General features: G+C 37.3%; 1 long non-coding RNA gene across 2 annotated transcripts; it reads left to right on the top strand.

Moving 5' to 3' along the window:
* Positions 1 to 6,984: 6,984 nt before the first annotated feature.
* LOC139081819 (uncharacterized) lies at positions 6,985 to 38,378 on the top strand. 2 transcript variants are annotated; one of them, XR_011537204.1, is made up of 4 exons: positions 6,985 to 7,116; positions 25,503 to 25,623; positions 28,099 to 28,219; positions 36,377 to 38,081. It is a non-coding gene; the product is annotated as an uncharacterized lncRNA (long non-coding RNA). The 2 variants fall into 2 exon arrangements; XR_011537203.1 differs by lacking the exon at positions 6,985 to 7,116 and having other exon boundaries at positions 25,198 to 25,623; positions 36,377 to 38,378.
* Positions 38,379 to 66,721: the final 28,343 nt, after the last annotated feature.

Raw genomic sequence — 66,721 nt, 5'->3', positions numbered from 1 at the left:
AGGAGTTATTGTTTAATGGATGCAGAGTTTCAGTTTTGCAAGAGAAAAAGAGTTCTGTGGATGGATGGTGATAATGGTAGCACAACAGTGTGAATGCACTTAATGCCACCTAACTGTACACTTAAAAATGGTTAAGGTGGCAAATTTTATGTTATGTGTATTTTACTGCTATTAAGAAAAATCCAGATTTCATCTCTAGTGTGAAACTAATTATAGGTTGCCTACTACGTGCCCGATGTTGCACTAGGTCCTTTATATACATTTTTTTCTGACAAACATTGTTTTCATTTTACAAGTGAGGAAGTTCATAGGATTTGAAATAATTTCGTGAAGTTATGCCATCAAGCAGCAGAAATGAAATCTGAATCCAGGTCCCTGTAGTTTCTCCATTACCCCACACTTCTGCTACCCTTATGGCGCTAACACACTTGTGCAAACACACACATACATTTCTGTATTTTCGTCTTGGTATGTAATATGTATTATTCCTTAACTTAATTAATTGTGTTAATTACTATAAATACAAATGTTGAGGCTAACCACTCAATTAATATCGAAAAGTTGATCCACATAATCACTTTATAGTATGTGGCATGGACCAATTCTCGTTGCCAAAAGAATCTGAGATGAAGAACCGCCCAAGCACAAACAGCTTTACTGGTTGCCTCAGGAAGCAGAGAATTAGACTGATTGCTTAGGCTTCAGGCTTTGCAATTACAACCTGGCATTTTAGTAATGGCAATTTAAAACCTAAGTTCCAAAAATGTTTAAGACCAAGTCCATCATCTGACATGTTTTTCTCCCACGTTTTTGGGAAAAGAATGAATTACTAGAAGATTTTTCTAAATGTTTTTGGTCTCTGAGTGAACTTAATATTTGTTCATCGTGTAACAAGAACAGTCTGTCTGGTGCAGGCAGAAACTGCATTGTCCCGGTTAACAAAATGGCTTCAGCCTTGCTCGAGCATGTATTTCCTAAGTAGTGGGCACAGAGGCAGGGTAATTGGCTACCTCCTGGTTGTAAGTATAGGTATGTTAACTGTGGGCCTGAGGGGAACCTCCATTTTGGGTTGTAGTTTATTACTAGGTGAGGAAATTACTGGACACCTCCAGCTGCCATTAATCAGCCGCAGAGTCAGACTGGAGCCAAGTGAGAAGCCTGTGGGTGGATTCTGCCCAGTGCTGTGGAAATACAAGAAGACAGAGACAAATGTTTTCCAGCCTAGCAGCAGTAAACTCTGCCCTTTCACAGTCCTTAACATGCATGTTCAAATTGATTTCGTCCATTTACCCCCTCAACCTAACCATCTATTTTCCTTGAAGACTGACATTTTTATGTGTTGCTACCATGTTATTATGTGTTGCTGCTCTGCCGGTAGCTATAGTATTTCAGAAACATTTACTTCCAGACACAAAGGATGAGTGAGGAGGGGGTGTAGAGAAAGGGGGGTGAGGTCACATCATTTTAATTCCTTTTTTATGGGGTGCAAAACGTGCCCATCATGGCACCAACTTTCTCTCTCCCTCTCTTTTCTTTATTCCTTTGCTGTGTCAATGATTTCCATGAAAAAGCCTTGAATAAAATTTCCCACTTGAGAAACACATCTGTCAGGTGATGTCAACGCCTGGCTTACTCCTCTTCCTGTTGGGTTGCAAACATGGCATTCTCTCATGGTCCTGGAATGCTGACATGGTTGAGTGGTGAAAGCCAAACACAGGTAGGGTCAAGCTGAAAAAATCAACGGGGGCTTTCTGTCCTCAGCTTTGCTTTGGAGGATATGGGAAGAATATAGAAGCAATTTATTGTCTCTGCTGCTATGTGAATTCAGAAAAGGGGGATGGTGAAGATAAAAAGCAAGACAGCAAACAGTCCCCTGTCAGCTGCAGGGACGTCCGTCAAGACATTCCAAGCGCTTGTCCAGTTGGAGATGCTTGCCTCAGGATAAGCAGGAATTCAGATCTGACCCTCACCCTCCACATTTTTGGAACTGGATGAAAGTGCCTTATCTGAACATGTAAGAATATTTCTGGCACTGAAGGCCAAAGACTAAAATTCAGAGTTAAAATAAATACTCAGAGAAGGAAAGGAAACAGTGAGGTTAAAGGTTTGATCAGATATGAACCGCTAAGCTCACTGACTTCACCATACTCTCGTTTTACTCTATCCGGTTTTCATGGGCTAATCTATGCAGCAGCAAACAGGGAGACGTTCCTTTTACTCTTCCTGTTTTTGTACTGAAGAGTAGAAGAGGAGAATTCCATTGATTTATGTAGACGAACGCAAATAAAATAAGCAAAACAAAATTAAATAAGCCAGTTTGAAGTGTGTAACCAGATACGAGTATTTGCCACAATTTCCTGTGCATCAGTATTTAGTTATGTATAGTATCTGATTCTATTGAGTAGTCATAATTAGTACCCAGGTACAAAAATAGTACCCTAAGTATGCATTTGCCGTTTCAGGATGAAATGGAATCTGGGGAAGGACATTGAGTGAGACAGACATGTTTACACACGTACACACACACATACTTTTTTTAAGAAAAGAATGTTATTACTCTAGCATAGATTGAACTTAAAGATCAGGGTTTTAGTCATCTAGTGACTTTCCAGGTAGCTCCTCTCTGGGCTGCTGGAGGTCATGGGGAGGACCCCTGAGTGGGTGTGGAGATGGCCTTTGTGGTAATCCTTACATCACAATCATTTAGATGACAATCCCTTGTTTTCCCCGCAGTTCTCAGGGTTTGCATGCTTGGCTGTTCCTAATCAGAGGTCACCCCAGTGACACACTGAGTTCCTCTGAAGCAGGGCACCCGTAGGCCCTTAGGGAAACGAAGCATGTGGTTACTTTAGCCAGACTCTCCGTCTCCATTTGATGGCTGTGGAATGACAGAGAGAGCCTTACTCACATCCACCGGCTTTTCTTCACCTTTGTGCTCAAGTATTGTCGTGGGCTGGGTGCTTGGAGCATTGGTTCAGCACTGCCTTTTGAGGTTGGGGGTGGTCAAATGATTTATCTGTCCTGTTTTCTCCAACAACTCAATTTTCTTTGATGGGAGCCATGCAAATACCACTTGATGACACAAACGTTCTCAGTATGAAAATCTGATAGATCACACAACTACTGCAGGGAATCTTTTCTCCTGACAGTGACCGTTAAAAGCTATTTAAAATAACTCTTTAAAGCACATGAGAACATATGTACACAAATTACTTAGTCACTGTAAAAGTTACCTACCTTTATTTATTGTTTTGGAAATACGATGCAGAAGCTTTTCACGTTATTGAGAAGTGGGAGATTGTATGACCATTTGTTCAGAATCCAAAATTAGGACATACGTTGTAAAACATTAAGACTATCTTTATGGGAACCACAGGACAGACTGTTTAAAATCAAGAATGTTCCAGAAAATTGGAGAAAGTGATTGCCACAGTTATTAGCTTAAGTAATTAATGTTTTGGTAGCTTTTAGTCATTTTATCTGTGTAAATCTTTTCCCTAACAAAGAGAAATAAAAATGATTCAGAAAAAACATTTCTGTTTGAATTATCCAAGGAAATCTCTCAGGGGTCAGAGGAGAATCAAGATAGACAAAGAGCTGATAAAACTGGTCATCTTAATCTACCACTTTCTTCCTCCTGCCAAAAGTTAGCAGTCCAGTGTGGCTTCCTGGTGCAGAAACGACGCTTGAGAACGATCAGCAACGTACGAAAAACCTGTAATTAAAGACTTGGAAGGTTTCTTTATCGGCTTTATCTTTTAAAAAAAGTACACCTGTTCAACTGCAAGCAAAACTCTCAGAGGCTATTTTTATTTGAATAAAATTCAGTGCCTAAAATTGCTAGAACATGCAAGTTTTTATATATTTTAAATTGTGTTTTTGCGTGTGTGTGGCCTTGTTATCAAGTATTCCTTCGGAAGATGCAAATCATCAAAAATGTTTGTGGGATGGTAGCTAGTGGACATAGGGGCCGATGGAGAGTAACTGAACAAGCAAATTAAATTTTACTCTCATGTATAAATCATCATAGCACAAAACGCTTATGTCTTATATTCCTTCTAACACATAATATTTGTTGAAAGAGCCAATCTTTTGCCTTTTCTTATTTTTCATTTTCCTGCAGTTCACTATTAGATATAGAAAGAGAATTGCCACTTTTGATTGAAGGAAAATGGCCCTGGCTTTCCTTTAGGTTCAACAAATTCAGAGAGCTAATTGTTAAGGCCGATGTCCCCTACTTTGAAGCCCTAAGGGGAAAGTCTTTTTGTCATAAAGCAGTAAACTTCATCTTGGTTAGATGGTAGTACAGGGTATAAACAAGAGAAAGATGATCAGGGTAAAGAAGCCACTGAGAAAGAATACCTATCACCGGGTAATTAATATTTTTTAGTTAAATATGTGTGACGGAGTTGTGTTTAGACTACAGGAGGAGGGAGGTGACTTTGGAAGACTATCAGTGCAGACACCTGTTATCAGTTATATCAAACAAGGTCTTTCACAGCATCAACACACGGTAAGAATACAGATTACTCTCCAGAATTCTAGAAAATACAACCCAGTCAGGGTAGGTAGGTAGTGATTTCTCTGAGTTATTTTGTCATCCTAAATCATGCTATTCCACATACTTCAAAATTGAGGGCAGGCAAGTACAAGAGCTGGCCACCATGATTCCATCTCATTATTTTATTCACACTACGGCTTATTCGACTCTATATCTCAGTTTATATTTTTAATGAGAGCTTCCATGCTTGCCTGTCTCTTCTACTTACTTTACTTTTCATTGTCTTTCTTTTTCCTAATCATTACAATAAGTATGGGTATGGCTCCTTTCCAAGCAGTTCCTGAATGCCTTGGACGCCTCCCCGATGCTGCAGGAGGGTTTCTGGAAGGGCTGAGTTAGAAGGGAGGAGTCCTTGGAAATATTTTTTGATTTCCAGTCTGGAATTTAAATCCTGAACTTTTATATCTGACTGTATGCAATACCAAATATTTATCAATAATTTCTCTACTCTAAACCATACTACTCAGGAATGAAAGCTTGAGAGTTTAATGACAGAGCAGTTTGATACACATATATATAATTTATATATAATGATATATGCAGTTGTATATCGTTATATATAAATGTATATACACATATACATTATATATAAATATATATGTATAATTTATATACATGCACACTTTCCCTCTGTGTGTAAATATATAACACAAGAAACCAACTTGAATAGATTTCCCTTGTTCTTAAAAGTTACCATGCTGGATTTAGTGTAATTCCACAAACATTTATAGAAAAACAACTATATACTAGATGTTAGCAACAGAGAGAAAATAAGATATGCAGATTTTTGTCCTTAAGGAAATTATTTATGAGACTGGAAAGTAAACAGAAAATATTATTGTATGACAAGGTAAACAGCAGAAGTGCTACCAGGCTGCTAGGCACAGGTGTACAAACTGCTCTAGGGGGGTTTCAAATGCAGAGAGAATTGTTAAAATTTGACCCGCAAGTTTGCATTTTGATTTGAGCTTCCCTTTGTGGATGATCATCAAATTTCTACAATAACCTTAAAACCCCACAATGCTTTTCTCAATTATTTCCCTGACTAGATATAATTTTTTCCCTTCCAATTTTGACATTTTGTTATTCTGGGATTAAAGAAATTTGGTCTAGCTGCTTGTTTTGGAAGGAGCAGAAAGTCTGAAGAATAGATAATGCTCCCTTTTCTCCCATTCCTAATTTTTTTGTTGACTTTGGTGAATTTTATAAAACTTAGCCCCATATATGTTAGAGACAGTTTCAGAAATTTTGTGAATCATTTAATAAATTATTACCTTGGTATTCAACTTTGACATAATGATCATTACATAAATTAATGCTTTCAAAACTGCTGAGTTTTGGTTAACTCTAGATTATAACAATGTGAATTATGACATATTTTATCTCATATTTTAGTTATCAAAACCATCCTGGATTAGCCTGCAGGAAATCTGGTCAATTTTTGTGATAAATTGGCTTGGCCATATCATGCATAATTCAGCTGCACAGCTGTATAGTCTGGTGTGGTCTCTGAGGGATGCAGCTTTGCATCAAGAAAATCTACTCCACTAAGTCTGATTCCTCTCTCAGAAACTATAAACATCTGCATACTAATTTTTAACACAAAATCAAATTGTAAACTTTATTGTAAATACTGCATTTATTTTTTTTCCTAAAGTTCACATGCCACGTTTTCAAGAACCGCATGAACCTTTTGTGGATGTTTTCTCACATCATTCTTGTAATAGATCCCTTATTTAGAAAAATTCTTTTTTTGTTTCTTGTCGTAGTTCCAATAAAAATGTTCCTTAGTGAATATTTAAAGTAGGTGCTGGATTTTTTATCATGAGGAGGCTGGATGGCATAGTGGCTAGGAGCATGACTATTGAAGTTGTAGGCTGCAAGTGTTCTTTTTCTGTTTTTGTAATTGCTGAATGCCTCAGGATGAACAAAACTAATATATACAGATACATGTTTTCTTTCACCCCATCTGTGATTGAGAAAAGGACAACAGGGAAATGTAGAAATCACTCTAGCATGGATCCAATCCCCGTGAAGTTGCCATCCTGGTTTAACTTAGAAATAATACATATATATTAATAAAGACAAAGGATTAATGTGAGTCTTGAAGGTACTGAGGCCACCTGAGTTCAGTGGTAATCGATAAAAAGACTATGAAACTGTATGGAAGCTGTTTGATGACAGGATTGATTCTGAGGGCTACGGTAGGTGTGCTAAGGGGAGTTTCCATGAACTTTATTAAAATATACCTCTTAACCATGAACGGCCCAGGGCACCCTCCAAACTGGAAGAGACCTGTGTGGATATAGCTCCAAAGTGGAGAATATCTGTTCCACAGTCATTAAAATAAAATTTCTTCATCAAGCTTCAGCAATGTGTAGTTCTTAAGGTTTTAAAAGGGAGGCAAAGGAGTGTTTCCAGATGTTAGAAAAATATCGTTTTAGGCAGAACGTTTAACAAATGAGTTTTTACTTTGGTTGTGCTTGCTTCTGAGGAAGTTCAGAAATTTCAACTTAAATAGTGGATGCGAAGTCCATCTTGAAATTCAATTTCAGGTGAGTATTATGTTCCTTTTAATTTCCTCTTTTACAAGACTCCTTAACCAGCTGGTATATTTCAGACAGTGTTGGACACAGCGAGCAAGCTAGTTGCTAAATATTCTCGACTTCTTGCTTCTACTTTATTGTCATTTTTCATGGCGATTATCATTATTTATAAGCATCAGAAATAATGAATGGAGATGAAGATGAAATTAATACTATATTTTGGTTCCTTATTAGGATATTAGAATGACTATTTGACAAAAATATGTGTAAATTAAATGTCAAATATGTTTTCAAGATTTTATATAGATGCTTGCTATTACATAATCATTTTTGTGAATAGGAACATGTTAAAGTTCCTGGGAAAATATCAAGCAAAGATTATATTAAATGCTGTTGAACTGTTTTATGTATTTAGCCTCATTATAGGCAGATAGCTGAAACCCAAATTTTGCTGTGGTAACTATCTCTCAAGGTTATGATACCATTAGAACATAACCTGTGAACCATATAACTAAATTTCACCGATCCTTCAAAATTTTAAGATGGTCTAATTTTGTGAATTTATGATTGTTATATTTGTCTAGGATAATTTTGAAATGTAGATAATTTACTAAAATGTCATTAGTAATTTTCAGTAGCTCTTAATTCCGACATTTTGGTGTGTACTTTCCCTATTTCTCCCAGTACTCTAAGATTTTCTCTATTTCTCCCAGTTCTCTAAGATTTTCTGTATTTCTCCCAGTACTCTAAGATTTAGGAGACTGCAGAAGATTACTACCCATTCATGCAGAAAAACCCAAGCTGGAAAATGAACAGCACAGCTGGAAATGCTAATGAACTTAGCTTTAAAAATGCTTGTAGAGGCTCGTAATCTATCCCTGGATCCCAGAGGTGGCTCTTTTTGATATAATCAATCCAATCCTGAAACTTCAGAACCATTCAAATATCACACTGGTGAAATACGTTTGTCCATAATGAAACTTCCACGATTTTTCCTCACAATTGTCTTTCACCACTCACCCTTTGCTTCTGACAAAGTGCATTTCTTCTATTCACTTTAAAAAGACAAGTTGCTAATTGACCGGCAAGCTAGCTGGCCTGGGTTAGAACTCTGTTATTGAATTCCTATAGTGGGAGTGAAAACAAAAATACTGACGGATACCCATGTTATGCCTACAATTAACAGAGTAAACATCTTAATAGGCATAGAAGACACAAACAGATGTTCTAATTGCATGTCTGTGAGAAACTGATGTTGACTAGCTCCACTCTGGCTTGGCCTTTGAGACCTCAGGAAGTTTCCCTCCCAGTGGGGATTTCAGTGATTTATTGATTTCAGGACAATGAATATTTCAGAAACTAGCAGGATTTTTCAGAGGTTAAATACATCCTTACAAAGGTTAGCATTAATTCATGCTTGGAGGGGATGCTTACTCTGCTTTAACCTGGGGACGGTCACATCTGCCACATTCCTGCCTAAGTGGGAGGGAACATGGGCCAGCGAACGGAAGGACTATGCTAATAGAGAATGTAGAAATAAAACATCAGCACAGATTTTTTTTTTCCCTTAAGCAGAACAAAAATGACGGAGATATGAATAATGGCAGACTCCTAAAAATTCCCAGTTGAAACACTGATTAATCTTGATCAAAACAGTAAAGATGTATTTTAGGCTTGTATTTGAGACACTCAGAATTGAATAGTGTTGTAAGGCTCAGAAACCTGACAGTTTTTAAATGCTTAAGAAATGCTTAATTTACCACTCACCTCCTACATTGAATTTGCAAATATATTCTGATGTAATTATTTGGCCGGTGCTCACCACAAAGAGTCTAAAATGTAATTGATGGGTACTTTGCACTCGTGTGCTTTCTTTCCTCTTAGACCCACTCACAGACATTGAGAAACTGATATGTCCTCAGTGGTATTAATAATGATACTCAATACTGCCCCAGAATTTACTTCATGCCAGGTACTGTGTAAGTGCTTTAAACAAAGTATCTCATTAAAAGAATGCCATTACATTAAATGAATAAGAAAGAAACCATTGACAGAAGATTTCATAATAAATGCAAACAATATTTTGTCTTCTTAGCTTCTCTTTCAGGTTGTGTTCCATTATTGGTTATTTGCCATAGATCTGACTAAATGTTTTCTTCTTGAGATTAAAAAAACTAGCAGATCAGTATTTTGTGGTGGAACAGACTTCCTGCTTGAGTGTTTTATGGCCACGCGTCGCTGTTGGGCGCCTGAGTGTGACTGGTCTTAAATGAAGACATAGTATGCAGAAAAGAACTTAAAATATTACCTTAATATTTTTATATTGATTACATGTGAAAATGGTAATATTTTGGACATACTGACTTAAATAAAATACATCATTAATTTCACCTGCTTCTTTCTACCGTTTTTAATAGGGCTACTAGAGAGCTTAAATTTTAATAACCAGAATTACATTGGGCATTGTGCAGTTTCTCAAATCTTGGAATGAGATTGGATACCACCAACTTCATTTCCTGTTCCATACTGATTTTTGCATGGTACTTGCTTTTTATCAAAGTAACCATAGAAATCCCAGTTTCACAAAGATATGACATCATCAAAAAATGTTGTATGATCTAACATTGAAGTTGTGAGCTAACTTGATCCAGCAGTTCTCATGGTGTCTAGTACATGTTGAGTATTGCTTTGATTTCCTCAAACGTTTAAAATACCCAGTGACACCTCTACGCGTTAATTGAGTTTCCCGTCTGTGCTTTGGCACACAGTTTGGGAACTATGACCATATACTATTAGAAACCTGACAATTTTCAGTTTTGTACATATCTCTGTAGAATTATAAATTCTGCAATGTTATCAGAATATGTAATCGAATTCATCTTTATACTCATTCGTGTATCCGTTCATTAGTCATTAATTTAGTCATTCAGATTGTTTTTAAAATGTGCAAAACACTGAGTGCTGGGTGCTGATGATATAATAGTGAGAACACAGACAAAATCTGTCTCAAATGGAGTTTGCATCCTAATAAATTGAAACAAAGAAACAGATTAAAAACCTCTAAGTAGACAAATAAAAAGGTAATTGCAAATCACGTTAGGTGCTATGGAAGAAATGATGTCATTGAGCATTGTGGGGCAGGGGTGGGCGGAAGGGCAGGGGACTGGGGGCTGGTACTTTGGATGGGGTGGCTGGAGAAGCCTTCTCTGAGGTGAGATTTGAACAGACACCCAACACAACACAGAGAATAGCCAGTCTGAAGAGAATCGGAAAAGAGCAATTTGGAAAAGGCAACATCAAAGACCTTGAGAGTGGAAATAACTTGGGGCGTTTGAGCAGCAGAAAGGAGCCGTTGTGGTTGAGTAGGGGAAGGCTGACATGAGAAGCTGGAGAGGTTGGCAGGAGCCAGCGCATGCAAGATTTTACAGGCTTCAGCCATCAGTTTTGATTTTTGTTTTCCAAAAGCCAGGGTGAAGCCACCTCGCACAATGCTTTGTGTGTAACAGGTGCCAAGTAAATGTTGGTTGAATTAATGTAGTTAGGCAAATAATGGGTGCCTAAAATGGATACAGGGTCCGGCTTAGAAAATAAGACTAAAATACCTGGGACACAAAGAACTTTATCTCATCATTCGGGTCCAGAATATGCCTGAGTCAGGTTTTTTTGATCTGCCCTACCAAAAAGTCAGAATTACTTTTCTAGTTCTAAATGCTTCCTGGTTTGAGCCTGGCCTTTCTTGTCTGCGGCGAAATACTTCCCTCTTTGACCTTCAGTTTCTACTCCAGGCTTAAAGTTATCATTCCTGGCAAACCAAGCAGTATGCCGCTTCTGGTTTCTAGTTTCTACTGACTTGAAATCATTTCCCTTTTCTATATCTACTTCTTCCTACTCAGCTTTCTAAGTTTCTTTTTGATTTTTTACTATTCTTTCAGAAATAGACTTGTTTCTTTCCAGGGAAGATAAATGATCAATTATTTATTTTCTGATTTGCGGTTGATCATGGTTTACATATATGACGTTGTGGGGTTGGGGAGGCTCCATGTGGGGACCAGCTAAGACTAAAATCCTGTTGTTTGGGGAGTTACCTTGATTTAGTGGTAGGCTCCACGTCCACTCTCGGGCAGATCATTCTAGAGCTCATGAAACAGAAAGATAGACACACCAAATGAAGATGCTTGAATTACAAAGTTTACTCAATGAGTTGCAAATACACAACAATAGCAAAGGAAAGGGAACTGAGTAGATTAATTTAGCGAAGAGATGGAAGGTCCACACCACCCAAGACCTAGGTTATGTCATGTTTACACACTCTGGTCTTCCCTGCTAACGGTGGGTACTAGAAGCAGGTATAGCAGCTGGAAGGGCCCCCAAAACATGTCCGTGCTGTAATGCCCAGAACCTGTGAGTATGTCGTCTTACGTGGCAAAAGGGATTTTGCAGATGTGATCGTGTTAAGGACCTTGAGGGAGGGAGGTTATTCTGGATCATCCAGATGAACTCATTCTAATCCCATGTGCCCATGTGCACTTAAATATCTGAGAACATTTCGTGGCTGCAGTCAGAGACACATGCGAGGATGAATATAGAAAAATGTGATGTTTGTTGTTGACTTTGAATTTGAAGGAAGGGACCACTAGCTAAGGAATGCAACTGGCCTCGAGAAGCTAGAAAAGGCAAGGAAATGGATTCTCCTCTGGGGTCTTCAGCAAAGAACATGGCCCACTGGCATCTTGATTTTTGTCCAGTGAAATTTATGTCAGACTTCCAACCTACAGTACTGTGAGATAATAAATTTGTGTTGTTTTAAGCCACTCAGTATGTGGCAATTTGTTATGGCAGCAGTAGCAAACTAATACAGGAAGTGAAGCAAGGGGGCTAGGCAGGTAATTGGTGCCTTCGGCCAGCGCACACTTGCTCTCTCAGTGAGACGCAAGAGCAAGGGTGCTGGCCAGCAGCTGGCCACAGATGTAGCTTGCTGAGCATCTATGGCTTTTATGTGCATTCTGCAAACAGAACACATCTGGGGAACGAATTGGTGGCTGCACCCAAGATACCATAGGTATCAATCTGAGGTGGCTTGAGCTCCTACGAATATTTAAGATTTGCTGGGTCTTTCCATCCCTTTCTATCTGAAAATAAAACTCTCATGTGTTTCATTATTTTTATCTATATTAAGCACCATATATTCCATTTATTTAATCTATCTTTAATATGCGTGACTGACTTACTCTCTGACATTTTATAAGTTTTATCCATCCCATTTTTTCCTGACTTCTGTAGCAGATTTGAACACTCCCAAACAATGCAGCAAACCTATGGTAAGAATCCCACAAAAGACAGTCCTCCATAGGTGTGAACAATTGGATGTATTCAATTGTGTTCCTCTGTTGAATACGTTCAAGGATGACCTGTGACCTTGATGAGGTCTTTGCCTCACACCCCCCCAGTGGAGGATGTCTTAAGAATTTTCCAGCACTTCAAGTGAGACAGACTTGAAATAGATGTGCAGGCTTTTCCAGTTGAGAATTTGTAAATTCTCTGTTTACAGTCTGAAAGTGAAGTAAACTGTTTAGTTATGCCAATGCATCAGTGGGGGCTTTGTGAACAAGGACAAACTCTATCTGTAAACATTGGTTCTGCATGTAGCGTACAGAGGGAAGAAATCGATTTGCGCACTTGAGGGATCACATACGATGACAATTGTAGGAGAAGCAAAAGCAGTTTAAAAATTATATTTGGCTTTTGTTTCAAGTTTTAAATATTAAAAAACAAACAATAGATGATTATGTTTTCAAAGTAATAGATCAAGGAGGCTATTGTTTGCCTAACTAGTTCAGAAAAATGTGGCTTTTGATAAAGTTTTGAACTCAAAACTAGAGACCAGGCTACTTTGACTATGTTTTCACAAACACTGCTAATAAGTGATTGGGTTTGTCTTCATCCTTCCTCATTTTAAAGTTGTCTACGGTGGTTGGAGATGGTCTGAAAGATGAAGTTTTTTCCTGATGTGGAAAATCAGTTAATGCTCTCTTGAATCAAAATATTTGTGGTACTACAGGTGAAGCCAGGTTTCTCGTTTCGAGAATCCTCAGTTATGAGAAGAACAGCCCATTTCTGAAGAGCAGGAGTCACTTTGCATTAACTGAATTTAGCTAATTGACTCCATATTTTCATTTATAAGTTCTTTCTCTTCTCAATTTGTATTTGAAGGATAGGAAGGTATTATTAATATTTAGTTATTTTACCAAGATTTTACATGTGAATACAGAAGTCAATGGCATATTAAGCTCTTCAATTATATAGGAACTATTTAAGAAGCCAATTTCTTCTAAAACTCAGTTTCCATCCATTGTTTTCTGGAAGAATTGATCAGTGGCTAATACAATAAAATTAATTTCTTTGGCCTGGAAAAATTCAGTTATACTATTCAATTTCATAGGAAGAAAGCAGTTTTTTCAGCAAATGTTATAATAATTGAACTGGATAAGCATTAATTTGATTCAGATTTACTAGGATCAGCCAAGTGGCCACTATTTGCTGGTCTGTAACAATGAGGGCTTAACATTGAGTTTTCCTGCTGTCACCAGCTTGCAATTTTCTCGGAGATCCATCCTCAGAGAATTAAACAAAGGCCATTTTAACAATTAGTCCATGAAGGTGTTAAAATTGTCTTATGGCTCATTAGTTCCACTTTGATGTTGCCAGCATCTATTAAATAAATCAGGGTTTAGGCAGTAGGGAAGAAAGATCATTGTAATGGAGACCTTGTTGCTACTGAGAATTACAAAAGATGTTGAGAAGTCATAAAAAGCTTATTTAATAATGACAATAACATGAAACCTGAAAATTATTTTAAAATGTCATTTAAGGACTTTTTATTAGGAGATGGTATGGGAAATAGGAAGGAACAGACTGAATTTTAACCCATGGTAAATCAGTGATGCAGTGGGCATGCGTGCACAGCCCCCACTCCAAATAAACAACAGCTATAACCAAATAGAGTATGGATAGCTCTATACCTCTATTAAGTTAAAGACTAGATAAGTTTTTTTGGAGTATGGGAGCCTTAGTATTAGGTCTCAAAATTAGAATTCTAAAATCTAGAATTGACAGCTAGCTCTTTCATTTTAAAAAGGAACAAAGCTTAATCTTGTAGCTCAAACTGGATGGAGTAGAAGTTCAGTAAGGGGCTGCAGATGTGGCTCTTACCTTGGGCATAGTGACGACCATTGCCAGTAGTCCACATGGTTTCCTCCTCTCACTTTAGTTTGGGAGGATAGGAAGAGGTGAGAGCCAGTGGGTGCCCTGGAGCCTTAGGTAGAGTGGACAAAGGGAGGAACCATTTCAGGGAGCTTCTGTACTCTACGGTCCCCTATGTCTGTCCCATGCTTCTAGTCCATGTTGTATGGACCAATTCAGTAGCATCTCAAATCATCTTCTCACTCCTACCCTTTTCCTAATACACACAACACCAAATTCTTTTCCTGATTGAAGCTCCCAGATTATTTTTCTCCCATTCCAAGAATATCTTTAATTACTTTACATTGTATTGAATTGATTTAAATGATTTAATTGACTTGTGGCATCTAAGGCTTCTGTAACAAGATTGTTTCCCCTAATTTCAGTCATCATGTCCTTGAAGTTTGCTCTTCAGTCTTTTAGGTACATGAAGGGAATGAGTTGCTGGAAAAACTCTCAACCTACACGAATGCATTGGAATTACTACCGACATGACACAAATGTAGGGTTACGTGAAAATGAATTTACAGCCATGGTTTTAGTGAATTTGTATATGATATTATTAATATCACTTCTATAATGTGCTATCTCAATTTACCAGTTGTGCTTGTGTGACACATCTGATGCAAGATCCTCTATTTTGACTGTCCATCATTGTTGTTTGCATTATGGGAAAGTTCCCGGGAGATCCATTGTAATTGCAGAGCAGGCAACTTTTGACTCCTGTTTTTTCCTTGCATATTGAGTGGTCCCATGATGTCTTTAAAATCCAAGAGTCTTGCCTCTGTAGAGACAGCTAGAATGTACTCTCTACAGAGAGAAGAGGTGGTTGGCCAGAACTACACCCACAGAAGTTTTACTTCTTCTGAAAGAGCACCATGTGTCTAAACAGGATCTTATCGAGCCTGATACAAAGGCAACTTTCAAAATTTAAACTCCTTCTCTTCGAATATTGCCACTCTATGCTCTGTGGTCTTGAGCAATCTCTGAATCTCAGTTCCCATTTTTGAAAAAGTAAAATAAAAACCAAGATTAAAGATATACTTAAATAAAAAAATTTTGGATAGTCGACCAAAAAAACTTTGTCAATAGTTATTTTTTTGAGAACTAGCACAAGTCCAAACCAGGGAATGAGAAGTAGCATGGGGTGAAGGAATTTGTATTTTGGCATACATAAAGACAGATGTTGATCATTGAGCCCTCACTAAAAAAACTCTATGGAAAGATACTTTATGTAGATTCACAAATGCCTTGTAATTATTTAATTCTAGTTCAACGTTTTCACAGTTTGGGGGAAGTGGCATGGAAAATTTAGTAACAACCAAGAGCTAGGAATGAAGATTATGAAAGTGGATGTTTCTGCTTTGAAACTACAAATATTATTTTTCTCATTCTGAAAATAGGTCAAAGATAGCTTTCAAATGTTATCTCTCTCATGGAAACTGCTGAAAATTATGCTTTAATGAAAATACTTATACTTTTTATTAAGATAAGTGATAAAAGACAAGCCTCTGCTTTGAGGTATCTATTAGGTGTTTAGACACATTGCTTTCTATTTCTTTTTAAAATATTAGCTGATCTTCCAGCAGAAATGTAAATATTTATTTAGTACCTTCTAGGTATTTTGTATGATGCATACCAGGTACCATGAAGGATACAGAGGCATTTAAACTGTAACAAATATAATATAGTAAAAATGGCGTCTAAGCCCCAGTTGCCCAGAAAACAGAGCCTATGGTGAAGCTTATGTGCTAATTTTTCTTGGAGGAATTGAATTCTGAGGGAAGCAAGGAGGAGGGAAAAAAGGGTGTAAGTCAGAGAAGGAGGGAAAGTAAACACAAATGTTACATTACTGCCCCAGCCAGAGCTTAACAAGAAAGACTACATAAACATGGCGTCGTCTCAGGAGAAGCAATAAGGGACCTTGTGCACTCAAATAGGTTCGAAGGAAGGTAGAACTGAGAGAATTTATTTGCCAGCTCTTCTTTCCTATCCCTCCCTCTCCTTCTTTCTCTTTTGAATTCCTGTACTTCCAGGTTCTGCTCTCCAGCCCCTGTGGAGGTCCCAGATCAGCCAGAATCAAAATGAGTCCCACTGGGTAGGACATAGGCATTGGGGATTGTTTGGCTCCAACTGTCCAGACGCAAAGGAGGCTATGCTGCTGGTAGATGAAGTGATTCTGGGACAAGTTGTCCAGGCTTTTAACTGTGGGGAAGCAGGGCAAGTGACAGAGGCAAGGAGGGGCAGATGAGAATGGTCTGATCTGGGAGGTGCATAAACTGGGCCTCGGCAAAAGTATTTACTATTGGACAATTGTTTTAAAAAGTGCGTCAGGTGTTCAGAGAATGGAGAGATCTCTAGCTCTTTTGGAGTTGTTTTTGAGCCTTCATTTTAAGAAACAAGAGGAAACAAACATCGAAAGTATGCCTACACAGTGCCAAGACTAATTTTTTTAAAAAGAAAGTGGAAATAAACACCGGATACCCAAACTTTGTAGTGGAGAATAAGACATATTCAAAAAGAACCTTTGAAAGCAAGAGTGAAGCGTCGTTTGGAAAGAATACTAAAATGGATTTAATCATGTTTAAATAAAGATTTGTACAAATGGTTAGCCAGATAAAATAATTTATGTCTCACATTTCATAGTTCTGATGTCAAGAAAAGATCCTCTTTTATTACGTTGACGATCTCTCTTATGACACACAAGAGAAAAATACAAAGTCAACCAAAAATAAATTCCTAGTTGTCAAGCATGATGGTGAACAGAAATGGCTAGCCTTTGTTAAGGTTTCTGACTTTATTACATACTTCTCCACATCATAGGAAACATTTTGGTCACTTTTTATTGTTCTGTAAGGATAGAAAAACATTAATACATTTTTTTAAGAAAATTGTAACTTCAAAGAACTGTAGAAAGAGCCAGAGACTCAGGTAATGTTACAAGTAGATAATTAATAAGAATGATCCTAAACTATAAAAATAAAATAAATCATAAGGTCTACCTTACTGTTTTAGGCTCACTTTCTTCTTCCTAGAAAATTTTATACCCTATCCTTTAAGATCGTGCTTTTTCTAGGGTAAAACATTGTTAATATTGAAATATGTAGCAAAATCTATATAAAAAGCATTTTGTATAGATAAATAAGAAGTAATTCATGCTTTAAAGAAAACCTGTAAAACTAGCTGCTAATGCCAAAAGGAACGGAAAAGCTGCGATTTTTGTTAGGTCTGCTTCTAGCGAAGTAGCCTCGCAGGTGGAGGCAGGGCTGGCGCGAGCAAGTGTGGAGGCTGGGCGGCAGCCGGAAGTCATCGGCCCTGTATAATAGCATAGTGCTCTCTCTGTAGTGAGTTTGGGTAATAATTATTGATCTAATTATCTTTGGTTTCTGCTTCTCAGGGAATTCTGCTTTTCTTGGACTTTGTATAAGCCGTCCTTAGGATTACCTTTACCAAATTGGAAACTGAAGGTCAAGCATTCTTCCCTTTTCTGCCTCCATAACCTGCACGTGAGCAACACACACTGCAGGGAAGGGAGGGTGACGTGGGCCCCTTGAAGTGCCAACTTAGAGTCGTGGAACTGCATGCTTCACTTGACGGAACTGCCGTGAGATTGTGGTGCGTTCTTTTCAACCCATCCCGATGGAGCACATTTGTGGTAAAAATCACAGAAACTCTTCAAGATGGCACAGCGTAGTCCTCGTAATTCTGAACATAAGAAAGCTAAATGTATCTGAGGCTTTCAAACACAGAAAACCAAGTCCATATGTAACCTCTATACTGCTGGAGCAGACTGTCTGTTGAATAGTCTTTCATAGGACTCATCTCACTCCATAACATGACATTAGCCTTTCTCAACCAATCGTCTTGTTGGTTTGGAATGACTCGTCCCTTCTAGGCAGTGTTGGAGCTCGAGAACCTCAGTCAGTGGTACAAGTGGTTCTACAGCTGGTAGAACTCACAAAATATTGATGTGCTGATACCCCAGTTTGCATAACCAAGATATTTCGCAATCTCTAAAAACTTAACATTATTAATATTTATTTCTTTAGGACAAAAATACTCAATGTTATGAACTCTCACAATACATATAATGCCCACAAGCATGGACACCTGACGTCCAATTTGTTACCATAAACATTTGTTGAACATCTTATTTGACCCCATGTTAGGTCCGGGTGTATAAAGATAATTAAGTTAACACACAAAAAAAGAGGCAGAAAATCTACAAGAAACAAAAAGAATCAAATAAGATAAAGCACAATCATCTTTTAATGTAGGGGCAAAGAGTTCTAGTCTCATTAGACCTTGAGGGCATTATTATATAGTTTTTGAGCCTGGAATACCAAGAAAACTATAATCTTCTTTTAGGCATATTATGTTTCAGAAGGTATGAAACACAGGCATACATATGGAAAAATCCACCAAATTGTATAAGATCTATACTTTTTTTTGGTATGTAAATGATAACTCAATTAAATGGAGGCATAAAAGTGTGTATTACATGACATCCAGCATCATTAAAAAAATGTGGGGCTCATTTCGATAATCCCTCACCCATTCACCGACTTATTCAGAATATTTATCATCTGTGGGTTCTGCGTAGCTCAGGCTTTCCATGTTCTAATATATAATCTGCATTAGCATAACATTAAATTCCTTTTTGTTTATCTCATCATCACTTTGGGTGAATAATTCAGCTTCTTCAGCGTGATCCCTAAATACCTGCTCATTTACCTAATTGTTTTTCAACATATACAATTCCCATATTATATGAGTACATTCTTCAGTCTCATGAGAAACACTAAATGCTATAATTATAAAAAGAGCTTCACATTGTGTCATGCTTTGGGGATTTTCTAAAACACTGGACTAGGCGCGAGCAATTTTCCGCCAAGGCCCCAGATCTAGAACAAATATTCTGGTGCTCTGCAGCCCTGCAACACCCTCACCCCAGACTCCAGGGTTGCAGGTCTCTATTTTCAACTTTATGAAACTTCCTACTAAACAATAGACAAATGGATTTTGTGGTCAGAAAGCCCGTGTTTAGATATAAGGCAGGCTAAAAATGTGAATTTATGCAGTTTGAAGAAGGCATAGAGATAATGTCAACTTTAATTCCTGTTTTTTTCCAAACACAGAGAGTAGGCCAAAGGTCATGGGTGGAAATTAAAGAAAAATGAAAAACAGATGTTAGGAAGCTCACTATAGGCATGGAAACACAAGCAGCACTGAATATTATTAAAGAAAAAAAGACCACTGCTTAAAAAAAAAACCCAGAAAGTGAGGATCTTATGAAAGTTCTATTTTCATAATGGTATTTTAAAAATAGTTTGACTTTTTAGTATTTTACTAAAGTGATTTAATTCCATATATTCTCTTCCTTACATCTAGAATCAATTTGCAAGCAAAAGACGATCCTAAAATCTGCCCATTATAAACTCCCTCTATAAAAGTAAAGCCTGGAAAACAGTCTTTTCTCAACAATTGAAAATACAGGTGCTCCACCCCTCAATCCCAGCATCAAACTTCAACAAAAAAAGTTTTTCTTTTCTTTCAATTGACAGTGGTTGCTACTTTTCAAAATATATTTATTCTCAAAAATTATCTTTCCATTAGGACACTTGAATAAGTTTCCTTGACATTAATAAGAGCTGTGCAGATTTAGATTTAGGTGAGAAATAGGTACTTAGGCAGAAATTCATGTTATTTTTTTATTTTATTTTATTCTTTTTTGAGGAAGATTAGCCCTGAGTTAACATCTGCCACCAATCCTCCTCTTTTTGCTGATGAAGACTGGCCCTGAGCTAACATCCATGCCCATCTTCCTCTATTTTATATGTGGGACACCTGCCACAGCATGGCTTGATAAGCTGTGTGTAGGTCCACACCTGGGATCCGAACCCGCGAACCCTGGGCTGCTGAGGCAGAATGTGCAAACTTAACTGCTGCACCACGGGGCTGGCCTCGCAGAAATTCATTTTAGCTTATAGAACACATCATAATGACTCTCAAATGAATTGTTGACTTTTTTTGTATTTAAAGAAGATCTACGTGTTTTGACATGTTTTGACTTTTATATATTATCTTCAGCTAAAATGAAGAAAGATATTGCAAGATCCATAAAAATGCATAAATGTGTGTATGATGTCTTGAAATCTTATAACTAATAACAGATATCTAGAGTCTGTCCCGAAACTTTCTCCTTTGTTGACTTTTAGAAAGTCAGATAAGATTTATAAAAATGAAAAAGAGGTGTTGTACCATGATTAAAAAGCAATTCTCAAAATTGAACAGCACACAAAAAGTTAAGAGAAATTACTAAAAATATATATTCCTTAGCATATGTTTTGATTCAACAGCCCTATCTCTATGTATTTGTTTTGTTTAGTATTAACTGATGGACTCAAACGTAGACAAAGGGGAGTTGGCACGCATCTGCACAAGGCATGTAATTAAGAGGATGTAATTAAGCATCATTGCTGGATGCATTTACATCAGAGATGTAATTAGGAAGAAAGGAGAGTCAGTGCAACAGCCAAGGAATCAATGCCAAAGTGGACTTGGAAATGCAGAAACTGAAGTGAGTGCCTTTGCAGGAGGAGCTGCCACGGTGCTCCCAGTCGAGGGCTCTAAGGGCAGTAGCAGCAGTGGAATAAGGAAGAACCTGGGAGCCACCATGTCCAGACTCATCGGCCTCTAGCAAAGCATCTCCCCTTGTCCTCTCTTGCTCTCATCCTACCCTGCCAAGCGAAATCCATGGCATACCATTTTTATGTGCATTCTTATTTTCTTATGAGTAGACACATTAACATGATGGGTTTAACCATAGTTCATCTTATTTATGAGCCTCTGGTTAAATGTTACTAACCTGAAGTCAAGTATCAAACACAAGAATTTAGAGCTAAGATCTTGCAAGCAGTACTTACTAACTATCCCACAGGATCACAATCCAGCCAGTCCTGGTTTTTCTTTAGCTGTTTTAATATTATCAACAGTGAGCACTTACCATGCTTGTTAAAGGCCAGGCACTGTTCTAAGTGCTTTAGATATGTTAACTCAATCTTCATGATAGCCACATGAGGCAGCTATTATTATTATAATTCCCATTTTAAATTTGAGAAAACTGAGGCACAGAGAGGTTAAGTAATTTGCCCAAGGTCACATAGCTAGTGAGTGGCAGGGCTAGGTATGACTCTCAAATCTGTGCTCTTCACCACTACAAGACCATGTGTGCCTTTCCACAGTTGCCTGACAAATCATCTTATGAGCATCTTTTATTGCTGGAAGGAGGGAAAATTATTGGATTGGAAGTGCGCTGAGTTGTTCATGCTGTATAAATAGTGAGGAGGAATTGTCCCCAACTCTATGAGTCTATTTTATGTGTTGAATATATAGCTTGCACATGCCACTTACCCCGATATACTATCTAATATCACTATGTAAATTCATCATCATCCCATCTGTAGTGTGAATAACTCATAGCCTCAACATTAGCAAGATAAACTGATTCACAATAAAACAAGATAAGATTAAGTTTGAAGACTAATTAAAAAGAAGGAAGCTGATCTCATGCCCATTAAATTTCTAGTTTTGGTCTGTTTGGAAAACATCCAAAGGGTTAATATATGTGTTTGACTAAAGAATAATGAAAATTCAGGACTGGCGGGAAACTAGGTAAGGATGAAAAGAAAGGAGGAAATGCAAAATATGAATAAAGAAGACTTGAAGGCAATAATTCCTGTTCCCTCACCTTATACAGAGCCTTCATACATAAGAAAAGGTTAACCTTAGATCCATCTTGCCCTGCATATCAGTAATCTTTATTATGAAGACACAACAACTTTATTTCATAATCATTTTCTTCCGGCCAACCAGCTGTGGTTACTCAAGGCAGATTAACTAGAACCTGATGGATTTCAGCCCCTGTTCAGCAATGCCAGCCAAATACTATAATTACACAGGATGCAGGCTGAGATAATGTCGACCTTGTACTTAGAGATAGTCCTAGATAAGTTGAACTGTGGGATTTGCAGGTCAGGCTTTTCAGTCACGGGTTCTGTATCTGTTCAGGGAGAGAGACAGGAAGGAAAAAAACCCGTCTCATCATTTCAGCTGTCCTGAAACAGGGTATCTAATAAAGACTAAGCCTTCACGAGAGAGGAGTAGATTCACAATGTAAATCTTACAGAGCGGTGTGGAGGATGGGCCTGTGCTGAGGTGGATGTAATCTATTCATCTCTGAGCCCACATATTCTGTGGGAAGGACGGGTGAGGGCCTTTCCATTTGGCTGTTTGCATGGCGCGCTGCCGATGTTATGAAATTTACATTAAGTTGGAAAAACAGTCCTTGTCATACTTTATCCTTTTGGAGGAAATGAACTTCCTTAATAAGAACACCGCTTTATTTCCCCCATGAATTCGGATAGGGAACACATTCCTGAAGGGTGTTCTACCAAATAGAGAGGCTGCGAGGGAAAGGCTTATTATTCTAAAAGCTTTAATGACCCAGAAGCAAAATATTTTTGGTCCTTATATTATAGAGATAATTTGTTTAAATTCAGATGTCAAGTACCAAGAACTGTGAGATATGACTGCTGGAAATCCACCAAGGATGAGGGATCCAGGGGATATTCCTTAATGTTTAATGAATAAGTCCCGAAATGATTTGGTTTTTATTAACTAGTTCAAAATACCTCACTTCTAGGTACTTGTAACCATATTAAACTATGCAAAAGTTTCCTTGCTTTAATCAACTTTAGGTTAAATAGGAAAATAGTTTACTACATCAAATGTTGGGCCACGTCTTTTTGTGTAGTTTAATGCTTTCTGAAGCTCTGCATATTCAGATATTTGTGCCTTTGCCCATTGACATTCTTTTTTGAAGGATGTCTTTTCCCCACCCGCTTTCTCCTAGTGAACTCCTACTCATCTTTCCAAGCCTGCATCAGCACTCCGCTATGTCTGGCATTTTCATTACCATGTTCCTTTTCCTTTTTTCCAGTAATTAATTCCTCCTTCTCCTTTGGGTTCATAGAATAATGATCCTGCCTCTATTATCCCATGTATCACATTTTATTGTTAGTAGGAATACTTAATAGGCCATTTCTCCAGCTAGAGCTCTTTAAGAACATAGAGGCTTATTCGTCTTGGATCAGTAGCACAAAAGAGCCAGCAGCATGATAAGCTTTCAGTAAAGGTTTGTTGAGTGCATGGGTGCATGCGTCAACAGTAAACCAAGTTAATCTAAAGAAAGAGGTTAGTCCTTAATATAGCTGCTAGTTTTTTATTCTTTCAAAATATCAAAGAAGCACGATTGTGTTTTCCAATATGTAAAGCCAGCTGTAGACTAAGAGGCCATTGAAAGATGACATTGCTCTTCCAGGTATGTTAGAATTCGTCTTCACTATTTGTCATTTCCTCTTCCTAGAAAAGAAGAAAATTCCTCCTAGCTCTCCAGAAAAAGAATTTGTAAAAGAAGCATTTCTAGTTTCTCTCCACCCCCTCACTTACTCTCCTCCATTGACTGTTGCAAATGAGGATGAAACAAAGCAGAGTTGGCTCAGTGTTTTCTGGGTCCTCCTGATAGGTCTGCTGCTCTGCTTTCTACCCTCTGGCAGCATAACAAGGGACGCTCGAGGGGAGGGGTGGAAGGGGGGCTTTGAGAGGTGGGGTGGGGGGGGTGTGCGGGGTGGTGAGTATTTTTAATGCAGGGGTTATTTATTAGGCCTGTAGAAGAATGTGGCTTGTCAGTAACAAAGCTGATCATCTTTATCTTTATGGGTAACAAAGGCACTATCTGACTTCCATTTGTTTGATGCTTTTGTCCATCCTTCCTAAGTATCCAAACTCAGAGAGATTTATTGCTTGCCCCCCAAGTAACTCCAATACAATGTTTCTAGTTGTGCATTCCCAGAATATTGTGGCATTATAAAATTTCAGTGAACTCATTATAAGGACACTGAACTTAATTTAAATTCAATTTTTTAAAATACAAAGTTAAGGCACAGATATTAAATACTCTTGTTTGCCCCCAAAATTAATTCAGAATCATTCAAAACTTCTCTTTTTTTTTCACAGAATGACATCAGACTTGTAGAAGTCTAAACCCTCATCCAATACAAGTTTTGGACGCAGGTCACCTTCGGGGTTGATTAGGCCATATTGTTTCAGCTTTTTAATATATTTCCTTGAAATCAAGGACCATATGTCTTTTATCTGCGTACCCCCTTCCCTGCTTAATGTTAATAAAACAAACATCTTTTGAGTACCAAGCACTGTGCCTGGTGTTGTTCATAGAAAAAAAACATAAGACATGGTTCCTTTGTCATAAAGGATACATGTACATGTAGAGAAATGCTTACAATCCATTGTGTAAATTGCTGCAATGAAAACATGTACAGAATGCAAAGGCACTCAGAAAAGGGGCTATCTAATACTGCCTAGGAGAAGGGGCTGCAGCATAGCCGCAGGAGAAAGGGTATTTGTGTGAGTCTTAGAAGGGGAATTTTTCAAGTAGAAAAAGAAGGGAAGAATTTTCCAGTCAGTGATATTAGCATGTGCAAAGGCACACAGGGAAAAAAGATCATAGCACACTTAGTGAACGTAAGTGTTCAAGGAGGCTGAAGGATGGGTGAGTGCGTAGAGAGTGGTAGATGAACTCAGCAGTGAACCTTATCAGAGAATAAAGGACTTCTCACACCCTGCCAAGCATAAGGACGTTGACCTATAGGTGAAGGAAAGCCATTGTAAGAGTTGAACAGGAAAGTGGCTATATTAGATATTTTAGAAGAATCACATGAGCTGTCGTGTAATGGAAATGGGATGAAATTAAAAGCAGGAAGGCTACTTAGAAGGTTTTTGTTTCTCTTTGATTTTTGCAATGGTTCAGCTGACTACTGAATCAGAGTCAGTGGGAAGGGAGACGAAGAGAAAACGATGGATATGAAGGATATTTAGCCTGTAGAATTAAATAAAATTTTGTGGCTGGATGAAGGAGGGGGAAAGGTTTTGGGAATAAGATAAGTCTAACTTTGAACAGATTTGATTTCTTCAGAGTGTTCAAGTGAAAAAGACAGAAAACAACAAATATTACAGCCATGAATCTTGGGAGAGTGTTCTGAGACTGATAACATGATAGAATTGAAATTCTTTAACAGATGAGTAGTACTTGAACCACAGGAATGTGCGGTGCAAGAAAATGCCAAGATCAGGATCCTGGGGAACATTAACGCTTCAGGAACTGCCAGCGAAGCAGACTTAGAAGGACTGCTCAGAGAGGTAAGAGGTAAACCAAGAGAAAACAGTGCTACAGAAGCCAAGAGAGAAGAGATTTTTCTGGAAGTAGGGAGCATTCATCATTGTCAGAGGTCACAGAAAGGTCATGTTAAACAAGAATTGATAAACTTCTGGTGGATTTCTTAATTAAGCCGTTATTGATGACCTTTACTCAAGATTGGAGTGAGTTGAGATGGTGAAATAGCAGAGATGCTATATTCCAGACAGTGGCTCAGCTAGATGTTATATAAATAGTTATATTATAATTATATAATATATAATAAATATATAAATGAAGAATATATAAATACTTGAGCTTCTTGGGGTCCTCTATTTGTCTACTTGGCTTGTTATTTTGCCTCATCAACTTTTGAAAAAGATGTTAGGCTGAATGGATTTTAATATCAGACTTCATATTAAGATGGGAATATTTGAATCATATACCCACAGCAGGGTTTATTTTGTGGATCTGTTTTCTACTTCTCTTTTCCTTGACTACGTAGAACTAAGTGAGATTTGCCACTGTTCCAGGCATAATGGAGTCAGTGTGGCCCACCCTGCTCACTGCGCATGGGAGGCAGTGTGAAGACATCATGAGCTCCACCCTGCCCTATGTTTGCCGAACAGCTGTCACTGACCCCCCCCGAAAGGTCTGCAAAATATGAGCCACAGAAATATTTACCTCCTTGAATATAAAAACCATAACGTAAAGTATGCTATCAGAGTGTAAGTTTCCAACTGCATATAAAATTCTTTACAGAAAGATATAGGTAGAAATTAAAGAAAAAAAATAGGATACCATCTAAGTAGTTTAAAATACTAGTCTAGTAAATTAATGCAACTTTAAAAGCTAGAGATCAAAAAGCAGAAAAAGATTCAGTAAGGACTATCTATCTGTACTTTATAGAATTATTTGATTGCAGGATCTTATCAATAGCTTGAGAATGATAATAATAGAAATTTCTGCAAATTAATTACATTTGAAATAAATACTGATATTTTCTCAAATTGCCAAGTAACGCTCAATTTTACATGTTTGTTTTGGGCTTTGTCAGCTGGGGAAAAAAAGAACAAGTTAAATTTCCAGGAAATTAGGTTTTGTTAAAAGTACCGTAATGTAATTATCTTATCATTGTCCAGGATGATATTCAAGAAAATGGTGTGCCATGTAAGATGTATTGCTGGCTATTCTACAACTCAATTACATCCATCTTTAAGGACTGAGTGAGATTGGCCAGAAGTTATATTTAATTTCACTGCAACTTTCGACTTCTACTTATTTTCAGCCCGATTTGGTAGGAATTGGCTGGAGCTATTTCAACGCAAGCAATCCTTATTTTTCTTTTTTGACCCTATGATCTCTTCTTGAAAATAAATCTCTTCAATGACAGGCTCGTTTAGAGCTGCTCTCAAATATTTTCCCCATTGCCTTTGTCTTCAATTGGAAACCTGCCTGAATGGCCCCGGGGAATAACAAGCTTCTAACTGCATTACAAGATCCCTCCTTTTTGGAAATATATTCTGGTATCCATAGTTTTGATTTCCTATTAAGCAGTTGATTTTGCCATTAAGTTATATCTGTTATGAGTAGATACTATTTTATTTTTTAGAAAATCCCCATAGCAGGATTTCAAGAGGACAGATGCTCATGTATCAGTTATGGAAATAAAATCCGGGGGTAAACACTTAGGGTGAGCAGCATGGTGCTGCATGGTGTCAGAGGCCAAGGCTCCTTCAGTCTTGCTGCTCCACCACCCTCAGCATTCTACCTCAGGTTTCTACCTCATGTTTCAAGAGTACTATTCTTGCTGCCACCATCTTGTCAGCGTTCCAGCCAGCAAAAAGTAGGAAGGGGTGAAGAAAGGTAGGCCCCCTTCCACTAAGGAAATTCCCAGGAAATGACACACAATGTTTTCATTTACATCCTCTTGGCTAAAATTTAACCACAAACCCACACCAAGCTGCAATGGAGCCTGGGAAATGTAGTCTTTATTCCAGGTGACCACATACCCAGCAAAACCCTGAGAGTTCTATGATGAAGTGAAAAAGGGGAGACTGGATCGTGCAGAACAACCAGCAGTCTCTGCCACAGTTTACTTCTTCCTTACTCCTTCTGCCGCACGATTTCTTCCATTAAATCTCAGTTTATGATCTTCCTACTTCACTAAAGCTTTGTTGGATATTAGCCATCTGTTTTCTTCAGTTGTTAGAAAAATGACTTCTATGCTCTTGTCTTTATATATTTATATTTCTGCTCATGAATTTTTCTTATCTACTAAACAGTATTCCTTAAGGACAGGGTCTCATGGATCCCAAGCTTAGTGCACGGCTATGCACCCCAAAGGAATTTAATAAAACCGTGACTAAAAATCAGAGGCACACAAATTAGAGATGAAAATAAATATCAAGTAGTACTATTCTTGCCAGAAAAAGGTTCTTTTAAAAATATCATAGAACCTATCGTGTTTTCCTGGAAAGCTGCTCTTCTCCGGTGAACAAGTCTCCTTTGTGATGGACTGAGGAGCTCCCTTCTCTGTCAGAGGCACTGTGGTTTTCCACTCACCAGAGAGATCGGAAGAGGTCCTGTGCAGCCTGCAAGGTGAGATTCGAGGGACAATGTCCTTGGATCTAAACGGGGAGAGTGCTTGGAAATATCTATGCATCCTAGCAACCTCACCTTTATGATTGGATGCATACTTCTTCGTTCTCTTAATGTACGGGGAGAGATTTGAGAATGAGAATGAATGTAAATGACTTGTGAAGTCCGACTTGCACATTTAGTAAACTGATAAATGGAAGACTCATGCATCTAAAAATAATGAAATAGCTAATAGAAATAACTTTTCTGGTGTTGCCACTCTCTTTACTGATAAGCTGTTAATATTTATAAAGACCTCTAAACTCCTGGAAGCTTACGCTTTAAAACGTTCCTTTGTATGTATATATTTACTGACTGACATTTCCTAAATCAAGTTATGACTGTTTTATGTACCAGTTAAAAACCCACGTTTGTGGTAAACATTTTAATAATGGCCATTAATTAGTGTTGTAAGATAAAATAGAGGATGCCCAATTAAACTTGGAACCAGATAAAAAGTGAATTTTTTTAGCATGTGTATATCTTATGTAATATTTGGGACATATTTACACTAAAAAAATTGCTTTTTTTCTGAAATTCAAATTTAATTGGTTTCCTGTATTTTTTATTTGCTACATCTGGCAACTCTCCCTTTAATGACTCATGCCTCCCCTGGCCATGCCATTTTGTCATATGGCATTGTGACTCCTCTCTCAAAAGGCTGAGCCTATTTCTTCACTCTGGGAATTGGCCTTGTGACTTGCTTTGATCAATAAAATGTGGCAGAATAGACATTGTGCAAGTTGTAGCACCCAGGTCTAGGCCCTTGTGTGGCTTCTCCCGTGGGAATAAGCAATTGTCCCATGACCATTTATTGAATGCACAACCTTTTCTCACCCATTTTCAGTTACCTCTGTGTCAAATATCAACTTTTTGTAAATATTTGGGTCTGTTTCTGGATTTGGGGTTTAGTTCCATCATTGCAGCAATACTGTGTTGTCTTAAATGCTTTAGATTTATCACGAGGCTCACTATCCAATAGAGCCAATACCTCCTTGAGTCCCAAACAAGAAGGGCTCTGCCCCAAGTCCCATGCTTTGGATGACCCACATATCACAAATACTCAAACACGAAGGTGTTTTGTTATATTTTCATCTTGGTGTCCATAAAGTTTTTTTGAAGGTTGGCTAACTAATTGAGCAAAAGAGAATTATGAGAAGAATTCATGAGCCAAAACAAGCCCCCAAAGCCAGAAGATAAGGGGCCAAAAGCCATGTGAGTATGTATGGGAGGGAAAAGATCTGCTTTGCCCTGAAAACCACAGAACAAGCGTCTCTTTTTGTTTAACGTTGACTGCTCCAAATTTCAAAATAGTGTCCAAGCAGACTGGGTTCTCCAATTAACTGTGTTTATTTCTTTGCTTTTGTTTGGGAAGTAGCTTTGAAAGGCATTAGAACTGCAAAAGTTCTAACTGCCAAAATACACGAGCCCTTTATGGAAAAATAGCATTTGCATGACAATGAATAAAAAACTTACTGTAGTAGTAAGATAGACGTTAACTGTCTGAACTAAGGCAGTACCAATAGGTACAGAGAGCAATCAGATGATGTGGAATATTCAGAACTTGATAGCCAATTGGACAGACAATGAAGTCAAGGAAGAAACCCAAGATGAGTCTGATGTTACTACTCTGAGTGACAGAGTGGAACTTGATGCCATTAACTGAGATTGGAACCACAGGATAAGTAGGATGCAAATGAGTGTGTGTGCATGGGTGTTGTGTTGTGAAATAAGGGTTAGGCGGTGGAAATATACAAAAGTGCAACGGAGAACACAAAGATTTGGAGCAGTTTGAATTTTGAATACCTGAGGAGCAACAGGTAGAGAGTCTTAGATGAGCAGAAGGCTACTGAGGATCTAGAGTTCAGGGAAACTAGAATACAGATTTTTTTTTAAAGGACACAGGAATAGATGAATCTGTCCAGGCAGAAGTGAGTAAAGTGATGAGAAAGGAGGGTCAAAGGAAGAAGGCTTGGAAACAACATATTTTAAATACATTTCTCTACATTGAGTAGGGAAAGAAGCAAGAAAGAGGCTCATGGAGAGGGCACACTCTGCCCAAGACTGGCTTGCCCTCCATTCTTTCTATAGCAATTCAAAATGCTGTGGACTTCAACTTTCCCTCAGTGCGTGATTTTATCGAATCTCTGTTTAAGCGTTGTCAATGAATGAATGAATGTGCAGTTTAAAACCTTTTGCTTTTGTGAATAATACTCAGCCCCAAATAATCTCCCAGTCCACTTACTTCCCTCCAGTGTTGTCATATAGTCACCCTTTTAACATCATGAGAAAAGACATTTTTAATTTTGTAATTTAGACAATGCCTTATATGGTGCCATGTAAGCAACTGATGCTTAATAATGAGTGAAATGCTCACTTGGATATTATTTTTGCCTCAATAGTTATCTCAGTGTATCAATACCTTAAAAATAGACAGTGGCTCTGAGAAAATAGTGTGTTTTGCTTCCCTCCGGATGCCATGCTGTGGGAACTTTTGCCACTTGGCATAGTTTGGAGTCATGGCGCATTTTGAAAATGAAAGCACGAGGGTCCTTTTTGAAAATATCAGAATTATTTTTTTTCTATCTTTCCTGAAGCTATTAATCAGTCTTATTACTTTTAAAGACATTATAACTTTTGAAAAACACGTTTTATCTCATTTAGACATGGAATCATGTATTTAAAGCCCCAAAACTCTACATAAATACAGTACAGATGAGCTCATAACTATAAAAGGTTTTGGATTTACTTTTCCTTTTATTATTTTATTTTATAAGTATTTTTTTTTTTTTTGAGGAAGATTAGCCCTGAGCTAACATCTACCACCAATCCTCCTCTTTTTGCTGAGGAAGACTGGCCCTGAGCTAATATCCATGCCCATCTTCCTCTATTTTATATGTGGGGTGCCTGCCACAGCATAGCCTGATAATCGGTGCATAGGTCCACACCTGGGATCCAAACTGGCGAACCCTGGCCTTCCGAAACAGAATGTGTGAACTTAACCACTGTGCCCCTGGGCAGGTCCCAGTATTTTTGTTTTTTTAAAAAAGCGTTTGAAAAAAATGACAAGGGAAAAGAGTATTTAAGCACATTTAACTGAAGTAGAAGCACTTCTTCTCAGTGATCTAAACTTCCAAAAAAGGAGTTTGGATAAAGAGTAAATTAAACACAGAGTAAGGAGAAGAAAGAAAATAACTATAAAACAGAAATCAATTAAATAGGAAAAAGAGGGCAACAAAAGAAACCAAAAGCTGGTTCTTGAAAATTTATAAAAATCTAGGCAGATTGTTCAAAAAGGAAAGAGCTAGATAGAGATAGAGATAGAAATAGAGAGATAGAAGGAAATAGTGATAGAGGGAGAGAATGGGTATGTGTGTGAGAGAGAGGTGAATAAATGAACAATATTAGGAAAAGTGGGATGCCACTACAAATATTACAAACATTAAAAAGACAGAAAGACAATATTATGAACAAATTGATGTCAATAAATCTGACAAATTAGATGCAGTAACAAAATTCCTTAAATTCCTTGACAGACACAAATTACCATAACTGACTTAACGCCATAGACAGCGGATGGTGCGCTGGAGCCAGCTCATATAGGCTACAACTTTTCTCATCTTTTCCACATTCAGGGACATAAATTGATAGCTTGAAATCAGTCATGGTAGGAAGATTTATAGCACAGAAATTGGCAACCACTGGTCAGAAGCATCATCATTTAGCAACGGGAAGGAACTTAGATGCAATTAGCCTTTGAAAGACAACATGTAATTCTCACTCACCGCAGCTAAAAAAGTTGATGAACTGTTTGATGTTGTTTAAAAATGGGAATTGATTAATTCACTGGAGTCTAAGGTTATTAGATATTATAAGATCTGAAAAAATTTGAACGTAAAAAAGGAGAAAATAAATTTCTGTTTGGGGTGATGAAAAAGTTTTGGAAATAGATATTGGTGATGGTTGCACAACATTGTGAATGTAGTTAATGCCACTGAATAAAATGGTTAAAATGTAAATGATATGTTACATATATTTTACCATAGTAAAAAAGTAAAAACAAAAAAGGAGAAAGTACAGTTGAATTACTTCTAGTTAAATTTCAGTAATACACATTAGACCCATAGCTTGGATTTCTTAATATAATAAAATTCTGTGTGAAAAAAAGTAGATCTTATTAGTACATTTCCATTTGGTACGTCCTTTAGGCATTCCTTGTTCAGTCCTAGTTCAGGATCTGTAGAGTTGCATAGACACTGCTCATATGGGCATTACAGAATAGGAGCGAATCTGGACGCTGAGCCTTTGCTTCTGCGTCCGACCCCCGTCCCAGTGGCTGACTGACTGTTTAGAACTGCTCTGACCTGACTGGTTCAGTGGGTCCCTCTCCTCTCCTGATTCGAACATTGTCTGAAGATGACCACCAATTCCTGTGTCCTTCTCTTGAGCCTTGGAGTCTGCAGTTTTGCCTAATTTGCTCATATTTATCCATTCACTTATGAATATTTACTAGCAGTGGATTCGCTTAAGGTCACTAGATCTCTTTCTTGTCTGTGTTCGAAAGAGTTGGACTACTATATACCATGGTGACATTTTCTGTCTGACTGTCTGATGAACCACCCCTAATTAGCAATGTAAGACAATAACCATTTTATTATGCTCATGGATTCTGTGGGTCAGGAATTTGGAAAGGGTGCAACATTGAAGGCTTGACTCTGCTCTGTAATGTCTGGGGCCTCAGTGGGGAAGACTCAAGGCTGGAGCTGCCTTGAGGAGTAGAGGCTGGAATATCTGAAGGTTCGTTCATTCAAATATCTGGTTCCTGGGCAGGAAGGACTGGAGAACCAAGACTGCCAACCAGAGTGCTTGTACTTGGCCTCTCTATGTGGCTTGGCTTCTTAATAGTATGGTAGCTTCAGGGTACATGCTGGCTCAGGACTCCAAGTGCAAGAGTTCTAACAAGGTGGAAATGGGACCACCTCTTCTGACCTAGCCTTGGAAATTGTGCATCTTATCCTGCATCTCATTCTATTGGTGCCAAGTGAGTGTGAAGCTCACTCGTATTCAAGGAGGTGGTTCTTAGACCCCACCTTTTGATCAGAGTAAAGGTCATGTTGTAGATGAGAATGTGAGATAGGATAGATTTTTTGAAAATCCAGTCTGCCACACCATATGATTTCTAGCTATCTTCTCATTTAGCTGTTGTTTCCATAACCTGGTGTGACTCAGGAATACTTGAAATAGAATTTTAGCATTCACCATCCCCACTCTACTTTCATTTTCATCCCTATGGTGGCCTCCTTTACTTTAGCCATATTTTTTAGTTATAAGGCTAAGAACCAAGTGGAATGTCAACTTTTAAAATTACATACTTTTGTGTGTGGATGTTTATTTTTTATAACTTTCCACAGGTGAAGAAGGAAATGTTTTGTTATGACTTTAAAGACTTCCTGCTGGATGTCCAGATCCTTGGGAAAGTAAAACTGAATATAGAAAGAACATTGCTAATCAAATCAACAAGTAATATTCATTTTGACAGAGTTTGATAACCAAGAAATATTTTTCTCCCTTTAATTGTAAAGTAATAATCCTGGCTTAGATTCAATAAATATGAGTTGTAATAAGCCACTTTAAGAAAAATATTGTGTACTTTTACGAGTACATTTCATGATGTGAATTTCAGTTGCAAATTAACTTATTTGACCAATCTTTGTTGCGTACCGCCTATCCTTCAGACACCACATTAGATACTGGGTCTGCAATGGTGAACAGGACCTAGAATGATGCCTTCTTCAATGGAGCTTCGGGTCTAGCTGGATAGGAGATGTGAGAGTGGGTAATGAGAGTCATCATATGAGTAAACGCATAAATGAACGTACAATTACAAGTTATGATAAGTAAAGAGAACGAAAAAGATCAGGTACTACAAGAGAGAATAAAAAGAAAAGCTCGTTTAGATTAGAAGAATGAGGGGAGAAACATTCGAGAAGGTGAAATTTAGCTGATACCTAAATGATGGTAATTAGTGTGACAAATGTAGGAAGAAAAGTTTTTTAGGCAGAAGAAAGAACTTTTTCAGAGGATCTGAGTCAGATAAAACTTTGTTAGATTTTGTTTTATTTGATTTTAGGCACTGTAAAGAGAGAAAACATTGATGAGCTTTAAGAAGAAGGAGATGCCCACATTTGCATTTAAAAACGGAGCTCTGGCTGCTCCTTTGCAGAAAACAGATCAGAGCAGGGCAAGAGGGGAATTGGTTCTTTCTTATATGTTTGTGAGGATGAAAAAAAATTACCTAGGGAAATAATTTATCAAGGAGAAGAAATAAAGGAGCTTCCCAGATTCTTAATTGCACAGAGATCACAAAACCCATAATCTCATCTGAGAGTTATAAAGGATTTTATGAGTCTGTACACAATACCACAACAAAATTCCTCATGCTACTTCTTGCATGCTTTCTGAGTTCTTACCTCCTGCCTTTGCACATACTGCTAATTATAACTCCGAGTGAAAGCCCTCCTCTCTCTAATTGTTGAAATCTTAACCATCCTTCAAGTTCCAATTTAAATGCTTCCTTCTCCAGGAAGGCTGATGCCCCAACTAGGTATTTCCTTTTTCCTGACTTCAATTCTTTTGCACGTACTTTTAAATGTTTCTTATGCCATTTTTCTGTTGAGTGCAGACCTGAAGTTACTTGTGTAGTGCTCTATTCTGGGTTTGATTTATGTTGTAGACCTCAGTGCCTAGCATGGTGGGGAAGGAGAGGTGGTATTTAGTACACGTTGGATGAATGAATTAATGGGCAACTAAAATTTACATCCTGAGACTTAATCACAAAAGCACATGATTTTCTATTTTTTTAAAGAGTGGATTACTAGGACCCCTTTTTTCATAAGCCATTTCCTACTGTCAACTCCCCAGCATCTCTCTTCGACAGTGCATAAATCTTTATTAAATTAAATTTAAATTTAAATATGACTCATTTTTTCAATTTACTTTAAAAGTGACTAAATAGGATTTACTCACCTACTTGGATTATATGTACTCTTTTCTTATCGCCAATCTATAAGAAAATTTATATTGATAAAACTGCATTAAAAATGACACAAACTCACAATACAAGGGTAAAATCAATCTCAAATTTGTTATTTTCCATCCCCAGATATCACCCAGCTAAGTAAATTAGCTAAATTATCGTCCTTTTATGAGTTTCAGTTAATCATTCTATCAATCTCTTAACGCCTTTAAGTCTGTTTTTATTATTTAGATCTCCAGTTCCACTGAATCATTAGAGGGATTACTTGCAAGTGTAGGGTTATGCAGTATTGTGTAATGTCACTTGGTGTTTAGGAATAAATCAATACACGTTTAAGAGATTAAAAAGTAATGAGAAATCAAGTAGTACTTAAACAACTACAATACAAAATATATTGTATTTGAAATAAAATGGGATGTTTAATTCAGGGAGACGTAAAATTCACGTGCTACAAGAGCACTCCACATGGTCCATAAGGAGCTGTGACTACGTGACACATCCACAGAGCATCTGACTGATGTTGGTTCAGGGCTTATTCAGTATAATCTAAGCACTACAGAACTTCTCATAGATACCGTTATGAGTGTATCTTACAGTATACTTCCGGTATTCACATTTTCCTCCAAATTTGTTAAACTTGAAAAAGAAGAGAGACAGTGCTTATGTTTGTTCAGTAATAAGTAAGCAGATGAATAACAGGCTGATTCAGATCTCTTCAGAATTTCTTCCTTTTGCGTAAGTACTGTTTGTAATAAAGAGGGATTTGGCTCATAATTTCTAGTTATAGATGTTTTCACAGTTCAACTTTGTGATTTTATAATGGCTTACACATAGCAGTACTCAGTTCTGGCATAAAAAGAACCAGCTATTTAGTGGAATAAGGGTTGAAAAAAACCAATGTAATAAGTCACATGATTCTAATTTCTTCCTGGTTCCTTCTCTCCCAATTATGTAATCTTGAACCATTTTTTTTCTATAGTAAAGAAAGAATAGAACACAAGAAGACCTGTTTGCTTCTTTGTCAGTTATCATGTCGATGGATCAATTAACCTTAGTGTTTGTCTCCTCCTCTCTTTCCACAGATTGCTTGCAAGGGTAAGAAATGACAGAATCAACATTCCACTGGGTCGCCAGCAATGCCTCAAGACTGATGTCAGTGAACTCATTTGATGGTTTGCTTTAAAATTACGGTCATCATTCAGTTTTATTTTTATCTAGGCTGATTGCAGATTAGTGTATTTGGAGAAAGGATTAAGTATTTTACCTGCTTGCATCAGAACTACGTAAAGAGAACTCCTGGACAATATCAGGTAATAGATAATTAGTTTGGCAACTGACCAGAATGAAGTCCAGGCAGGAGTATTTTATTGCTCACTAACACAAGTGAGCATTCAGCTTTTGGGTCAACTCAGATACCTGAAAAACAGCTACTCTGGCACATTTACAACCTGGTGAACAAATTTATGCAATTTTACGTCCCTCTGCTGATTTACCTGGAAAGACCATTATGTAAGATAATGAATTTAACAGATGAAAATCGGTAAATGCTTTTGCACGCTGTCACTTTATATTATAAGGGAAGATTTGGCGTTTTCTCACTTAGGCTTGTCCATCCTCATGTGATCTCCATATTAGAGATGTGGCCCTCCTTTTGGATAGAAAATTTCCCTTGATTAATTTTCCCTTGGATATTGTACTTGTTTAACCAGAGTATTTCTAACCTGAGTCAAGTGCGTGTATTAGCCAGGCATCTTCAAATCTTCAGGCTAAACTGGCAATGCAAATACAGAAATTTTTTCTTCTTTCCTCTATTTGCCCTTTAAAAGACAGATGAAATTCTAACTAGTGTATTCCCTGAGATGGGGTTACGGCTGGGGTAAGAGTGGAGGTTGGGCTTGAAGTGAAGTGGCAAGTAGGGGGTATTTTCTTCTTTTGATATCTTCCACTTTTTCATGACTGATGACCCAGATTATTCATTTAGACATTATAAGATTCCCCAGTAAACCTGAGCTAGCTAAACAAACATAGTATCGAGAGAGGGATAGTTGGAATGAACCACAGAAAAGACTAACTAAGAAATAGCTTAAGAGGAGTCAAATAATAAAATTTCCAGAAGAAAATAACACAACAGATACATCAACAGCAATTGCAAACCAGCAAACGCAAGAAGACCGTTAAGAGTAGGAACACAGAAGAAGTTTGAAAGAGATGCTTAAAGACCCCTTTGAAGGGAAAGGAAAGAGAAGAGTGAAGACAAGGGAAGGGAAGAAACAAAAAAGCTGAAATTTCACGATAGACCCAAGTTATTTCATTAAGGAGTAGCTTTGTTTGTGCCATCTGTTATTGGGATTGATAACCTTGTGATTTTTTTGGCCACTTTGTCAATGTACAAAAACTAAAATGAGATTTGTAATCACTTTCATCTCTGAATGTCACATTTGACTTTTATGATTTTTAAATCATCATAAAATAAACATGAAGAGTATGCTGTCAAGGAGACAAGGTGTTGGATTTGAATCTTGGCTTCACCACTTACCAGCTCAGGATGCTTACATTTCTATGCTTTAGATTTCTCATCTGAAAAATGAGGAATGACAACATCCATGTCTTAAAATTACTTGTGCTTTAAGTGAGTTAACACATATTAAGGTCTTGGAAAATACTGCTTACAACATAACGCTATCTAAGTCATTATTTTTGGAAAAAGTCTTATAACACAACACATATTATTATCATCTTCTTCAGAATCAAATAAATTACTTTTTCTTCATAAGGAATCTCAAGGAATTTACAAGTTGTAAGGTATTTCCTTGATCATTTGTCATCTTATATTTTGAACTGAGGGGCAGGTGGTTTTTTAAGATTGTTTAAATTCTGGAGATGATGAGGCAATCATTTTGAGGAGTTTTGTTGTACATAACTAGAAACAAAAGGAGATGCTTTGGGATTGTCAGCATAAAATCTTCTAAACATTTTCTGAACTCAATTTTCTTTACTTGAAATCTCCTGGCCCAAGAGTGGTCAGGGAAAACGCTGGGAATGAGTTTGATTAGAAATTGAAATAAATCTGCTGAAAATCTAAAATTTGTGATGGTTTATCGCATTCCTTCTATAATCTAATGTGCCTCAAGGAGTGATACTGGATGATTAGAATTGCTGGTTTATGAAAGCAGCTGGTGTGGGTTTAACAGTTTAAAACTGCACTGAGAGCAGAAACCAGCATCGCATATGTTTTAGCTTAATCACATATGAGTTAGCTTAATCTCTTGATATGAGTTGAACTTATTTGGAAAGAGTTAATCAGAAGTCACGATGCATTCATGTGCACAACAGCGATTGGCCATAGCATTAACTGACAAAGAGAAGAACATTATTGAGAAAGAATGTTATATGCAGTTTTTGTTTCTGGAATTCTCCATGTGACTGGCAACAAAAAAGTTTTGCTTTTTTTCTCTACAATAACAGTAAAAAAAGGCATGACGGTTAATACTACTGTCTTTGCTACTATTACTTCTGCCCAACCGACACTACAACAGTAATAGCCTTGGTTAAGTGGCTACTATGACAGGTCTATGTTAAATGCATTTGAGATATAGTTTCACACAATTGTTACGAGAACTCTCTGAGGTCGTCACAAGCAAACCCATTTTGGGGGGATAAAATGAAAGATCAGAGCTGTTAAGTTATTAATCCAAAATCATCCAAATAGTATTTAATAGAGTTGGGGTTTGAATCCACTCTCATATGACTATCAAACCACATGCATTGTCTATTGTACCAAAGGTTCCCTTAATTTCGGACTTCCCAGGGCTTTAAAACTTCAAAGAAATTTCAGACTCCTTTGTAGACTTGAGTCAGGATATTTTTAAAAATCACGAATTATAACCTCAGAATCACCTGAATCTATCTGGCTTTTAATTTATTTCTCATATTTATATTTTAACTGAGTATATTCAAACTTATGACTCAACACATTGTCTGTATTTCTTATTTTATACCTACTGCCGTGAACTCTTTTCTGGATTGGCATGGGCATAATGACTTAACATTTGCGATCACTATACGACAGTATAGTGACTTGATTGCTTCTAGCTGTAGGTTAAATCTGTGTTTTACGTTAGAAGAGTTATTGAAAAAGTTGTGTGTAAAGTTCCTCTGCCTTTGTTAGACTAAATTCTCTCATTTATTTCTATTATAAGTTGAGAAATGTGTTCCTGTGGAAAATAATTTGGCTCTAACCCATAATTACACACGATACTTAAAGATCCTGAAATCCTTGTGATTTTCATAATGTGGGTTGATATGCATTTATTTTTAATCACTGCAACTTGGTTAAATAAATATTCCATCAATATGATTTTGCATGCTCCTTTTAAAGTAAATTATTTTAAATGTTAGCATTTCGAATGTTTATTTTCACTTTTAAGAAAGTTTTATTTGACTTCATGTAACTTGAATTTGCAAGTAAGTTGGAATAAAGGCATTTCACTAAATTCCTTTATAGTTTTTCAAAGGGTATATACAGACAGCACTTGTTTTTTTAACTTTAAAATTGAACACATAAGTGTACATTGTTGTACACATAAATGAAGTGTTTTCTAAAGTGCTCTCTGTACAGATAGAGCCTAGTACATTTTTATGATTTCGACCTATTCCTAGATTTTCTGACTGTTCCTAGATTTTCAATACAGGATTCCATGTTCCCTTCTACCATCAAATACTACTACATGGAGTCAGCTAATTGGTCTTTCTCAGAGAAGAGGCGTAAAAGGACTAAACTATGTCTACCAGCCTAAGGCCAGTATCATATATGATTTAAATACTCCTAATCTTTGCTCAATTTACCTCTGTGTGGACTGGATGTTAGTGTTCCCCCATCCTCCAAATTCATATGCTGAAGCCCTAGGCCCTGACATGATGATATTTGGAGGTGGGCCTTTGGGAGATAATTAGGGTTAGAGGAAGCCAAGGGATCAGTGCCCTCATAAGAAGAGGCACCACCTTGCTGTCTCTCTCTCTCTCTCCCTGCCATGTGAGGACATATGCAAGCCAGACAGAGAGGTCTCACCAGACCCGACAATGCCAGCACCCGATCTCCAACTTCCAGCCCCCAAAACTGTGAGAAAATACGTGTTGTTTAAGCCAGCCAGGCTGTGGTGTTTTGTTATGGCAGCCCAAACAGATTAAGACAGCCACTAAAATCTGGCTCCTCCTTCTAGTAATTGAATGTTCATTAATCTTAAACTTAAACTATCCTAAATTTGGGAATAAAAATCATTACAATAAACATTGTCAAGAAAAGGTCTTCAGACACTCCCTCCTGGCAACTAAGAACTGGAGTGTTGGTGAATGACTTCAGTCTGTGCCACCAGCAGGGTCACTCGGCAAGGCAAAGTTGGGCAGTTGATCAGCAAACCTGCTTCAAACTCTTATTTTCACTTTTTAAAATGTATTCATTAGGAAAGGAAAGAAAAGCATTTACTTAAAGAGAGTCTTAAAAATAGTGAAAAACCTTTAATTTATTTTGTTTAATTTTATTTTATGTTATGATTTTGGAGAGGGATATAGTTTAATGGCTAATAGTAAGCCTCAGTGAATTTCAGACAAAAACCAAATTAGATTTTCATATCACTTAGTATATGAAAATGGTCTTGATATGTCTTTACACATTTTTTTAAAGTGAAAACATGGCTTAATTTTTTAAATGCAAGACAATTTGAATAACAGGAATACCCTTGTAGTGCTTACTGTGTTCCAGAAATTTATATACATTTACCTTTCACTGAAACCTAACAGCTAGGCCTGATTATTATTCCCATTTTATAAATGAGGAAACGGAGGTTCAGGTGAGTTGAGTAACTGGTGCCTGGTCACATTGACAGCCAGAGGTGCAGCTGCAATGTGACCTTGGGCCGTCTGGCTGTGGACTCCGTGCTTTAACCGCTATGGCACTGCACCTGTGTCTTTTGTTTGATTGCTCACTTTTCTCTGTGCTCCATCCTGTGGAGTAATTCCTTACATTTTTTTCTGAACATGTTCTGTTTGGCATCAGCATCTTTTTTTTTTTTTGACTGAGGAAGATTATCCCTGAGCTAACATCTGTTGCCAATCTTCTTTTTTCTTCTTCTTACTCTTCTCCCCAAAGCCCCCCAGTACATAGTTGTATACTCTAGTTGTGAGTGTCTCCCTCTGGTTGTGCTGTGTGGGACACCACCTCAGAATGGCCTGATGAGCGGTGCCATGTCTGCACCCAGGATCCAAACCAGTGAAACCCTGGACCGCTGAAGCGGAGTGCGTGAACTTAACTACTTGGCCACAGGGCCGGGCCCTGGCATCAGCATCTTGATACTATCTTTTCCTATTATGCTGCTGCAGTTTTTTAAAAAATATCATTTTGTCATTTATTATTTTAAATATTAAATAGACTCATCCTTTTTCTGTTAATCACTCATGTCCCATAAATTATTAATTGATACTAAGTATTGAATGTCAAAGCCATCCCTACTATAGAAATAAGCAAGGGAGTGTGGAAATGGACTTTGACCAGTCTGTTCTCATTGGTAAGGCTTTCTCTGTTGTTAGATGTATCAGGGCATGTTTTCCTGTTGCCATTAACTGTCAGATTTTAGAACTGACTTTGCTCCCTTGTATGATGGTCACTCGTCATTTTTTGGCTTTCTGTTTAGGAAGATCAGGTCAGGGCATCCCACTGTGCCCAGGGAAAGAGGATGCCATCCTGACATCAGGTATCATAGTCCATGCCGCAGTTACTTATAATTATAAATTAATTTACAAATTACCTGATTACGATATGAATTTCTAAGTAGATGTGCCTAATAACAAAAAGTATAATAGTAACCAACTCATGGGTTGTTGTGAGGGCTTAAAGAGCTAATCCATATGATGTGCTAAACAGCGTGTGGCATGGTAAACACTCAACAAAACTAGTAGGTGCCATTATTATCATTGTTTTGGAGAGAAGGACTGGGCAAGTGACTTTGAGTATGTTGATGCCTATGATAGCTTTTTTTTTTTTTTAACAATGAAATATATACATTGGTATTCTGGCTTTTTAACAAAAACTTTAAAAAATAACATTTAATTTTCATAATACCATATAGGCGTATGTTCTGCATAGGTCAATAAGACCTGTTAAGACCCGGGTATTGCCATCACAGACTTTTCAATAACATTGGGGGAAGATATAACAAACTCATATGAACCATAGACACAGTATGAAAAAGTGTGCAATTAAATCCTCTGTTGTGGTCTAAGGACTGTGTGGTGCTCAGAAGAGACAAACCTCAATTGGGGTTGAAAAATTCATAAAGATTTTAGTCATAGTAATGCTGGAATACAAGGGAATACAAGTTCTCCCTTAAAGAAAAGGGACTGTCTAGTAGAGGAGGAAAGATACAGGCGTAAATATCCACCCAGAAATAAGCATGACATATACCTGTGGAAGTTTGTAATATTAACTGGTAAATCATCATTGTTTCTTATGCCTTTCTCTTTGCTTATAACAGGCACTAGGCAAAACTTTTTCCCATGAATGAGAACATAATTTTCAAACGCATCCCAGATCATTGTTTCTGTCAGAGTCAATGTTACTTTCTAAGTAAATGCTAAAACTAATGGCTTTATAATGATATTTTTACAGACTTTACTTATTTAAATAATATCATAGCTATTAAATTACTACATTGGATCTGGCAGATGAAAGTAGCTGTGTTTTGTGTTACAAATTTGTATGAAGGCTGCCTCTTCAAAAAAGAACAATGACCTTAGGGTGGCATGATCATGTCATCCCATTCTAAACAGGTCTACATTTTTCACTAATAATTTGAAAGGGCAGGGTTGTGGACTTCAATGCAGAAAAAGTCATAATTCGTTATTAAATATCTAGTCTGACATTCATTTGTGAAAAATATACAGAAAAAAACCCCACATGGAAACATTTACAAATGAGAGGAGTGCTTATTTAGAGGGGTAGAGTAGGTACATATGAATGGATTTGCACCTCTCTCTTCCCTCATCTTGTCCCCTCCTTCTCCTGTCTTTCTTCTTTGTGTCTAATCTAAATTATTGTTATTTGAACATCTACTAACTTTATTTCTAGAGGTTAACCTCCACAAAATGTTCCCCAACTCAATCTGGGAATTCCTCAGGTTTTGGCTTCATCTGTGCTTAAAAATAGACTTTGAACCTGCTGTGCTCCTGCCATCTTGCCTTACCATGTTTCCAGATAGCCAACTAGTTCCTTTTGTGAGTCTGGCATTTTACTGGAAAAGCCATCTTCCATTATTAATCGTTAATCACCAGAATGACCACCACCTTGGTCTCGGAGAAAGAAACACTGGTATCCGATAGGATAGTCCTGTTTTTGTAATTTCCCCTACATTGAGACCATTTTTAACAGAGTTTATGGAAAGTTAAGGAATAATGGAAAGAAGCAACATCAAGACAGTAACTTACAGCTACTGCCCAGGTCATGTCTTGCTACCAAACTGTCTCCATGTGAGAGGAGTTGCTCGCCTCCCATGCTTGGGACTATTTCAAACATCCACAGGCCAAACTATTCTAAGCTCTTCTCCAGTTCAAGGTTTAGTGCTTACATATTCATTTTCTATCACAAGTTTGATATCTTTCCAGAATTTTTGACAGCAGGAATTACTGTTCTCTTTTATTGATAGGACTTCCTACAGTGTACGGGTGTGTATCTGGGGTAGCCGTGGGTACCTCACCCTACCGAAGGAAATCTGCTCTTCCTCTTGGCTCCTAATAAGGCCACCTTACAATAGCCCAACAGTAACATGTTTTCTATGTCTGGGTTATCCAGTCTTATAAAAACCACAGGAGGAAAACAACTGGGTTCAGGCTAGCCCACACCAAGTTCAGTCCAGTCCCTCTCCCATCTTTCCTTAGCAAAGATTAAAACAACCTTTGTGTCTAGACCGAGGTAGGCTTACTGGATACATGCATGCAATGTCATCTCATCCCGTACAGAATTTGAGGCAGCTTAAAAAATATGGGCAATCTAAAGCAAAATAAGAAATCAGGCCAGAGAAAACAATTAGAGAAACAAGAAATGGATGAGAGCAGTGGAAAAAATAGTACACAAATATTCATGTTAGAACTTTCTAAGGTTGAGCCACAAATTTGGCTATGAGCTTTCTGTTAGGCAAAGAAAAAGTGTAACACGATTGTTGGTTATTGAGGTGTTAAAGAGGTTACTTGTGTGGACTTTCCTAAAGGGAACACTGAGTAACAGAGAAGTCACACAAGGGATGCAGGAAATTATGTTTTTATTAACATCCCCAGAATAAAGTTACCATTTCACATCTCCTCTTCCATCAACACTCTAGTCCAAGACTCCATTATCTCATACCTGGATTACATAAAACTGCCTTCTTGTTAGGCTCTCTTTGTCTACTTTTATAACATTATTTGTATGGCAGCTTTTTAATAGTGTCTTTTCAAAAGTTCAATTAGATCACTTGAGTCTTCTGTTTATTGGGAAATCTTTCTGATGGCTTTCAGTTGTGAGACAAATGTAATCCAAACTCTTAACATGGTCTCAAGTACCCTGTATGATCTGGCCCCTTCTCACCCCTTCAGCACCATCTCCAACCCCATTCCCTTCACTCACTCTGCTGAGGCCACTCTGGGCTTTATTCAGTTGCTAGAACATAGCAAACTTGCTGCTTCTGAAACACTAAGCTCCTGTATTCACACAGCATGCCCCCAAACCAAAGACACGAACTGTAGGTTTTTATCATGATAGCACTCACATTCAGGTACCCAAACTTTCCAGTTATCTCTTGCTGCATAGTCAATCATCTCCAACTTAGTATCTTAAAACAGTAATCATTTATTTAGCTCACAATGCAATTTGAGCAGGTTTTAGCAAGGAAGGCTTGTCATTGTTCCATGAAGTATGAGTAGAAATAAGGTTTGACATAATTCGGTAACAATTCTACACTGAAAACATTCAGCCAACAAGGGAATGAATTAAAGGAACTTCCCCAACCTGATAAAGGGCATCGCTGAAAAAAACCCAACAAAACCTAACCTCATGCTTAATGTTGAAATAGTAAAACCTTTTCCCCAAGGATCAGGAAGATGTCAAGGATGTACGTTCTCACCACTCCCATTCAACATTGCAGTAAATGTTCTAGAAAGAACAGTAAGGCAAGAAAAAGAAAGAAAAGGTATAACAACAGGAAAAGAACAGGTAAAATTATTGTTATCTGCAGATGTTATGATTGTTCACATAGAAACTCCTATAGAATCCACAAAAAAACTCACTAGAACTAAGAAGTGAACATAGTAAGTTCACAGAATACAAGTTGTATACACAAAAATCATTATGTATTTATATATTTGTAACAATTAGAAAATGAAATTTAACAACTATCATTTTCTGCAGCATCAGAAATTATACAATGCTCTGGAATAAATTTACTGTAAGAAGTTGTGACAGACACAGCCTAAGTTGACCCCAATGTGTTATGCTCTTGGATAATTCCCCACATCGCCCTTGAGTATGGGCGGAACCTGTGACTGGTTCTGACCAACATAAGATGGCGAAGGCGATGAGATGCCACTCTCTTCATTAGATCACTCTGTCTTGCCAGCACACACTGGAAAGATTCTCCTGCTGGTCTCGGAGGAGCAAACAGCCATGGAGTTTACTCCTCCATGGACTGCTTATGGAGAGGGCTACATGGGAAAGAGCTAGAGGTGGCTTCTAAACCTGATCTAGAATAGTAATGACAAGTTTAAAAAGGAAAACATAAAGTTGGAGTACTTATCCTACTTGATTTTAAGACCTACTCTATACCTATACTAATCAATAGAGTATGATATTGGCATCAAGATAGACAAATAGATCAAAGAAACAGAGTAGAGACCAGAAATAAAGCCCCATATAGGTGTCAACTGATTTTTGAAAAAGGTACCAGGAAAATTCACTCAAAAAAAAGTTAGTATTTTAGACAAATATTGTCAGAACAACTAGAAATCAATATGGAAAAACATCGATCTTAACTGTGTCTAACTTTTTACTCCCCAACTTTTTTAGATGGATCTTAAGTCTAAACATAAGACTCACAACCATAAAGCTTCTAGAAGAAAATGTAGGAGAGTATCTTTGTCACTTTGGGGGATGCAAAGATTTCTTCAAATGGTCAAAAAAAAAACACCCCCATTTTCACTAACTTGAAAAAAAAGATAAATTGAACTTCATGGTAATTAAAAATTTATACTCAATCAAAAACATCATTAAGAGGGCTGGCCTGGTGGTGTAGTGATTAAGTTCGTGCACTCTGCTTTGGTGGCCTGGGGTTCACTGGTTTGGATCCCAGGCACTGACCCACGTACTGCTCATTAAGCCATGCTGTGGTGGTGACCCCCATACAAAATAGAGGAAGATTGGCACAGATGTTAGCTCAGGGATGATCTTCCTCACCAAAAAAACCCAAAAACAAAACAAAAAAATTAAGAAAATCAATAGACATGCCACAGATGGGAAAAATATTAACACACACGTATCTGAAGAAGGAGCATATCCAGAATATACTAATTATACCTACAAATCAATAATAAAATAGTCTATTTAAAAATAGGTAAAATGTTTGAACAGATATTCCATAAAAGACTAGGTGTGAATGGCTAATAAACGTCTGAAAAGGTACTCACTATCACTAATCATCAGGGAAATGCAAATTAAAACTACAATAAACTCTTGCTCTTCCTCTTTGCTTCCGGTCTTGAAAACGTTAGCCCTAAAGCCATTAGGTCAGGTAGAACACAAAATGCGTTCACACCAACAGAGACAGGGAGAGCTAAGTTATCTCAGAGGAGTGGTCAGAGTGCCATTAGAGCGTCAAGGCATCTGTGAGGGAAGGTGGCCAGGCATTAGATGTCAGAGCCTGGGCAGGGAGATGAGGCACCCATGGAGGAAGGTGACATGTCATGAGGTTTCAGAACCCAAGCAAGGTGAAGAGGACATCTACATGAGGGGAGTCGTGGCTTGGGATATGGAAGCAGGAGTGGGTAACCGTGTGGAGACAACCAGCCCCACATGGGAGTTTAGAGCCTGAGTAGGGTGAGGAATGCGTCTGTGTGAGGGAAGAGGTTCTGGCACCTGGGTGATTGTTACGTATGCGGGATTACTCACGTAAGGAAATTTACTAAGGAAATAGGAGCCAGGTTTCTCCCTGTTGGAGAATGGATTTACTAAATATTGGTGGCAGCTATCAGGGTGTATATACAATTTTAAAACTCAGGGAATTGAACAATTAAGATCTTTTTATTTTGTTGTAACTTGATTATACATTATTATTATTATTATTATTTTGTCAATACTTAAGTCAAAGCATGTGGGAGAGCTAGAGAAGTCTAAAATAGGCTATCTATACCTTTCTCCAGCTGTCCAGGAGTCATTTTCTAATGCTGTCTGTATGCATCCATATTGTTGTGTGGCTAAGAGTTATTAGTTGCAAACAATTGAAGTAGATTCCACTAGATAAAAAAGTAAGGAATTTTTTTTCTATTTTGTTTGCACACTGAATCTTCAGGAGAGCTGGAGAATTAGACTTGCAGGTTTCTGGACAGTCATCACTCCACAGAACTGATCCCAGTAAGGACACCCACTACCATCACTGGGCACAGAAGTGGCAGTTCACACTCCAGACCTAGACACTGCTGCTAGATCAGTATTATCTCTGCCTTCAGACACTGGATGTAGCTACTGTAGCCACCACTCTGAGATAGAATGGATCAGTCATAACCTTCTCTTTGACTTACTAGCTCCTAATTTAGTTTACAAAGACTTTTGTCAAGAACAGATTCCATTAACTCTGATTAACTTGATGATTAGAAAAGTGATCAAGAGAGAACAAAAATGAGACAAGATTTGTGAAGAGATTCCTTTGGAGGTGAGGAGTGGTAGAATGCCACCTCCTTCCCTTCAAACCTGGCTTCCATGGAACCACTCAAAGAGTTTGCAATGTATTCTCTAGAGATGGGAGACAGGACTGGAGCCTGATTCTGGGCTGAGTAAAGGAAAGTGGTTTCAATGGTAAAAGTGGCTGTCCTGGCATCAGCTTAACTCCAGAGAAATCTTTGAAGCAAAGGATTCATGGGGTACATGTGGGCCAATGAGAGAGTAAGCACTCTGGGTCCTTGGTGGAGGCAGAAAGGATTGAAAGAGAGTACCTGGAAGAGAGCGGCGTCTGTCTGTGTCGTTGGAATTGTGGAAGAGATTTTTTCACAAGAGAGAGTTAGCTTTGCAAAATGGTCATTCCCAGAGATGGGAAGAAAGCTCATTAGAGCATCCTTCACCCCTTTCATGGATTGTGAGGGTAGGGAAATGTGCTAGACAGAAGAGAAGATGCTAAGCATCCACAGCTCCCATTCCCACCTTGGTCTTCCAGGCTTCCACCGAGAAGCAAGCCTAAATGGTGAGGGGGAAATTTTGCATTAAATCAAATTAACAATTCTGATTAAGACTTTGGAATAAAATTTCAACTTCTTAATTGACAGTGTGTGACCATTTATTATCTAACAAAAAGGATAAAAGCCATGGACCTAGTGGAATTTTCATCTACGAACAAAGAAAGTAACTCCATTGAATAAATACTAAAGAAATAGTGAAAGATTTTAAAAAGTTGCGTCTTAATTATGTGTATGCCTATATCAGCTGGCTATTGTTGTATCACAAACCACCCCAAGAATAGTTTAAAATGGAAACAATTTAATAAATTTCTCATAATTCTATCAACTGGCTGAGTCTTGATCCATCTGACTGACTTGGTTGCATTTAGTTGAGGGCTTGCCTGGATCTCAGTTGAGATAGCTGAGACGGCTGGACTTCTCTCTCTATGTGATTTTTCATCCTCAAGGAGGCTAGAAAGGGCATTCTCACATGGTGGCAGCAGCTTGTAGGAGTACAAATCCTAATACACAATTGCTTATCAAGTCTCTATGTGTGTTACATTCAGTGATATCTCATTGACCAAAACAACTCACGTAGCTCAGCACAGGGTCAGTACAGGAAGGAAATATACACAAATAGGGATACTGGGAGGTGTGTTACCTTGGAGACCATTCCTGTAGCAATCTACCACAATCTACCTTCTGATCCCAGTGGTTCTCACTTCTCCCATGTGCAAAATACACTTATTTCCTTTCAAGCCCGTAAAGTCTTGAAGTTTATGATTTTGTGAATCGTATCAGGTTTAGAATGGACAAAGCTTCCTAGATGTAGTTCCTCTCAATTCCAAGATCTGTGAATTAAAGACAGTTATCCTTTCCTCCTGTCCCCCAGTACACAGTAGTAGGCAAAACAGGAGCAGGGCAATCATAGTAGACACTGTTTTTTGAGGTAGGAAGAAATGGGAGCCATCTAACATCACAGGTCCGTAGCAACTCTAAAATCTGGCTGAGCATATGTCATTAGGGCTTCCTACTCTGGATGCAAAGAATCTTTCTCACCAAAGCTGAGTTTTGCTCCCTGGGAAGAATACGTATTCTGTGTTCTTGACTTTGCCATCTGAGAGAATTTTCCCTTTCCACAAGAAGGTTCCTTGTTCACCACCGAGTAGCTTCCTCAGCCTTGTTCTTGCCTGTGGAGCAATTGGAGGCCCTGACACCGCTTTTCATCTTCAACTGTCTCAGTGTCTTTAAATCTAAGCTGGTAGTGCTTTCATTAATTCCATTCTCTTGAAAATATTGAGAATTTTCTCTGAATCTTATCAGAGTTTACTCCACATTCCACAGCCATAATCATAATTCTTTTCAAGAATTTTTCATGGTAAGCAGAATAATGGCCTGTAAATTTGTTCATGTATAATCCCAGACTTGTGGATATGTTATATTACCTGGTAAAGGACAATTAAGGCAGCAGATAGAATTTAAGTTGCTAATCAGATGACCTTAAAATCCAGATTATCCTGGATTATGCCAGTGAACCCAATGCAATCACAGGGATCATTAACTAGAAGAGGGAGGCAGGAGAGAGTGTCAGAGTGATATAGTGAGAAGAAGATTTAACTGGTCGTTGCTAGCTTTGCAAAGGTAGAGGGCCAGGAGCCAAGGAACGTGGGCAGCCTTTAGCAGCTGGAAAAGGCAAGAAAATCCTTCAGGAGGGAACACAGCTCTAATAACACCCTAATTTTAACTCAGTGAGATGAACTTTGCACTTCTGACCTCCGGAACTGTACGATAATAAATTGTGTTGTTTTAAGCCACTAAGTGCTAATTTGTTACAGCAGTAATAGGAAACTAATGCATTAGTCTGTATTTGGACTACCTAGAAACGATTTTATCCAAACGCCACCTACTGTGGGTCAATCTTCGATACTGGACCTTAGAAACTAGAAGATGGGATCAAATGATTTCATAGCAGCCTTGTTCATGGTGGCAAAATCCTGAGAGGAATCTATAAACCCAGTGTTAGTAGAATGGATGAATAAATTCTGGAATATTCATACAATAAACGTGTATTTTTAATAACAAAGAGTAAATATCTATGGCATTATCATGAAGGAAAAAAAGTAAGCCCTCCTTGAAAACATAAGGTATGAATCCTTTTATATAAAATTCAAACGTAGTGTGTTGTATGAGGATACGTACACATGTTCTAAACAGCAGGGAAGGAGTTACCCAGAATTCAGTATTGGTGGCACCTGGGGGAAATGTGATCAGGAGGACAGCACAGGGCTCTCTAAGGTATTGGTGACATTCTACTCTTTAGACTAGGCGGTGAGTTTAAAAATGCCCATTTCATTATTCTTTATACATTTATATTATCTAGGCCCCTTTGCATATAAAATTCACAATAAAAAGTCAAAAATTAAGGAAAGAAAGTAAAAAATAGGAAAAATATACTGAATATTTCCTAAAGAAAGCTGATGTTGCAATATTACTGTTGAACAAATAAAAGGCACTGTTAGCAAATAAAAGAGGTCCATTAAGCATAATAAACAATAATTCACATAGGAGAGACAATATGCCATAGCTTAATTTTTGATTTATTAATTCTTAAAATTCTCCAATGAGGGACAGATATTGAGAAAATTTGAGATTTACAGTAGGTTTTAAAAACCAAATAGTAATTTTGTTGTTGTTCTCACATTATGTTGGAGGAAGTACTCATGTTTGTTGAGGAAGGCATATAAGAAATGATAGAGAAGTATTTTCAGTAGAAGATTATAATACTAATGAATGCAATTTTATAATTTTAAGTAGTTTATTCTGTAAAAACTTTTTGAAATGGATAAATTGACAATCATTATAGGTGAATATAGTTTATATTTCTCTATTATTTACAAAATAAGAGTGAATAGTCAAAACACAAGTATCTAAGATTGACTTATAGTAGGTGGTGTTTGGATAAAAGGGTTTCTAGGTAGCTGAAGGGTGTTGTCCAAATGCAGACCAATGCATTAGTTCAATTGTCCTAAATTAAACAGCCAAAGAAGAATACTCTTATGTTCTTTTGAAGACTTAGTTGGTAAAACATAAAGGAAAAGAATTCAGGAAGATGACTTGAAAATTTTTGATGATCTGAATCGGATAGCAAAAGCTTTAACATTATTAATAAATACCAATTTCATACCAAAGACGTGTCTTAGGGCTTAGTGTGGACTTTGCTCGCTTCAGAAAACAGGAATGTGAAAATGGATATAAAATAAATCAAGCAACCAGATTTGGGAGCCCTTTAAGATTAGATTAAGATTAAAGTTAATTTGTCATGCATGTTTTAGTTTTAGTCCTAAATGGAAGCCAGACAATGGATGACGGCCAGCACCCCTCCAGTCTCCTGGCTCCTCTTGCTTGTTTTCTATCTGCTGCACCGAGCCGCTCTTGCACAAGTGTCTGTGACCTACACTATGACGTGGGAGAATGTTCAGGAGCACCCACTGTGTTTGGCATGGTGCTCCATTACTTACCATCCTCTGATGAGCTCTGAATGCAGACTCACCCATCATTGCACCAACATATCACCTAGAACCGGGCATGTATTAGGCACTTAATGAATGCCTATTGAGTGACTGGTTGAAAAAATGCATATTAATAAATAACAATAAAAGATACATAGTGACTTTTGAAAAGAAGTTGTATTTATCTTACTATTAAAAAGACATGCAGTTATTTAATGTTAATGATATGAGGGCTTTGTTGTAGTTCTGCCACTGACTTGCGGTGTTATCTCACATAAGACACCAAATTCAGACAAGCAAATGAACTGTAGACGGGTTTTTATATCTATCATTATTTTTCCTCACAGTTCTGAAATTTTACAACTCTTTTTGCCTCATTTGGCCTCCTTTTGGAAATTTTAATATGTATAGCTTTAAAGGCCTATTTATTCTGTCCTTAGATAGGTAGGAACTAATTTAATGATCTTCCATTTCACATTTATAGAAACAGAGAAGTTAAACGACTGGACCAGCTTAAGCATGGTGAAAAGAAACAAGTCCAGACTCCACAGTGGACATAAATCTGACAACACCTGATGTTTCTGTGGTTCTCCTAGCTTTCTGCTCTTTCTTCAGGAAAAGAGCATTTTCATCATTTTCTAATTAGTAAAGAGATACATGGTGAGTTCAGAAAACATAGGGAACAGAAAAACACAAACAAAAATGTTCTTATACTTCAACACACAAATAACTACTTTTAAGGATTTTACTATATCTTTTCTTGGCCTCTATCTTTCTATTTTTGCATATATTTACAAAATATATATTTTTGTACATAGGATTTGCTATTTTTGTTTATTTAGCAGTATATCAGCAATGTTCTCAGGTCTTTAAATATTTAATGCATAATAAATGATGCTACTTAAATAATTTAATTAATATTTAATTACAGTAAATTATAAAGATTACAACAATTCACTTAAGTAAACCCCTCTACTTTTAAACATTTAGGTTGTCTTTCAGTTTTTATCATTATAAATTATTATTGCATTTGGAAACCGATTTCATTCACATAAGAGATTATTTTTAAAATCTTGATGATGATTTGTAGATATATATATTGGGTATGTACCAAAGTTCCCCACTTCAACTTTTATATTTTGCTAAAATCTGATTTTTATTTTTGGAAGGACAGATTTCCACCTGCTTATCTCAACATGATCTGGTTTATCTGAACTTGGACATGAGCAGTGACCAGGTGCTTATCTCGACATGACCTGGTTTATCTGAACTTGGACACGAGCAGTGACCAGGTGCTTATCTCAACATGACCTGGTTTATCTGAACTTGGACACGAGCAGTGACCAGGTGATCTCACAGGTTACAACTAGATCTTCATGCTATTCTTTGCCACTTGGACAATTACTTATTGAGGAACCGGGTGAGGACTGCAAATGGAAATAATTACAGATATAACTCTTGCCCTGGGTACCAGGTACTCCCAACCTTTAATTGGTTATTTCCACCCATTTCAATGAACTTGAGAATATTTTTATCCTACTTCCCAAAAAAGGCCATTTGGAATTTTTATTAAAATTATGTTCAAAGTGTTATTTAACAAGAGGAAATATTCACATCTGTAAAATACCAAGCCTTCCAATCTATTCCTGAGCCTATTTATAAGCATATTATATATCATCTAAAACATTTATCTACGCATTATCTAAAATCCTCGAATTCTGAATGTACTCAAGTCATGTAAGTCCTTTAGTAAAATATTATCATTTCCTTTCTATATGCTCTGTAAATAACTGTTCATGTCTCAATTATACTGTCAATTACTCAGTGCTTACTGGATGCCAAACACTCTACTGAGCATTTTACATGAATGATCTTATCTAATCCTCGTGACAACCAAATAAAGAAGGAACAATTCTCATCCCAGATACACAGATGGGGAAACTGAGGCTTGAAAAGGTTATATATCTTGCCCAAAAGGCAATACATCTAGTAAGTGCTGGAATATTTTGAGACCAAATCATTTTGAAATTTTTTTAAGTAAATGTTTTTTATTGAAGTGTAACATATGTAGAGAAACGTACAAAATAGTAAATGTGCAGCTCAATGAATTTCTACAAAAAGCCATAGTCATGTAATGTCCATCCAGATAAAGACAGAGAACATTACCAGCACTCCGGATGCCTGACCCAGGCTCCCTTCCAGTCATTATTCCCTCTAAGCCCTAGTCTAACTTTTATCCCCACAAACTAGACTGCCTGATTTCAAATGTCATGTAGCTGGAATCATAATGTATGCTTACTTCTGTGTCTGGTTTCTTTTGCTCAACATTATATTTCTGTTTTGTTGTTGGGTTTAGCTACAGTTTGTTCTTTTTAATTGTTGTACAGAATTCCATTTTATGTATAAACCACAGTTTATCCATTCTACAGTGGGTGGCATTTGAGTTGTTTTCAGTTTTGGGTTCTTACAAACAATGTTGCTATAAACATACTTTTATATGTCTCTCGGTGTATAGATTTCTGTTAGCTCTGTACTTAAAAGTAGAATTGCTGGGAATGTGTATGTTCAACTTTAGCACATATCCTAGATTTCCGAAGTGATTACACCATATTCCACATTTCACTGCAATTTGCAAGAGTTCCTGTTGCTCTGGAACTTTCGTTCTTGTGCTTTTAAACTGACAATTACTAGTAGAATAGTGGGCTATTTTATTCGGTATTTGATCATTATATCTATTCTTCAGTGTCTCCCTTATACTTAAAAAAAAAGCTCCACAACTCCAGTATATCTCCATTTTATTTTCTAATTTTGAGTATTTATACATTTTTATCACACCAATAGTTTTGTCTATTATTGGTTTGATTTCTAGGAAAATATCTATGGGGAATACTTGTCAATTCCATTCTTTCACAGTTTAAAAAATTCAATATTTGCTTTCATCTTTATTAATTCTTAGTTTCCCTTTTCTTAAGTTTATTTTGTTTTATTTTCCTAACTTCACTAGCAGAATGTTCTTTTAATTTGTTTTTATTGTATAATAGTAAATTATCTCTGCTGATGGAGTGATCGAGTTGAAGAGAAGTGTGCTGGAGGGATTCGGGCTCTAAAAGATATTTTCAGTCCAAAAACAAAGAGCCCAAGAGGGAGAGGTGAATAAGGAATTAATTATCCTTTTCCTTCCCCAGGACATTGCCATGTCTACATGTGTGGATGAAAAGTGTGATTTTAATCTTGCAACCAGGAGGGGAGTTAGCCACAGGGAAAATTGAGGGTAGAAGATGAAAGACACCTTGGTCTCTTCTGACATCACAGAGTCAGTGTGTTTCTTTCAAACTTCCTCTTCTTAAAGATCAAAAAAAAAAAAAAAAAAAAGAGAAAGACATGTTTTCTCTGATTTTTACACTGTTTTGAGTTCTGCTTTCTGTTATTGGCCAAAGAGAATCCTCATTCTCTACCCATGACTTTATTCATTTTTGTTTTGCCTGATTTCACATGGACTGAGAGGTACGATGAAGTGGCCTGCTACTGTTGTTATTTTCCTTTTTTTTTTTAACTAGTTTTTGATGTATATAACTCTGTATTTTATTATTCAACCTGAAGTTTTATGAGTTATGATTTCTTGTCATAAAATTATATTGTTCTCTCCTACTATATCCTTTTAAAAATATAATCTATCAGTTTGTATCCAGCATCTTATTTTAAAGCATTATTTTCATATTGTCTGATGGTTCAATTGCTTTTCTTTCAAATATTGTTCAAATGTACATTTTGACATAATGTTGTTACAACGGTGACTTGTGCTTAACACTATGTTTTAGTATTTTCTAGTACTGGCTCTGTTCATACACCATCGTTTCCGCTTATCTCGTGATAGAGGTAGACTTTATTTCACTAAAGTAGAATACTTTCTTTAGTTTTTTGGTTGTTCTTTTCTAGGACAAACATCTGAATGATATCCTTTCAGTCTTTTACACATGAAGCAAAACTTGAGTGACTATAGAACATGTAGCTTAGAGTTTGTTCCCCTCATGCATTTGTAGATTTGTTTTCCCATTTCTTCTGGCGTTTAGTGGGTAGAGAAGAGGGGCTCAGGTTAATTGTTCCTTCTTTCTAGATTATACTTTTCCCAGCCTCTAGGCTGCTTCTCTTCCTTCTCTTTCCACCAGGATATATCCAGATATTGTTGTTTTATTCCTCAGATGTTACCTCTTTAAATCTTTAGATTCAATTTGATTTTTTTTCTATTAACTCTTCTTTTCGGTATTTTTTCTCTTTTCCAGAATCATTTATCAAATTTGGCTCCTAGTGTCCTGTCCTCTAATTTAATGCCCTCTCTGTTATTTCATCTTCATTTTCTTTCTTCTGCCATCTGGTAGAGAGCTTCAAAGTGGTTCGCCAGACATCTAACTCAGTTTTCCACATTAATGCTTTCTCTGTATTGTTATAATTAATTTTGAATTGTTTTATAAATTTTATAATTATAGCATTGTTTCCTTTCTTTTTTAGCTCCATTTTAATTTTCTCCTGTTTGACAGCTCTTCTTTTTCTTATTCCTTTGAACATATTGACCCCATACTGAAAAGAAGCATTAATAGAAAAGAATTTTTGAACTAATTGACGGATTTAAAGAGGTTGCATATAAAGAGTAAGGCACCAACATCTGAATATACCCTGGTGAAAAGAGAAAGAAGACAATCTCTTTATCTCTTCTATCTTTTGTTTTGGAGCTGTTATGTGGATTTTGTTGAAATTTAATAGATTGCCTTATTGTTCTCAGTTCTTCACCCTTTCTTGCATGTATCCCCTAGCTATGGCCTCATCATCATAGATGGAGTATACTCCCTCCATCTCATCTTTAGGCTTGCCTGTGTGACCTGCTTAGGCCAATGACATATGGGTGAAGGTCACAGTGTGTATTCCAAGACCAGGCCTTGAAGACTTCACATGTTTCTACTTTTTCTCTTGCATCTCTGCCAGTGCCATGAGAAGAATATACCATGGATATTCTCGGATAACATGCTGGTTCCTGGGGAGGATAAAGAAAGATGTGGAACAGAGCCACCCCAGCTAAATAATAGACATGCAGTGACAAGAAGAGCCTCCCAGTTGAGCCCAGCCTAGGCCAGTCAGATGCACAGACTTGCAGATGCACGAACAACAAGAAAATAGTACTCTTATTGGAATGGTTTGTTATAAAGCAGTAGCTCACCAATACAATAATTTTTCTTCTATTCCTTCCAACAAATCATTTTTAAAAGTAATTCTTTCTGTGCTTCTTGCTTATTATTTTTTCACAGATCTTACTTAAAAAATTGATTTATTATTGCCTTGAATTCCTTATTGAAAAAAAGATTAATAGATTTTTCTTGAATTGTCTCTCTTTAAATCTAGATGAGGCTTCCTCTCTCAGACCTCAGGTGGGAAGATGGCATACTTTCTCAGCAACCTGGCAACCTGGAGGGAGAGGGGAGCAAGCCAAGACCCTAATCAGAAGAATTTCACCCCTGCGTAGTTTCTTCTGCTTGCTTGGCAAACCTGCTTTGCTAGTAAGCAGATGCGGTATGACAATATCTCCCTGTGCCCACTGTTCATGCTCTTAGGGAAGATACTCCTTAGGATTTTGGTTTGTGTTTGGACTCTTCGGAAGCAGCGGCCCTAATTTTAATTGACTTCATTACTAGTTCTGCTACCTGCTCTCCTAAAGAAAATCTCTGCTGTTTTGGGGAAAGCCAGCAGCACTGCTGCCAGCCATCTTATTTGCTTAGCCTCTGTGGGAGAGAATGGCCAGCCACTCACAGATCCCACTGTGTCTCCCACTTGGATAGCCAGCTAGATTATATTTTTCAGTTTCCTATGCCTGTGGCCATGTGTTTTATTTCTTGGCAATAGAATGTGAATAGAAGTGATATTGTCACTTCTTGGTCTGTCTTATAAATCTTTGCATTCATGATTCTTAATTTTCTTCCTTCGTCTACCAGCTGGGTGGAAGGGATTCCAGTGGCCTAGATGAGTATGGAATCACAAGATGGAAGGAGTCTCGGTCCCTGTATGGCCAGCAGCAAGGCTGTTCACTGACCAGGAACACCCAATGTGACTGCATACAAGTGAGAAATACACTATTATGCAGAGTCACTGAGACTAGGGAGATCATCTGTAACAGCAGTTAGCGTCACTTAACTAATTCAGAAATCAGTAGATTGAAGCGAAATGCTGAAACAATAAAAACTCTAAAATATGTTCTATTGGATTAATAGTCAGGTTCCAAGGATAAAGTCGTAGTAAGCAGGCTTGCTGGAGAATGCTCTTAGGCCATGGCAAAGCATTTGGTAAAACTGATGCCTGCCCATAACTTAGAAGACTGACCGGATGCCTGGTAGGAGATCTGATTTGTAACAGGTATAGGAATGAGGTGGGCTGGCATTTTTTGCTGCCTTTGGTGATTTATGACAAGAAAGAATTGACTGATTTTCAAATAGAGATTAAAGAAAATGGAGAAGGCCCAGTGGATTGCTTAGGACACACCATAGTAAGAAATAAGCAAAAATTATTGTAAGAGAGAGATTTATAAGACGTTTCAGTCAAACAAAGTGACTATCTTTGCTGTAAAGATCAAATTAAGGGAGGTGCAAAGGCTTACTGGTTTAGCGGCAAGTATGTATCACCCTAAATAATGCAGCCAACTGTATATCAGGTCTTTCATCATCATCATCTCTGAATTTAACCACGATATTTCCATCTTCTGCTGACTGCTGCATCAAGGTAGTGTCCTGCTACTTTTGTGTAATGCTCCTCTCACTTACTCACAGCCCTACACCCTCCTTGGTTCAGGTTCCAGTGTCTCTGTGTCACTAACTGTGAAAGGAAGGAGGGGAAGACAGGCTTGGGCAGAGCAGGAAGTACAACTGTGGTGCATCGAAAGGGCGGGGTGCTCTGGAGTGAGAATTGCCATCCACTCAGTTCCCTTTGGGGCCAAAATGGCTGGTTCTTTGTCCCCTGTTGGGCTGAAAATCAGGCCTTTGTATTTCTGCCTCAGTCATCACAGCGGCTGCTCCTAAATGGGAGTGGTCGTGACTAAGGCAGGTTTCTACAGCTGAGGAAGACCAGTCAGGAGCCACAGCTGGAAACTATCTGCTGACCTCCCTCCCAGGGGCTGGGCCCTGACTTCTCCCAAATTCCTCACACAAGCCTTTGTTTTTTTTCTCCTTTCAATCTTTCCTACCTTCTAATATGCCGTCCCCCCACTATACTATCTGGTGTGACTCCTAACAGTCCTGTTTTCCTTTTCATGAAAAGAAACCGGCAGTGCTCAAAATTTGTGCAGAGGAGAAGTTCCTTGGACAAATAGCTTTTGATCATCGAATAATTACTTAAGGAGTTGGTTCCCTTTACTTATCAATTTCATTGGCAGGCCTAATGTATTTGACATCTGAAATGAGTGATTTTTTCATATCCTCTCCTCTATTTAATAAAATTACTTCTAGTAAATTTTATAATATGAAATTAAAAGTAATGGACAGATTTTTAAATTGAACTTCATATGTATAAACATGTCAGCTTAAAAACAAAAAGGAATTGAAAATAAAATAATTAAAACACAGATAAACCAAAACCAAAAAATAATAAATAATAAAATGGAATGAACAAAACAAGACAAAAAATAAAATTATAAAGAATAAAAAAAGAACAAAAGCACAATTAATTTAATGGTTTTCATAGCTACATAACAGTTTGAACTTTTAGTTACAGTCTTAGATAATAATTCTGTAACATTGGTAACTAATAAATGAGTTATAATAAAAATAAAACATCTGTAAAAGATAAAATTTAGTCAACTACTAAGTCACACCCTTGATGTAACATTTTATCCTTATAATTTAGTCATTATTTTGAAAACAAACAATACGGTTCCTTAAAAAGTTAAACATAAATTTCCCATATGACCCAGAAATTCCACTCTTAGGTATTTATGTGAGAGAAATGAAAACACACGTCCATTCAAAGATTTGTACACAAATGTTCATAGCAGCATTATTCATAATAGCCAAAGAGCAGAAATGATCCAATGCTCGTCAACTGGTGAATGAATTAACAAAACGTGGTATATCTACACATGGAATATTTATTGACAATAAGAAAGAATGTTGCACTGATACATGCTACGACATGGATGAACTCCAAAAACATTATGCTCAGTGAAAGAAGCCAGATGCAAAATATTGTATAGTGCATAATTCCGCTTACATGAAAGGTCCAGAAAAGGCAAATCCATCGAGTTGGAATGCAGACCAATGGTTGCCTGGGGTTGGTGGTGGAAATGGAAATTGACTGCAAATGGGCACAAGAGATCTTTTAGAGGTGATGGAAAGTTTCTAAAACTGGATTGTGGTGATGCTTGCACAATTCTGTAAATGTTTTTAAAAACTTTGTACCCTTAAAATATCTGATTTTTATGCTGTGGAAATTATACCTCATTAAAGCTATTAAAACAGCACACAAACACCAATCAAAAATGAATAAATTAAAATTTTAAGTAATTAAATTTTATGTAATTTAAGTAATTAAAATTACATTTTACAATCACCGTGCTGTCATTATTTATTTTGAATCTGCTATTGAAACACGAAATTATGCAGTTAAGCAACTGGAGACACAAACGGCAGCTGAAGTGAGCATGGATGGTTCTGGACCATTTGACCTTATGCTTTACATGAATGCACGATGCAGAGCCTGCCCGTGCCGAGCATACGCTGTGGCTGACACTCTTCTAAGTTAGCCTTCGTGTAGAATACAAGGTTTATTAAATGACAAGTAATTAAATGTGCTTGTTTAAAACTTCTGTTATAAAAACACAACTGTTTTCACAGCAAATTGTTTAGAACTTAGTGCATCATGTTAATAGATAAAAAGAGAAAGAAAGCATTTCAATAGAAGTCAGAGTATCACTTTTTATTAAATCTGATATTGTGATTTAAAGTGTAATATAATAGGAAGAGATGGATATGGTTTTACCATAAAAAATAGTTTTTCTTTGAAAGGAAAGTTAACATTTAATGCTCATTCATTAAAAGAATGATTATTTTAACTTCTGTGCTGATTTTAGTCTATACAATTAGCAAAAAGAAAAGAAAAAAAAGTCTAAGGTCTATACCCCAGTGTGTGTGTATATATATATATATGTATATATATATATATATATGTATGTGTGTACATATATCATTATTTCCAGTTTACAAAATTGGATTGTTAACCAAGAAAATATAAGAGACTCAATTAAATAATTAGTCACCAGGAAAATTCAGAGCGACAGTTATTTTCAAAATTGTAAATTAAGAAAGAGAGTTTCTCTGTATGCAAAGAATAGCTTCGTAGCAAATATAATTGGAGGAATTTTTCCTTTACAATTCCAACCCCAAACATAAAATATCTAGAAATAGGCCAAATAAATGAAGTAAAGGCAAAAACTTTCCAAGAGACATAAAAGATGACTGGAATAGATACAGAGATACCCTATAATCCTGAGGAGGAAGAATTGGTAATATAAAGATCTCAGTATACCTTAAGTTCTTTGTAAATTCAATATGATTCCAATTATTAATATAATGTGATATTTTTATTGATAATCTAATATGAAACTAGTCCTGAGGAATTGACATGCAAGGATATTCAGGAGAATTCTGAATTCTGAAAAAAATTAATATTGAGAAACCAGACTTACTATTTCTAAAATACCTATAACATAGCAACCAAAGGTAAAATTTCTTAGTCTTTGTGAGTAAGTAGCAGCAAAACACAATCCTGGAAGAGCCCCAAACACACATGGAAGTTTAATTTATAGCAAAGTATCTAAACAGTTAGAAGAAAATTAAGTACACCTGGATCTTTCTCTCGCTCCTTACACAAAGTATTTAAACACTTAAAATAAAAACACAAAAATTCTACAAGAAAACAATAACTTTATTTATTGTTTTAGAGCAAGCAGAGACTTATAAAGAGTTCTTGAACCCAGAATTGATAAAATGTCCATGAGAATCCAAAAAAAAATCATTCATCTAAATAAAATAAACTTCTGTCTGGTGAAGAGAATTGTCAACAAAGAAAACACAACTGACATTTTTTTGGGAAAAAATTGCAATACATATGGCAGGAAAAAAAGTTTAATTTCCTTGATTTATAAAGAACACCAACAAACACCAGTATTGTAGTCAAAATCAGATCATTTAAATAAGCAATGAATTAGCAATATACATTCAAAAAAATAATCGTGGACCATGAAAAAAGAAGGCCCCTAAAAATGTTAACATTGTTCAATTTTCATCATTTTTGCTTTTGTGTTCCAGCTTATGCACCAAAGATTTTCCTCTGCACCTCAGATTGCTTTCTTTCAAATGTTCCTGCTTCCTTTATTTTCTGAGTTGCTACTTTCTCATTTTTGTTGCTGATTACAAAACAACTGAAGGATAAGAAACATATGTTTTCTCTATAGCTGTTCTTAATTAAACTTTCGGTGAAACAAAGATGATTGTAATTACTCTTTGATTATCTTTAAGAATTTTCTCAAGCTTCCTCAGCTTCTCAGATTGTTCTGGGCAGCAAACGAACAGAAAGAGGAAGCTTTATTAACTGGTGGCTGGCTGACCGATTAGGCGCTGCCTGTGCTCTGTCTCGAGGCAGTTGTTTGAAGAACACAGACTGTAAATCCTTCATTTTAAAGAAACTTCTCCAATCTATTGCTGTTGCCTTATCTTCCTCATATTCCATCTCTGAAATCCCCACCCTTAGGGTAAGGAGTCTGGACGCAGAAAGACTCAGTGATGTCCTTCAGGAGACCCAGTGTGCGCTACAATTTTATGTAAACATTTGGTGTGCTTTCTTCTGTATGTTTTGTTCCCCTGGAGAAAGGAATATAAAGGTTTTATCAGTTTTTTAAAGTTGTCTTTAACATACCTCTTAAAAATAATTTAAGAACCCTGCTTAAAAATTAGAATCAGAACTTTGGTGCTAGTAATAAAGATTGTTAATATCTCGTAGGCCATTAGGTCTTACTTAGGAAAATAAAGTCTCCACAGTGGGAATCTAGAAAGTTATAGAAGAGATTTTTTTTCCTTGACTCAGTGATTGGTGAATGCTACAGGCAGTCATTGGACGGAGTCCTGGAATACTAGACATCCTGCAGTGAGAGGGGTGGTCTATATGAGGAAGAACTCTCACGTTCCGACAGACACTCAGAAGGCCCACCAGATATTACTGTAGATGAAAATACTGTAACGATCTGAGCACCCACCTAACTGTGTTTTACATAAATACATAAAATAAATTTTAGTTGTTTTTATTATACATTGAATATATGAGAAATGTAACTCCATTTATCTTTGCTGCATAACAAATTGCCATACATTTATCAGCCTATAACACATATTATTATTATATATCTCACAGTTTTTATGGATCATGGGTAGTAGTCTGGGCTCCCTTTGCTGAGTCCTCTGCTCAGGCTCTCACAAGGTTGCAATTAAGGTGTTGACCCGGGATATGATTCCATCTAAGGATTGGATCCCCTTTCAAGCTCGTGTGGTTGGTGGCAGAATTCATATCCACGCGACTGTAGAGGTAATAGAAGCTTACTTCTTCAAGGCCAGCAATAGAGTCTTCGCCACTTTGAGCCTCTATGAAATCTAGACTCTCATTTAAAGGGCTCCCCTGAGGAGGTCTGTCCCACTCAACATAATTTCTGTTTTGATGAATTCAAAATCAACCGATTAGAGATCCTAATTACATCCACAAAATCCCTTCATCTTTGCCACCTGGGGAGACATAATCACCAGATTGATAACTCATCACTTTTGATGTAGTTTATTGGTTAGAAGCAGGTCACTCACAGGTTCCATCTGCCTTCAAGGGGTGGGGGTTACACAAGGACATGACTGATTTGGGTCACTCTTGGGTGTGTCTGCTGGAGCAACCATTGTATAAATCAAAGAAAGCTTGAACCCTGTTTGTTTTGGAGCTTTACTAAAGTTGTTCACCATTTTGAAGAGTGATGTCATCAGTAGCAACACCACCTCCAGCAGTCTGCACTTACAGATGCTGTAGTGGCTGTAACTCCACACGGAGGCCGAGCGGCTGACTGCCGCACTGTCTTCTAGAGTACACAGCTTGACATGTAGAGATGTTTTGTTTTAGATAAATAAATTTCTCTCTTATTTTCTCTATATTATGCTTAATTCATTGTACAGACTTTAAAGATCATGTTTATAGGTGATTTGTCGTTTACGAATTTAAGTTTTGAACATAAAGGCAGCATTACAAAATATTTGTTTAAAAAGGAAAAGGTACATCTAGTTGGGTTAAAATGCATTGTGATAAATGATTATAGTTGAAAATCTCCTTTTTTACATGAATAATTGATACTCTTTTAGCCATAACCACAACCCATTAGCACAGAATCGTTTATCAGGTAAATTTGAAGATATGGGATGACTACCCTTGAGTGGATTAAATAGAATAACTAAATCTTGAAACTGGGAAGAGAAGAGAATATGCACAACGTAGGATGAGCTCATGGATTATCTGACAGCCATGGGCTTCTCACTGAGGCAAGATGGAGGAATGCGAAGTGGATACTGGATGTGAGAGTTGTAGGCAGAGATGGAGCCCTTGCAAAAGAAACACAATAGTGGACTTCCTTATTTGACTTAGGGTGACACTGAATAAAACAAGACTAATTCGGCAGCTTGAAATGTCGTATTTATTCAAGTTCTTTTTTTTGATGACCAGTTTATTCTGAAGTTAAAGAGATTACTTGCATACTAATACTAATTGACTGGGATTATTAAAAGGCTATTTTCCCCCAAAATAACAAATAACCTCTCTTAGTCTCACTCTCTTTCTCTTCCACCCTCTCCTTCATCTTTGGAAAGATCAACAAAGTGTAGCCAACAAGTTGGCATTCAGGCCACATTAGGCACAGCAGACTACTTGCATAACAAGACTGTCAGTGATTTGCCCAGTGGGCAGACAGAGTAACTAGGGGTGTCCCTCTGAAAGATGCAGTTACTCATTACTGCATTGCATTAGTGCTCATCCCCACCTGCCTAGAATTCCAGGAAGCCTGAAGGGGTGGGCCCTCTTTACTCCGTTGAGAAAGCCATGGTTCTGGCCAGTGGTGGTGTCTGCCTCACTTACTGAACACAATGGATTTGTGTTGGGGAAAAGCTTGGGAATTCTTATGTAGAGAAAGTGTTCAAGACTTGAACAAGAAGTTGGTTTCTTAACTGTGGGATCAAAGCAAGGGTTGGGAAGGGTTTGAGGGTAAGAGAGAACATTCGGAATTTTCTGTCACAAGTTCTCATATTTAACTTGAAGACAGCCTCAGAAAGGGTGATAAGATTGTAGTAAACTTTAGAAACACACATTCAAATCTCCTCATTTCTTGAAGCTTGGGTAACTAATCAGTAAGTAATTAATATGGTAATGGAGAGAGTAGCTGAATTTGGCTATGTCATGTGACCTATTGGGTAGAGGATTTTGCAGTGGAGGGGCCTCATTAATGGCATTTTATATAAGTTTAGAAGGCTGATATTTTCTACAAAACCAAACATTCTAGTCGTTTTCCAAAGATGAGCTTAGGTTCTGAATGTGAATTTATAAATGCTGTAAACCTAGGAAGGATGATGCAAAGCAACTGCATTTTCCATAGTCATTTTTGGTTATATACATTTTCAACTAGGAAAACGCACTGCAGCTGGGCATGACTGTCGTTCTAGCCCCCGACTTCTAACAGCCTCCCTGAGTGCTTTTCCTTTTTCTTTGTTCCTTATCTTCCTACAGTGGATAATTCAGAAGGTAAAGATGAGACATGTATGTTGCAGGGAATTTTCTGTCCTGCAACAATGATAATGGTGGTTTTCGGTCTGGCTTATGATTCTTTGATGTGGTAGTGAGATTGGCTGCAGTTGTGTGTGTACAACCAAGTGAACTTTTAGATCTACTAAGCATCTTTGGCAATAAAGATCAAATGTTCAAAGGACAGTTTATGTGATGACAGATTCAGAGATTGAAAACTTGATCATATAAATTAAGTCCGCAACAGCGCTGGCAGAAAGCAAGGGGAATTAGGACAGGATGTGTGTGTGTGCGTGTGTATCTGTGTTGTACGTATGTGAGTGTGGTGTGCATACGTCTCACCCATAAAACTTAAGCACTTCTCAGAGGCCACACATGATTTGAAGCTCCTTGACACAGTTATCTACTGCCCTCAAACTCTCTCGCACTCATTTCTTGATGACTGCCTCACTGTCATTCTCCCTGATGCCCTTCCTATCACAGTTCTTGGGATTTCACATCCACATAGATAATCCTTCCAATTGTCACTTAGATTCTTGACCTCCAACGATGTTATTCTCTACTCCACCTCAGCCACTCTCTCCTATAGACATACCCTTCATCTTGTTCTTAATAATGGAAATACCACTATCCTCT

This window comes from Equus przewalskii, chromosome 2 (assembly GCF_037783145.1).
Source record: "Equus przewalskii isolate Varuska chromosome 2, EquPr2, whole genome shotgun sequence".
NCBI lineage: Eukaryota > Metazoa > Chordata > Mammalia > Perissodactyla > Equidae > Equus > Equus przewalskii.
This window is presented reverse-complemented; position numbering and strand designations above follow the sequence as displayed.